We start from the raw sequence: 72,089 nt of genomic DNA, 5'->3' as shown, positions 1-72,089 counted from the left end.
TAGGTAGTTTGGGCAGCTTCGTCTCCAATGCCCCTTCTCTTGGAAATAAAAGCAAATGGACTCCTTTGGCACCGCACATGGGACAATCTCATACTTAGTCCTTTCTGGACTTCCAATGTTGCCAGTGTCCATTGAAGTTTGGGAGTTTGATTCACCATACAAATTTGCTTGACCAGCATGCCAAATCATTGCTGATTCAGCAGCTATAAGCAAATAGGTGAGATCAATGAGGGTCATGTCGTTTTTCATCATATAGTACTCTCTTACGAACTCACTATATTATTCAGGAAGCAACTGAAGAACCCAGTCAACAGCCAACTCACCGGAAATCTTGTGTGACAACCGTCAAATTTCGGTCAAGTCAAAGTCAAACAAAGTCAACAAGTCAAACCGGTCAACTCCAATAACCCTTGTATGTTAGGGTTTACGTTATGTAATCACTATACAATTCGCTATTTTAATGAGAAATCATCATTTGGAAAGTTCATGTGTTTGATTTTCCTTAGCCTTAACAGTGCTAAACAACGAACCAAAGCGATAAAACACTATTGCACAATCATCGGGATTGTGTACGACACTAAAACACGGTTTAACGGGGTTTACGAACCTTGCGTTGTGAAGTCGGACACTCAAATTAATCACAAATGAAACCTCTCTAAATCGTTTTCACTCTATCTCTTTCTATTTGAAATCTCTCCCAAATCTCTCCCAAAGACGGCCCCTTTTTACCGGTTTTTCGACTACGACTTCGTTTTAACTCCGTTTTTCATTATTTTAACGTGGGATTTTCACCCAAAACTTTATTTTATAAACCAAGGCCCCAAAATATATAAATCTCCAGGGTTTTTATAAAAATGTATTAAAAGAATTGGTGGTTGGACTAATTATTGAGGGAATATTTGCTTTTCCTTATTTTATGACAAAAGCAAGCCACCACCACCTCACTCTATGATCATCCACTCTTTCCCACTACTCCTTGTCACCTTAGTGGACCTTTACACCCAATCTCCAGCTCTTCCCACGTTCTAAGAGCTGGAGGATTGATCCTCTCTCCTCATTCTCCATAAAGTTCTTTCATTCTACACTTAGCAACCAAAGGACACTCTCCAAAATTCTCTCATCTTTTCTCTCAACTTCAAGAACTTCAAGGCTTTCTCCAGGGATTTCTTCCTTCAATTAGTAAGTATCTTCATCATTCACATAATTATTAAACTCCATTCTACTCAAATCATTGATATCTTACACAAATTCCATCTTATTCGGTGTTAGATTCTCGAATCATCAAGACATCTTCTTAGTGTTCTTGGGTTGAACACTTCCTCTATCTCACTTTCATCTACTGAAATCACATAAGGTGAGTTCATACCCCTACATTTACTTGTTTTCTTAAGTTTTAAGGGGGGAATACAAGTAAAATCATCAAGAACACAATTAAACGTTTTCTAACAGATTACATCAGAAAAGATGGACTTTAATCACGGACTGTTTTGGTCAACTTAAATATTTTAGTTTTCAAAACTATTCCAGGTGCAAGTAGTTCAAACTCTTAGCTTTAAAATGGCTACTTGCACATCTCCATATGATGTTTCTACAATTTATGGTGATTTTTACAAAACTGCCTATCATTTCAGAGGCAAACCTGGACCAGCCTGTGATTATGGACATTTTGACCTCTGTTAGAGATCACTAAAAATCATGATAAAATTTATGAACAAACTAGACTCATATTCCAAACTCTCATAATTTGTGGATTTGGATTTGGAGCTTTGATGATTTTTCTATAAATTTTCTAAGAACAGTAACAGAAACAGTATTCAACGAAAAGTTGCTGTCAATTTCATTTCACCTTGTAACATGTTGAGCAAGGTGTATATCTTTATGTGATTATATGTTATTGCAATATATGACATTTTATCTTAATATTTTGACACACATCAGTTTACAAATGGATTTGGACATATAAAATATAAAGAATAACAAGTGATTATAATCAAAGTACAACCGATACATTCAAACATTTAATAAACTATTTTGAATATAGTTTGCATACATTACTACGTACTACCCTTGGTTGATAAACTATAATAGGTATAGTTTATGATACATTACATAACACATACATTTAAAAAGGGTACATTTATACAAAGGATATTTTCATTAAGCAAGGTACGGCCATATGGTACCAAGTTTTCATAACACGTAATTCCGTTAATGACTTTGTGAGACATTTACTTCAAATTACCATTAAGTCATGTATTGTAACCAGAGTCTCCTTGAGGGAGAGCGTGATAGTTGTGTATAGATCTATATTGGGTTTGACAAACCCACACCTAAACTGCATGCAACAGTTAGACCGATAGGTCTGGGGTGACAAATGTCATAACATTTCCGACGCCTGAAGAACGTCGTTTTAGGCAACCTTGGTCATAGTATGGTTATAATAAACTCACATAAAGTATTAATAAACATTGGAATTTACGGGAACTTCATTAAAATTTAACGAGTTTATGTCGATTTAAACTTGTATTGTTTTACTATAAATATGACAAATTACTTGTACATTTCGGTCTTTGGGTTTTAAGACTACATTTACACATTAAGGAAAATATTGGATTTTCTAACACAAATACTACTTTTACAAACGAAAGGCTTTTAATAATACCAAACAAAAACTTATGAACTCACCAACCTTTGTGTTGACACTTTTTCAAACAACTTGTATTCTCAGGAAATCATTAAACAGGTAACCAAGTGCTTTTGAGGATGGGGCGCTAAGGCGTCTACTATTTCATATTTTGTCAACATATTGTAATTGTATCGTAAACATACCGGAAAACAACGTAATAATATACTTTATGTATAAAAGATTTCTCTTCCTATAAATATACTTTTACTAAAAGTACATTGGTTTACGACTTATGACAGAACCATGCCGCCAAGGAGAAGACCAAGTCCTTCCAGCAACACAGCAACACCTCCTCCGCCGCTGCCTCCACAGTTTGATCCTGCGATGTTCCAGGCTGCAGTAACAGCAGCCGTAGCGGCCGCAATATCGCAGATAGGGACAAACAGAGCTGGTGGTTCTGGATCGGGTGCTACAAACTCTAACCACGGAGACAGTACGTGGCGTACAAGAGAGTGTTCCTACAAAGACTTCACCTATGGCAAACCCGACAACTTCAATGGGAGCGGGGGAGTCATCACTTTAATGCAATGGTTTGAAAAGACTGAAGTAGTCTTTCAAGTGTGCTCTTGCCCCGAAGCGAGCAAAGTTAAGTTCGCAGCCTTCACTTTCACCGGCCGGGCCCTTACTTGGTGGAACTGTCGGATTAATTCACTTACTCTCGAAGTGGCTAGCTCCATATCCTGGGCAGAACTAAAAACCTTGATGATGAAGGAGTACTGCCCGAGAGGTGAAATTCAAAAGCTGGAACAAGAACTTTGGAACCTCAGGATGACGGGCTCCGACCTTGAAACCTACACCACCCGATTCAATGAATTGGCTCTCCTCTGCCCAACAATGGTTACTCCGGAGGAGAAAAAGGTGGAGCGATACCTTTGGGGACTGTCTCCCCAAGTGCAAAGTAGTGTCCTGGCTTCAAGGCCAACTACTTTTGACAGTGCCAGGGAGCTGGCACAACAACTTGTTGACCACCGAGCCGGTCATAATACTACAACCACCACCACTGATCACTCAAAAGGGGGAAACAACAAAAGGAAGTTCTGGAACCAAAAGAAGAGCCAACCAGCACAGGACCCCGCTAAGAAGCAACAAACTGTTGCTGTCCATGCTGCCACTACTTCTACCACTCCAGCACCACCGAAGCCATATGCTGGAACCCTACCTAAGTGCAACAAGTGCAACTTTCACCACAATGGTGCTTGTAGGGAGATGCACTGTAACAACTGCGACAGGAAGGGGCACACTGCTCGTTTCTGTAAAGCGCCGGCTCGACCAATCAACCAAGTCGCCAGTACGGGGGCAACCCGAACCTGCTACAATTGTGGAGACGCCGGTCACTTCAAAAGAAACTGCCCCAAAGCACAAGCCCCTAATGCTGGTGGAGTAGGAAGAATTATGGCAATAGGACATGGGGAAGCAGTTGAGGATCCCGCGGTGGTTACCGGTACGTTTCTCCTCAATAACTCTTATGCATGCGTACTATTCGATAGTGGAGCGGAGAGGAGTTTCGTGAGCCACCAATATAAACAATTACTTGAACAAAATCCCCAAACACTAAAGGATACTTATGTAGTAGAAATGGCAAATGGGAAAGTAGAACGCACTAGCGATATATACTCAGAGTGTACTCTCACTCTAGACAACCATACATTTAAAATTGACCTGATGCCGGTCACCATAAAAAGCTTCGACGTAATCATCAGGATGGATAGGTTAGTTCCTCACCGTGCCGACATTCTATGTTACGAAAGGGCCGTTCACCTCAATCTACCAAATGACGAAACCCTTCTCATATATGGTGACAAACCTAGTGCGAATTTACAAATCATCTCATGCATCAAAGCCCAAAAGTATCTCCGGAAGGAGTACCACGTCTTCTTGGCCCACGTAGTAGACAAGAAACAAGACGTGAAAGACATCAAAGACATCCCCGAAGTGTGTAACTTCCCGGATGTGTTCCCAGAAGATCTTCCTGGTGTACCACTCGCACGACAAGTCGATTTCAGAATTGACTTAATACCCGGAGCTACCCCCGTAGCCAGAGCTCCATACCGCCTCGCACCAACAGAAATGCAAGAGTTGTCCAGTCAGTTGAACGAGCTTTTGAGCAAAGGGTTCATCAGACCAAGCTTCTCACCTTGGGGAGCACCAGTCCTTTTTGTAAAGAAGAAGGACGGATCCTTTCGCATGTGCATCGACTATCGGGAACTAAACAAACTCACCATCAAGAACCGATATCCTCTACCCCGAATCGACGACCTTTTCGACCAACTCCAAGGAGCAAATTTCTTCTCAAAGATCGACCTAAGGTCAGGTTACCATCAGCTACGAGTTCAAGAAGAAGATATTCCCAAAACTGCATTCAGAACTCGCTATGGGCACTACGAGTTTGTGGTGATGTCCTTCGGTTTAACAAACGCACCTGCAGTATTCATGGACCTAATGAATAGAGTGTGTCGACCCTACCTAGACAAGTTTGTAATCGTATTCATCGACGATATCTTGATCTACTCGCGAAGCGAAGAAGAGCATCGCCTACATCTACGCCAAGTGCTAGAGACACTAAGAGCGGAGAAGCTTTATGCTAAGTTCTCTAAGTGTGAATTCTGGATTAGAGAAGTGGATTTCCTTGGCCATGTGGTAAGTGAGAAAGGCATACATGTGGATCCCTCCAAGATCAAGGCAATCGAGAATTGGTCAGCACCCAAGACGCCAACCGAAATTCGACAATTCCTTGGGCTTGCTGGCTACTTCCGAAGATTTATACAAAACTTCTCCAAGATTGCGAAACCACTCACCACCTTGACGCAGAAAGGTGTGATATTCAAGTGGGAAAATAAACAAGAAACTGCTTTCCAAACGTTAAAACAAGCCCTATGCAACGCACCGATCTTGTCTCTCCCAGAGGGAACCGAAGACTTCGTAGTGTACTGTGATGCTTCAAATCAAGGCCTCGGATGTGTGCTCATGCAGAGAGGGAAGGTTATCGTGTATGCATCAAGACAGCTTAAGACGCACGAGGTTAATTATACTACCCACGACCTGGAATTAGGAGCAGTAGTATTCGCTTTGAAGATCTGGAGACACTACCTCTACGGCACGAAATGCACTATCTTCACTGATCACAAAAGTCTTCAGCATATCCTCAATCAGAAAGAGCTCAACATGCGACAGAGGAGATGGGTAGAGTTGCTGAATGACTACGAGTGCGAAATTCGTTATCATCCGGGCAAGGCCAATGTAGTGGCCAATGCTCTAAGCAGGAAGGAGTACTCGGGCCGCCGAGTAAAATCCTTAACAATGACAATCCATTCCCACCTGACCATACAAATCAAGGAAGCTCAACTGGAAGCTTTGAAACCAGAAAAGGTGGCAGGAGAGACATTAAGGGGAATGGATAAAAACTTAGAAGTCAAGGATGATGGAGCACGTTATAACATGAACCGGATTTGGACACCGAAGTTCGGTGGACTCCGAGACGTCGTCATGAATGAAGCACACAAGACTCGATACTCCATCCATCCCGGGTCATATAAGATGTATCTGGACCTCAAGAAATTATACTGGTGGCCGAACATGAAAGCTGAGATTGCTACCTATGTGAGCAAGTGTCTGACTTGCGCCAAGGTCAAAATCGAATACCAGAAACCATCCGGGCTATTACAACAGCCGGATATACCTCAGTGGAAGTGGGAACGAATAATCATGGACTTCATAACCAAGCTTCCTAAGACATCGGGCGGGCTTGACACCATATGGGTAATCGTAGACAGATTAACCAAATCAGCACACTTCCTACCGATAAAAGAAACTGACAAGATGGAGAAGCTGACTAGAACGTACATCAAAGAGATTGTACGACTCCATGGTGTGCCGATATCCATTATCTCCGATAGAGATAGTAGATTTACCTCACGGTTTTGGCAGTCTCTACAAAAATCATTGGGAACTAGGCTTGACATGAGTACGGCCTACCACCCACAAACCGACGGACAGAGCGAACGAACCATTCAAACGTTGGAAGACATGTTAAGAGCTTGTGTGATAGACTTCGGTAAAGCATGGGATACCCATCTACCACTTATCGAATTCTCCTACAATAACAGCTATCATACTAGCATCAAAGTGGCTCCATTCGAAGCTCTTTACGGTCGCAAATGCAGATCACCCATGTGTTGGGCTGAGGTGGGGGATACACAGCTAGCTAGAGGGCAAGTCTCTAATAGCACCCTCACTGGCCCTGAAATCATAAGGGAAACCACAGAAAAGATCGTTCAAATTCGAGAAAGACTGAAAGCGTCTCGCGATCGGCAAAAGAGTTACGCAGACAAACGACGCAAACCCTTGGAATTCCAGGTGGGTGATCGTGTACTACTAAAAGTTTCCCCTTGGAAAGGAATGATACGATTCGGCAAACGCGGGAAACTAAATCCAAGGTACATCGGGCCATTCGAAATCCTTGCTAGGATTGGGCCAGTAGCATACAAACTTCGATTACCTCAGGAACTCGACAAAGTACATCCCACATTTCACGTGTCGAACCTAAAGAACTGTTTGTCTGATGAGACACTCGTAATACCACCCGACGAAATCGAAGTTAATGAAAATCTCCACTTCGTGGAGGAACCAGTCGAAATCATGGATCGGGAAATCAAACGAACGAAACAAAGTCGTATTCCCATCGTGAAGGTCCGTTGGAACGCTAAACGAGGACCCGAATTCACCTGGGAACGCGAGGATCAGATAAAACAAAAGTATCCACATCTCTTCCCAAACTCTTGAAATCCCAGTCAAAATGAAAATTTCGGGACGAAATTCCTTCTAACGGGGGGATGATGTGACAACCGTCAAATTTCGGTCAAGTCAAAGTCAAACAAAGTCAACAAGTCAAACCGGTCAACTCCAATAACCCTTGTATGTTAGGGTTTACGTTATGTAATCACTATACAATTCGCTATTTTAATGAGAAATCATCATTTGGAAAGTGCATGTGTTTGATTTTCCTTAGCCTTAACAGTGCTAAACAACGAACCAAAGCGATAAAACACTATTGCACAATCATCGGGATTGTGTACGACACTAAAACACGGTTTAACGGGGTTTACGAACCTTGCGTTGTGAAGCCGGACACTCAAATTAATCACAAACGAAACCTCTCTAAATCGTTTTCACTCTATCTCTTTCTATTTGAAATCTCTCCCAAAGACGGCCCCTTTTTACCGGTTTTTCGACTACGACTTCGTTTTAACTCCGTTCTTCATTATTTTAACGTGGGATTTTCACCCAAAACTTTATTTTATAAACTAAGGCCCCAAAATATATAAATCTCCAGAGTTTTTATAAAAATGTATTAAAAGAATTGGTGGTTGGACTAATTATTGAGGGAATATTTGCTTTTCCTTATTTTATGACAAAAGCAAGCCACCACCACCTCACTCTATGATCATCCACTCTTTCCTACTACTCCTTGTCACCTTAGTGGACCTTTACACCCAATCTCCAGCTCTTCCCACGTTCTAAGAGCTGGTGGATTGATCCTCTCTCCTCATTCTCCATAAAGTTCTTTCATTCTACACTTAGCAACCAAAGGACACTCTCCAAAATTCTCTCATCTTTTCTCTCAACTTCAAGAACTTCAAGGCTTTCTCCAGGGATTTCTTCCTTCAATTAGTAAGTATCTTCATCATTCACATAATTATTAAACTCCATTATACTCAAATCATTGATATCTTACACAAATTCCATCTTATTCGGTGTTAGATTCTCGAATCATCAAGACATCTTCTTAGTGTTCTTGGGTTGAACACTTCCTCTATCTCACTTTCATCTACTGAAATCACATAAGGTGAGTTCATACCCCTACATTTACATGTTTTCTTAAGTTTTAAGGGGGGAATACAAGTAAAATCATCAAGAACACAATTAAACGTTTTCTAACAGATTACATCAGAAAAGATGGACTTTAATCACGGACTGTTTTGGTCAACTTAAATATTCTAGTTTTCAAAACTATTCCAGGTGCAAGTAGGTCAAACTCTTAGCTTTAAAATGGCTACTTGCACATCTCCATATGATGTTTCTACAATTTATGGTGATTTTTACAAAACTGCCTATCATTTCAGAGGCAAACCTGGACCAGCCTGTGATTATGGACATTTTGACCTCTGTTAGAGATCACTAAAAATCATGATAAAATTTATGAACAAACTAGACTCATATTCCAAACTCTCATAATTTGTGGATTTGGATTTGGAGCTTTGATGATTTTTCTATAAATTTTCTAAGAACAGTAACAGAAACAGTATTCAACGAAAAGTTGCTGTCAATTTCATTTCACCTTGTAACATGTTGAGCAAGGTGTATATCTTTATGTGATTATATGTTATTGCAATATATGACATTTTATCTTAATATTTTGACACACATCAGTTTACAAATGGATTTGGACATATAAAATATAAAGAATAACAAGTGATTATAATCAAAGTACAACCGATACATTCAAACATTTAATAAACTATTTTGAATATAGTTTGCATACATTACTACGTACTACCCTTGGTTGATAAACTATAATAGGTATAGTTTATGATACATTACATAACACATACATTTAAAAAGGGTACATTTATACAAAGGATATTTTCATTAAGCAAGGTACGGCCATACGGTACCAAGTTTTCATAACACGTAATTCCGTTAATGACTTTGTGAGACATTTACTTCAAATTACCATTAAGTCCTGTATTGTAACCAGAGTCTCCTTGAGGGAGAGCGTGATAGTTGTGTATAGATCTATATTGGGTTTAACAAACCCACACCTAAACTGCATGCAACAGTAAGACCGATAGGTCTGGGGTGACAAATGTCATAACATTTCCGACGCCTGAAGAACGTCGTTTTAGGCAACCTTGGTCATAGTATGGTTATAATAAACTCACATAAAGTATTAATAAACATTGGAATTTACGGGAACTTCATTAAAATTTAACGAGTTTATGTCGATTTAAACTTGTATTGTTTTACTATAAATATGACAAATTACTTGTACATTTCGGTCTTTGGGTTTTAAGACTACATTTACACATTAAGGAAAATATTGGATTTTCTAACACAAATACTACTTTTACAAACGAAAGGCTTTTAATAATACCAAACAAAAACTTATGAACTCACCAACCTTTGTGTTGACACTTTTTCAAACAACTTGTATTCTCAGGAAATCATTAAACAGGTAACCAAGTGCTTTTGAGGATGGGGCGCTAAGGCGTCTACTATTTCATATTTTGTCAACATATTGTAATTGATTCGTAAACATGCAATTCATACAATCATGTCACTTTTTCAATTATATATATGTTGGTTGTGTTTGCTTCAATTACTATTACAATTGTTGTTATGATACTATACATGAAGTCCTCCACCCCCGGACGTTTCCGCCATCCTTGGTTTGGGGGTGTGACATCTTGACACCCAACATCCTTAACCTGTCAATGTGTGACTTCATCTCTAAGACGTGTGCACACACAGGTTTCCCATCTTCGTGTTTACTTGCCAAAAGGGCTTGAGTTAGCTTGCACTTTTCAAGCCTTCGAACTTGTGGGTCGGGAGAATAATTGGAGGAGGCGGAGGAAGTGAAGCATGATCTCTGGTTCCTCGATCATATCGTGGAATATCATCTTCATTTGGAAAACTTGTTCCATGGGATTTAGGAAGACCATTGTTAGATTCAGACATCTACAAAACGGGAGAAATTCAAGTTAGTTGATAAGAATCCTTGATGTAACACCCCAAATGAAACATCAAGGCTAGGATCCAACACAATACTCTACAATCTAGAAGAGGGATACCGCAATCTAGTTGCAGAATATTTGAAGGTAGGTAAATGACGATTTACCAATTTCCACCATGAAAAACGAAAAAAAAAATTAAGTTTTAAATGAATTGAAACTCCTAGATCTTTTGAGATTCATTGAACTTTTCAATGGCATGTTTAATCTCGATTATGCCCTTCAAGTTTGCGACTGGGATGCTAAGGATCACAAACAAGGTGTGAATAACCATGCGAATCAACATGGTGCACTCAATGCTACTATCACCTAATCAATGTGCCGGTTAGCCACACACGCTCCATTGATCTATGATAAACATCGAGGCACCCTTCACTACCAATGTCAACCCCAAATTAGTGTGCCGGTTAACAACACACGCTCCACTAACGTTTGACAAGGGTACGAAGTGTAATTCCATGGATTATCCTACAATTTCACATTTTGCCTAAAGTAACTATGATTTGGGAATTTGTAAGAGGCGTTTAGTTACTTTGTACTTCATTATACTTGTAATGGAAGGTTTCGTCCTATCCTACCCGTTCGGCTAACGACCCTCCACTAGTCAAGAGTGCGGTGGGTAAGAGTGGATACCCATTCAATCGCCATTTTATAGGCAATTTCCTTAAACACCCCTTATAGACCAGTTTCGTGAATGAGGCCTACTAACGGTAAGACTGACTCTTTACTCATATATATATATATATATATATATATATATATATATATATATATATATATATATATATATATATATATATATAATATTACACTGTTAATGTTACATATATATAGTATAGGGTGTATTTTACACTTTTAAAATACTAGGTGGTTTTATTAACTTTCTCTTTTAATTAAACTTTTAATTAACTTAACAAAACCATGAGGGTGTAATTTGAACTTTTCAAAATACTAGAGTTTTAGAATTTAAATATTACATAATTAAACTATTAATCAAAATTTTAAATTCCAAAACTTGAGGGTAAGTTTTGAAACATTTCAAAACATTAGGGTTTAACTATTTAAATTTCAAAAACAAAACTTTTAAGTTCAAATTTAAACTATAAAACTTAAAGGGAGTAATTTGAAACTATTCAAACTTTGTCAAGAACATTCTAGATCAACAATTCAAATAAGGCAATTATCTAATTTTAACCTAGTCCAATTTCTTGCAAGATAATACACCAAATAATTCAAATAATTAAATTTAATCATATAAGGAAGTAATTATTCAATTAATATGAAATCATCTTTTATTTTGGCAAAGATAATCACCCAATATCATAAAAATCCGATTTCTATCAATAAAAAACGTTTTGGTAATTATCCCACAGCAAAAATAGGCAAGAAACCTGAAAAATCCTCCATCTGACCCTCTGACTCGTCGAGTCAGGCTTGGACTCGTCGAGTTCACTATGGACTCGGCGAGTCGCCCAGTTGACTCGGCAAGTCAAGTCGAAAAACCTAAAAAAATTCGATTTTCAGCCAAAATTCGATCAAATAAGCATCAAAATCACTAACAAACAGCCCTAGGCTCTGATAATACTGATGGGTTTCGAGCAATACATCAATCCTATGGTGTACATGCAAACCCTAATAGCTTTGGATCTAGTTTGTCTAATGAACATGCAATTGATTATCCAAAGCCATAAACCCTAGATCTAATAAACTATAACTGAAGTTAGGGTTTAGATCTTACCTTTGATTGTTATATAGCAATAACAATCAATCCTTGGCTTCAGAAAGCTTAGTGCCTCAAGTGTTCACCTCTAATGGAGTCACAAACACCACTAAGCAACTTGGATGAAGAGGGAGGAGAGAGGAAGCACCAAAAACGGCTGGAAACCCTTAAGGCACACTTAGCCACGTTTTTGGGGCATAGGGGTTCTTTATATACATGTAGGCTATTAGGGTTTGCAACTAGGAAACCCTAATCTGACTGCTTAGGCCCTAAGCAGCCCATGGACTCCTTTAAGATATCCCTTGGACGAATTCCTTATGGGCTTCCCATAGAATTCGTCCAACCTATATATTATTAGGTGATCCATAGCCCAATTGTAATTATCTTATAATTACAACTCCAGTCCCTTATGTTTAATTAATCTCTTTTAGCCACAAAATTAATTCTTAATTAATTCTTGACTGATATTAATTAAACAATATGATTTCTCCTTTAATATATTATTCTTATAATATATTAATAAATCATAATTAAACCTTTCTCTCCTTAATTCATCCTACATATTGCTATGGCGAAGGCAACCCAAAAGGACCATGCTCATAATCGGGTCAAGTACATACCAAATTAGTTATGGACTTAGACTCTAATCCAACAGAACTTCCATTCAACGATTCATTCAAATACTTCTCATACTCCTCCTTAATCATTTCTTGAGAAAATTTCAAGGATTGAAATTTCTTTCCTTTACCTTCCAACCATGATTGATGTTCTTCACATTTGTTTTCCCTTTAACAAATGAAGATTTGACAGGTTGTTTCGAGGTTGGATTTGGAAAAGGTGTTGGATCACGTTTGTAAGGTTCAAAATTCCGATCATTAACTTGTAGCTTCTCAAAACGGCGTGTTGGTTTTCTTGTTGGACTATTAGGAGTATAGCGATTCTGAAATTGTTTTTGATAACCAACATCGTTTCTTTGAAAAACCTTTTGAGATTTCGAAAAATGATTTTGACTTGGAACCCTATGATAATCCTTTTGTTCAAATGATTTAAAATCACCTTTTGAAAAATTATTTCGTGAAACACTTTGATTTTGTGACTTCAAACCAAAACCTTTTGAACGTTGAGTTTGCACATAATTGTCATGAAAATTTGTTTGAACATGGGATTTTTGCATTGGTTTTGAAACTTTTTCCTTGTTTTTGGAAAAAGCATTTTGAGATTTTTGTGGAGACAAAGTTCTTTTGAGTTTGAGTATATTTTTGCTTGATTATTTCTTTCTTTTCAAAAGATGTTTGAACATGTTGAGTCTTTTTATGTTCAGAAGAACTATTAAGTAAAACATTTTGTTTCTTTCGAGACTCAATATTCTGCCAAAAAAATTTCTTTTTTGCTTGTCTTTTTGAAATCTTGTTCTCTTTCTAAATTTTGTCAACTTGATCCTTAAAAGCTTGAGAAATAATTTTGACAGGTTGATCGACAGTTTCATCTTTCTTTGAAACAACTTTTGATTTTTCAGATTTTTCAACCCAAACTTGTTTCAATTTTTCAGTTACTTGGACACTTGTTCGTTTTTCAACCTTAGACACTTCAGTTTTATCAATCTAGGTTCGGCTTGGCTTTTGACGTTGAAAAGTGTACGAGTTTTTGGTAAGGTTGTTTGTGACAACCCGAAATTTCTATTTGCTCAAACCCTTCAGTCAAGCACTACAAATAATAGTCAAATTCATCTCTATTAATTTTAGCCGGTTTAAAGTCCGTTTGGGTGTTTTTATTATAAATTCGTCAAACGAACAAATAAAAGGAAGTACCTTCTAGGAGTGATGGTAACAAATAAACATTTCACACCATAACAAGGTGTTTATGGCCAAACTTAGGGAGTTTGGGCCGTAAACTCCTCTTGGCCGTGAACTCATGCTTAAGGCATGAGTTTACTCCTCATTTCCTCGCTTCTCACTTCCAAGCTCAAGAACACCCCCATTTCTCTCTCAAGTATCATAACATATTTCTTCCAATCTTCCAAAAATGTAAGTGTTTCTTCTCTTGATTTGTTGTTATAACACTTCATCTAGTAGTTATGCATGATTTCATCCATGAAATCTTGTCTTTTTCATAGATCTTCAAGTGTTCTTCAAAACACCAAGAACACACACTAGTGTTTTTGGACCTTAAACACTCTTACAAGCTTCCTATAAGTAAGTACACTCCTCCTAACTATTTATTTACTTAGAATACTTGTTAAACCATTGAAAAACATCAAGAATACCCAAGAACACATGGGTTTACGGCCAAGGCAATCTCCTTGGACCGTAAACATCATAAGGTGGTGCATATGTGCCACCATTACCTTCTAGGGCTTGGATATTGGACTAGAACCTTGCATGCATGAGCTAAGGACCTTAAACCACGAAATGGTAGGAGTTACCATGGGTTTACGGCCGTAAACCCACTTGGACCGTAAACCCTAGACCGTAAACTCCATGGGAGTTGGTCCATGAACCGTAAACCCTAATAAGGGGGCCATTGTGAGCCCTAGTCCCTTCCTTAGCCTTGGATACTAGTCTAGATCACTTCCTTGAAGTGTTTAGGACCTTAAACATCAAAAAGATCAAGAACACATAGAGTTTACGGCTGTAAACTGATGAGGAATGGTCCATGGGCCGTAAACTCTATAGAGTGGTGCCATTGTGCCACCATGACTTCCTAAGGCTTGGACTTGACTATAAAATGCTAAATCATGACTTGTAAGACCTTTTAGCACACAATGGTATTAATTGCCATGAGTTTACGGCCGTAAATTCATGGGGAAAATAACCATAAACCGTAAACTCATGTGGTGTTACCATATGGGAAGTAAACTCCAATGTGAGGCCATACTCTCTTTAAATACAACCCCTTGATACTCCTAGCACTTGAATCAAAGTGTTATCCATGTTTTAGGGTATCCTTACTTGATTAATTAGTTGTTAAAAGACTAATTAGATACATATATGTGTCATTACATGTTAAATAGGATCAGTGTGTGTGTTCAAGTCTTCACTTGACACTTAGCATCCTATCCGACACTTCCATCCAAACCACTCACTGCAGGTGAGTTCATACCCCTTAATCAACCTTTGAAATGACTTTTAAATGCTTTTATGGGGGGAATACAAGTTGAAACATTCTAGTTATTGCTTTAATCACATGTGATTAATGACTAGAATCAACAGTAAGATTTACTACTACTTTCAAGTTACTATCAAACTTATGGTTTCAAGCGTTCCAAAAGCTCTTATTAAACTTTTAGATACTAAAACTGTTTCCAAACTCTTTTAAACTCACATTGTTTTCAAACTCATATCTACACTAATATATTTATATAAGTAAGACTTGAAGGACTTAGGACTGATAGCTCACCTTATTTCTTGTTCCTTGTTTGGTTGTGGACTTAGGGTATCCTGTTATTTGTCCGAATGTCGTTGAATTCTTAGTTATATATCATATATATATATATATATATATATATATATATATATATATATATGTGTGTGTGTGTGTGTGTGTTGGATATAAAATCTTTCACTTCAGTTCAATGCCTTTGTGTAACCAAGGCATAGAAACAATATTACTATTTAACTATAATAGGTATAGTTAAGGGATTACTACTTACTACTACTATACAAGAAAACATACTACACACTATACAAGAGAATATACTATACACTATACAAGAGAACATACTATACACTATACAGGAACATACTATATACTAGTAAAGAGAAAACATCACTACACTATGACATACTATACAACCTTTTGAATACTATAAACCGAATGTGACATACTATTTCTCGATACGACACTTCCTCGTGGTATCACTTTGTAACCAGAGTCTCCTGGAGGGAGAGCGGGCATTGTGTGTATAGATCTATACGGGACAGACACTCCCACATCCCGACTGCTAGCTACAGTCCCAGCCGATAAGGCCAAGGGGTGACAGAATGTTACCTGACTACATATGACTCAGAGGGTCATCAGTTATTCAGCCGTCGATCAGCATGGTTACATACGAGTTCACATTCAAACCTTTAATTAACCAATTAATAATTAAAGGCAAAACGGACTCCCCGAGGTGTATTGTACATTTAATACTACATGGAGTCTGCATTTTCATTACTATCAGTCAGCAGTGATACTGCCGGGGTATAACATTAATTTCCCCTAGTACATTTATTTTGTAATCACCTTACATGAGTGAAGTCTAAAACTATATTTTCATACTGATAGTTCCACTGAGGAAAAATCTTAATGTTACGAAAGAACAAACATACAAACAATTGGGTCTTGGTAGAAGACTACATTTTACTGGAAAATATAGGATTTTCTAGGGAGTATACTATTTACAAACATTTGAAATCAGTTACTACACTAAGTTGTTACAAACATTTTCATACAAGCAATGACACTAAATACTTATGAACTCACCAGCTTTATGCTGATAAACTCTTTCAAAATAACTTGTATTCTCAGGTCATCAGTAGACAGGTACCGATGAAGCTTTTGAGAAGATGGAGCACATACAAGACTCATCTTTTATTTTGATTATACTTTTGGGTGTCTTACAAACTACACAGAACACGATTGTATTACAATTATTATATTAATGCAATGGATGTTGTTGCTTGTCTTTACTATTATGCATTGTTATGATACTGTACATGACGTCCTCCACCCCAGAACGTTTCCGCCGTTCCGGTTTTGGGGTGTGACATTGTTTTCCACTGTACTTTGGTTTGAAAAGAAAGCTTCCTTTAAAGCTTTCTTATTATCCTCTTCAACCAATTTCGTTATTTTAGGTTTCACAGTTTCTCCATTACCCTTGGTAATAAAAACTTGATTTGGGAAAACAACATCATATGTGCATTTGAAGTTTAGATAAACCACAGAGTTAGGTTCAAGATAGTGAGAACCATTTTCTTTCAGGATTTTGTCGAATTTTGTGGTTTCTTCATACACTTAATCTTCCACAATGTGATGTATGTTAGATTCTTTCGAAACTTTTCGAACTGTCTTATGTTTTGCCACTTCGTCATCATCGTCACTGTCGGTCTGACTATCTTTGACCGTCACATGATCTGGATTGAAAACTTGCAAAGTTGAAGGTTTGTCATTGTTAATTTTAACCTCAGAATCATTACATTTTTCTTTGCCTTTAGCGATTGAGGTGACATTAATGATAGACAACTGAGAACAATCAGTAACTTCCTCCTCTTCAATTTCACTAATATTGTTAGAATCATCTTCAATATCAACGTAATTGTTTTGGAGATCAGTTTTTGAAGTCTCGCTTCTTTTCAAAATCTTGATTTGTTCATCTTTGATCAAAGTTTCGTTAACTATATCAACTAACTCATTTGCATCCAAACATTCATCTATTTTAACTATTCCATATGCATATCTATTGTCTAGGAGTTTATCAAAAGCTATTGTTTGTTCACAATTATAGGAAATTGAGTCTATTTTCTCCCTTTCATAAGCTAAGAAAGGAAAAAGTTTCCTATGTTGTTCCTTGCTTATGTCCGAAGAATGATGCAAAGCTGTTAGTTTTCCATACAATCTTTTAGCAGAATTACAATATATATTTCTTTGTTTTAACATGAGTTTAACACATACATTGAGACTGTCTCTATCACACATTAAGTTCGTTATTTTCATTTCTAAATATTCTACTTTCATTTTCTTTGTGTCCAAAACCTTCTGAGTTTCTAAAAGTTGGGTACTCGACTTCTTAGCCTCATTACTAGCAGAGATAAGTAAATCATTTACGTAAGTAACTGCTGCATCAAACTCAAATAAAATCGAATCATATGCATTTGAGGGAATATTAAAAGATTGAAAAATAGAACGTACCTGAGAATTCATGGGAGATTCGTGTGAAGACGTGGTCACAAAGCACTTTCTAGTAATCTTTTCATCCTCAGCATCCTCATGCACTGCGAACATCTCCCCGTGTGTGGGGTTTCGCATCTCTTCATCGTCCGACCCGACGACCATATCTCATACGTACCATCCTCTTCATCAACTCCCTTTGCCACCAAATACATTCCCTTAGCTTTCGAATGAACTTCTTCAAGCTTTTCCACATAGTAAGCTTCATTTTTCACCTTGTTCTTCTTCTCATCCTTCTTACGAAGCATACAGTCAATAGCCATATGATTCGCCCCATTGCAGTAATGGCAGTCGAATCCTGCATCTCCTTTCAACTTCTTCTCTCTTTTCTCTTCCTCAACATGAACAACTTTCTTTTCCTCCTTCTTCTTCTCTTCAACACCAGTTTTCCTAACATAGCTTCCTCTCACCTCAACATTTTTAGACCTTGCATTGAATGGTTTCTTGAAGAATTTATTAACATGGTTATTGGAGTAAAATGCAATAGTCTCATCATACGAATTTACTATCAAACCTTCATTATCTGAATCTTCCTTCTCTCCAGCTTCTCTCTCAGCTACCCTTCCTGTAACTTTCAAAACTAAAGCAAGCGGACCACCCAAATTGATCTTCGCTTCTTCAGCTATCTCATAAACTTCGGATTCATGAGTTTTCAACAGATTATACAGATCGTTCAATGAAAAGTTATCAAAACTTTGTTGAGTTTTCATCATTAAGCTTATATTCCTCCATTCTTTACGAAGCCCCATAACAAATGTGAGGTTGAACTCCATTGTTGATCTGTTGATGTCATATCAATTGCACTTGTATATCAGCGCATTCAGACGATCGTAGTACAACTTGATAGATTCACCTTCTTGTTGTTTAAATTCTTTTAACTCAACCAGACATTTCTTCACTGAATTGATCTTCGTCTTTTCATTCCCTTGAAACTTTTCTGTAAGAGTATACCAGATCTCTTTAGCAGTTTTACAACTACGAATGTAATTGTAAACAACTGGAGGTAGAGCTCCTCTGAGTTCTCTCATGCATTTCTTCTCGTTTTTCAACAATTTTTCAGCAATCTCATTGACATTTTGATTATTTGAAGAAGTTCCAATGTTTTGAACACCAGCAGGGGACGAACATCACCAGTAATGCATTTCCACAAATCTTCATCGATCCCGTTGATGTAATCTTCCATCCGATCATCCAACTGATCATAAAATTCAGGATTCAACATTGGAATTTTAGTGGATGAACCCAAGAGATGAGAATAAGACATCATTGTGTTCATGTTATTTGCCATTAACGTACGGAAAAAATTTGTGAAAAGCTTGAATTTGAACAAGATGAAATAGAAAAAATGCTTTGATAATCACCAATCGATCCCTCAATTTAGCAACTAGGACACAGAATAAACTCACAACAGAAGATCTGAGCTGATTTTCTGATGCAAAAGAGCGGAAAATTGAAATCTAGAACACAAACTAAAACTAGACTCAAACTTTTGTAAAAATTCAGAAAACAGATCAAAATCTTTATGAATCCTGCTCTGATACCAAATGAAGTTGCAAAGAAAACGAGATTGAACAATATGATCACAGTAATTGAATGATTGATGAACACAGAGAGTAAATATAATCTGTTTGGCTCAATTAAGCTTTCAATGAGTACAAAGAGTATGAACTGGATTACAAGAATATGCGAAGCAAAAAGTTACGTTCTACTCTAGTACACTTTCCTATTTATAGGAAAGATAAAAGCAACAAAAAATACAAGGGGCTGGGAACACTACGCTTCGTAACATAAGTGCTCTTGTAATAAACATACAAACTAACGAAGCTATCTAAAAGATTCAACACCTCACAACAAAATAGACCTCTACACAATCATAGTAAATGAGTATAAAAAAGGAACTAGTCTAGAACTTCATAAATATCTCACTCACTAGTCATTATGAACTACATCTCTCAAGACACCTCTATAAGTGGTATGCAACCCAATATATATATATATATATATATATATATATATATATATATATATATATATATATATATATAGGTGCTTACATGTATCTTTCTCTCTCTATCTCTCATGTCATAAGGCTACACTACCATTGCAAGTGGGTCTACAAGAGTCAAACCATTATAAAGTCATACATGCATAACTTTGCACCCCAACATTCTCCCCCTCAAAGTTAGGAATGGATGACTCGCTTCAATCTTCCAAAATCATGCAACTTCACGAACCAAGCCTCGAGACACATATAGAGATGAACTTCAAATCTGTAATTCTTCAATGACCTTCCAATCCAGGTTCTAAATTGTGAGACCTTCCAAATCGAGCATCAAACGACAATTAGGAGTATCTAAACCTCCATAAAATTACCCAATTTTGAGCATAAAAGCAAACCTAAAAAATCTTCAATAAGTCCAAAACCATCATGAACAAATCACTTCCGAATCTCCAATAGAATCACTTCATAAAATTCTTTGGTCAAGGTCACTTCAGTCTTCAATTCCGCATAATATGAAAAATTCAACTTTTGAATTCTTATATTTAATTCTCTCCTCCTTTTTATAATCGAAAAATGATTATAAAACCAACAAGGAATGAGAAAGCGCTCAATTCAGAATTTTTCTATCCAAAACTCCCCCATAACACATGGCATAAATGTTTTGCGAAAATCTGGAAAATCCAAAAATACTTCAATTTTTTAATATGATTTATTTACGGACTGCCTTTGACGAATTTTCAAAAATTTGGGTAGAACCTGTCAATTTTGAAATTCTAAAGTGACCTGGTGCGACCAAAACAACCTAAGATACGAAACTTTACCCTAATTGCGAAACTGGGCAAAAAGTGTTAATTCGCATTGACTGCATGGCCTGTTTCGAAAATATTCCCATTTTTCAGACTTTTCAGCCCAATGTCAAAACTGGGTAAACTCAACCATTTCGCATAAACTATAGGGAATCAAAATTAAAATTGAGCATTTAACTCCATTTTTGTTCCCATATCGAAGGTGGGTGAAAAATGTCAATTCACTGAAATTTGAGGGATTCGGATCGACACTATTTGTTTCTTCTCCACTGCACTTCGAAGGTTTCATATGTGAAGGTATGTTTGATGCGACCAGTACAATAGCAAAGGTACCATCTCACCTCTAATTCAATTTACCTATTTCGAAGGTTGTTTGACCGTCAACCCAACCTTCGTTGTCAAGTCATAACCTGATCGGTTTTGAGCATAGCAAACAATCCCTATGTGTGCATGCAACCCTAATATGTTGGATCTATGTTTTCACTATTAGATATACAAGCATTGAACACAAAACAAGAAACCTGTGACAACCGGAACCTTTTGTCGTTACCGTTAGCTGATTTCTGTAAATAAAATTTGAATTTTGTTGGGTTTCCGTCAAATTCCTTTGGTTTGGAAAATCATTTAGTTATATATCTAATTGAATTTTATATACGAGACAGAACCAAAATCGCGCGAGAAACCCGAATTTTCTTTGAAAAATCAAAAGTTTTCGGCTTGAGTGATGTTCACGGCCGTAAACCTGTTTACGGTCGTACACTCGTTTACGACCAGTGACAGGTGGCCCCCACCACTGACCATGGAACCCCCCCTATAAATATGAGCATCTACCCCTCATTTACACTTTTATGGTCGAAAACTCCCTCATTCTCTCTCTAACCTCTCAACCGTAAACACCAAAAACACCCTCTTTTCTTCCGAAAATCATCAAAAATCACCTTTGGACGTTGTTTTGGAACATCTAAAACGCGATTTTCATCGAATCCAACATCATTGTTCTTGAGTTTATGGCCGTACACCCTTCAAATATTCAAATCTTCAAAGACCGCAAACAGTTCACGACTGTAAACCCTTCAAGAGGCTGTTCACGACCGTAAACCCCCTTCACGGCCGCAAACTCCTTCACACCGTGAATCTCGGCAGCAAACCCACTTTTCCACCTCGATTGAGTCTCGATAACATTCCTAAACCAATAATAAGTGTTTTCCAACACTATAATAAATGGTTTCGCTAATAAAATAGAATTATGTATTTAATTGTTGATTAGGATCCCGTTGAGTGTCGCGTACATCAACCCGAGGGTCTTCATTTCCAGTTTCATTGTTCGACATTCCACGCAACCAACGGTGAGTTCATACCCCTACGCTTTTATGGTTTTTAAACGTTTTCAGGGGGATACAAGCCAAACACAAATGATTTTGTGAACTAAAACAAAAGAAGTTCAACAAGTTTAAAACTTATGCAATTGATACAATCAAACGATTTTCACACTTTATAAGATATTTAGATACTTTATCCCTTTTGTAATATGTTGAGCATAAGGGACACTTTCAACTTGAAATCATAATTGCATAGTTTTCAGAACGATTCACGAGCCAAGTACATAACATTTCAGGCAAGCTATAATGGGTAGAGTTTGGAGAATTCATTACACAGTTTTTTTTACCAATTCAAACTAGATACATGAACAAACGTATAAACTATGACAGTTTTAGTCTATGATATTCATTATTTCGTTCGGATAGCAAGGGTATAATACCAAATAATTATTAAGTATAATTATTAAATACTCTACCAAGTTTACAAACGGTTTCAACACGAGAAAACAATACAAAACTACGCGTAAACTAGTTAATACAGGATTGTGAGACAACTCTTCAACTGTATCCTTCGGAGTACTGGTAAAATTCCTCAACATTTAGTGTAACCAGAGTCTCCTGAAGGGAGAGCATGAGATTTGTGAATAGATCTATTCGGGACTGACAATCCCACACCTAAACTGCTAGCTACAGTTAGGCAGGCATGCCTAGGGTGACAAATATCATACCGTACGACGCCTGAAAAATGTCGTTGAGGTCATCAGTCATATCAAGCATGGTTATACGAACTCACAATAGTATAAACTAACCTTTTTTTATGGGATTTCATTCTTCATTAGTTTTATTTTAACTAATAGAACTATCATACATTACACTGGAGGATTCCAGGGATACAATACTCGGTTTTATTTTAAATAATAAAACTACAATATATATTGGGGGTAACCAGGGTTTTCAAACAGAACATACTATACATACTGGGGGTAACCAGGGTTTTCAAACAGAACATACTATACTTACTGGTGGTAGCCAAGGTTTTCAGACAAGAACATACTATACATACTGGGGGTAACCAGGGTTTTCAAACAGAACATACTATACTTACTGGTGGTAGCCAAGGTTTTCAGACAAGAACATACTATACATACTGGGGGTAACCAGGGTTTTCAAACAGAACATACTATACATACTGGTGGTAACCAGGGTTTTTCAAACAGAACACAGTAACAAACATATATGTTAGAAAATATTGGATTTTCTTGGGAAACATACATACATTTTTACAGATTCATTGACAGGTTTTCATTACCAAAAACATTTATGAACTCACCAGCTTTATGCTGATACTCTTTCAAATCACTTGTATTCTCAGGAAATCAGTTGACAGGTACTCCCGCATCATTTTGTGAAGACGGAGCGTATAAAGACATGTCTTTTATATTTTGTTATACTTTTGATGTATACAAATTATGTATCAAACAGATGTTAATATTCATATCTTAATGTAATGGTTGTGTTTACTTCGATTACTATGATGCAATTGTTGTGATATTGCATATGAAGTCATCCACCCCCAGAACGTTTCCTCCGTTCCGGTTTTGAGGTGTGACAGATTGGCATCAGATCTATTGTTTATAGTGAACTAAGTATACCAAACCTTACATGGTATACAACTATAAACGCTAAGGGGCTGAAGTGCTCTAAACTAAAAGTATACTTTTAAAATATAAGTATTTTATAAGAAGTATACAAGTATACATACATACCAAAAACAGTATCATAAGTAGAACAAAACAAAAGTATTCGGATGTTGGACACTACGGTTAAACCTGGATAGTTATGTAATCATGTCTGGGGTCAATATAGCCGGATCAACTATATTTATTTGAGACATGACCAACATGTGTTTGGGAGTGACTGTGGTGTTGCAGCAAGCCTAAAACTTACCAAGCTATATACAACAAGATATCGATAGAACAGAGCATACAACTTAAAATACTGTAGGAGTATTTTAGCTAGAGCTGAATATAGTGTAGAGATTCATTCCAAGTGTTGCTACTTATTTCTTCCTAGCGATAGTTTACTTGCACTGGTAGCTTTTCTTTGTTTATCGCTTAGTAGAACACTTTATCTTTCAGGCTGAGATATATCTTGTTTCATATCTCTTGAGTCAAAAATCTAGGGGACTTACCATCCTCTTCTTCCTGATTATTTTTAGAACAAGATGCCTTTGAAAAAAAAAGACCCAGCAGAAAGAACAACAATCCCCCGACGGATCCAACACCACCATCTCCTCAGTTCGATCATGCCATGTTCCAGGCAGCAGTTATAGTCGATGTGGCTGCCGCGATGTCGCAGATTAATTCTGGCAGCTCTAGCAGGTCGGGAAGTGGTACCCATCCCCTTAATCTTGATGGCAGTCAGGGACACCAGAAGGAGTGTTCCTATAAAGATTTCATGAATGCGAAGCCCAAATCCTTTGACGGCAACGGAGGAGTCATTGCCTTAACCGGTGGTTCGAGAAGATCGAATCAATTTTCGAGATTTGTGCTTGTTCTAAGTCCAGCAAGGTGAAGTTTGCCGCCTGCACCTTCACCGATAGAGCATTGACTTGGTGGAATAGCCGGGTCAAATCCCTAACTCTTCCAGTAGCAAACGCCATGGGTTGGGAGAGTTTAAAGGAACTCATGCTTGCTGAGTACTGCCCAAGGGGCGAGATGCAAAAGTTGGAACACGAGCTTTGGAATCTGAAGATGAAGGGTTCCTACATTGCCGCCTATACAGCTAGATTCTGCGATCTGGCTCTTCTCTGTCCGGGAATGGTCACCCCGGAAAGCAAGAAGATAGAGAGGTACATTTGGGGATTGACGCCCCCAACTCAAGGAAATGTTTTGGCTGCTAAACCGCTCACATTCGACAGCGCCAAGTGTTTAGCGCAAACTCTCATAGATCACGGGGTTGATCTTGATGCAGCGGCAACTGTTCCTGAACCACAAAAGGCGAGTGGTGGGAAGAAAAAGTTTTGGAATAAGCGTAAGGGCCAGTCTTCGCAGGAGCCCTCCAAGAAACAGCAAGTAGTGGCAATTCATGCTGCTACAACTCCCACCACCATCCCTGCACCTCAAGCACCTACCAATAGATATGCTGGTACCCTTCCTCAGTGCGACAAGTGCAACTATCATCATCACGGGCCATGCCATGAAATGTTGTGCAACAGTTGTGGCAAGAAGTGGCACACAACTCAAGTTTGCAAGACACCAGCCCATCCAACCAATCAGGCTCCTGGAGCAGGCGTTAGTCAAGCCTGTTATGGCTGTGGGGAGGTCGGGCACTTCAAGAGGAATTTTCTTAAGGCAACAACAGCTGGCAGCATAGGGAGAGTGCTAGCTATGGACCAGGAGGAAGCAGTTGCTGATCCCACCGTTGTTACGGGTACGTTCCTCCTTGACAACTCTTATGCATGCATTCTTTTCGATTCTGGTGTGGAGAGAAGTTTTGTTAGTCATGCATTCAAGCACATTCTCAAGCATAAACCCCAGCCCTTAACTGAAACATTCACCGTTGAGATGGCGAACGGAAAGAAAGAGAGCACTAACGACATATTCATAGGTTGTACCCTTACCCTAAACGACCATTCCTTTCCAATCGACCTTATGCCGGTTTCCATAAAAAGCTTCGACGTCATCATTGGCATGGATTGGTTGAGCCCCAATCGTGTTGATATCCTTTGTTATGATAAAGCCATTCGCCTCAATCTTCCCTCTGGCGAAGCCCTCATTATTTACGGCGATAAACTCAGCTCAAACCTCCGTATCATTTCATGCATCAAAGCCCAGAAATATTTGCAAAAGGAGTGCCATGCATTCCTAGCACATGTTGTTAATGAGAAGCACGAAGCTAAAGACCTCGAGAGTATCCCCGAAGTCTGCAACTTTCCTGATGTCTTTCCCGAAAAGCTTCCCGGAATCCCTCCCGAGCGCCAAGTCGAGTTCCGAATCGACCTAATCCCCGGAGCTACCCCCATAGCTAAATCCCCATACCGTCTAGCGTCGATAGAAATGCAAGAGTTATCCAGCCAAATCAATGAGCTACTCAACAAGGGATTCATCAGACCGAGTTCCCCACCCTGGGGAGCCCCGGTCTTATTTGTGAAAAATAACGATAGATCTTTTTGGATGTGTATTGATTATCGCGAATTGAACAAGCTTACTATCAAAAATCGCTATCCTCTTCCCCGAATCGACGATCTCTTCGATCAACTTCAGGGAGCCAGCTACTTCTCGAAAATAGACCTAAGATCAGGGTACCATCAGCTACGAGTCCATTAGGGTGATGTTCCTAAGACAGCATTTCGGACTCGATATGATTACTATGAGTTTGTAGTGATGCCCTTTGGTCTAACCAACGCACCGGCGGTGTTCATGGATCTGATGAATCGGGTGTGCCGCCCTTTCCTAGACAAGTTCGTGATAGTGTTCATTGATGATATACTTGTCTATTCCCGAAGCGAGGAAGATCATAGACAACACTTGAGGCTAGTGCTAGAAACACTAAGGGCGGAGAAACTATATGCAAAATTCTCTAAGTGCGAATTCTGGATTAGAAGAGTAACTTTTCTCGGACACGTGGTTAGCGAGGAAGGCATACACGTGGACCCTTCCAACATCAAAGTGATAGAGAATTGGTCAGCACCAAAGATGCCCACAGAAATCCGTCAATTTTTGGGCCTAGCTGGCTATTATCGCAGGTTTATCCAGAATTTCTCCAGAATTGCTAAGCCTCTGACCACCCTGACTCAGAAAGGTGTACCCTTTAGTTGGGGAGAAAAGAAAGACGCTGCGTTCCAAACATTGAAGCAGGCCTTGTGCACCACACCTATCTTGTCTCTGCCCGAAAGGACGGAGGACTTCATTGTCTATTACGATGCATCCAATCAGGGCCTAGGTTGTGTGCTCATGCAGCGAGGAAAGGTCATTGCTTATGCCTCAAGGCAGCTGAAAGCACACAAAGTCAATTATACAACTCACGACCTGGAGTTGGGAGCAGTGGTCTTCGCATTAAAAATATGGAGACATTATCTCTACGGAACCAAGTACACTGTCTTCACTGACCATAAGAGCCTGCATCATATTTTTGATCTGAAAGAGTTGAACATGAGACAACGGAGAAGGGTGGAGCTACTCAATGATTATGAGTGTGAGATACGCTATCATCCAGACAAGGCCAATGTGGTGGCCGACGCCCTCAACCGGAAAGAGTATTCAGGTCATAGAGTGAAGGCACTTACAATGACCATCCAGTCCCATTTATTAGCTCAAATCAGAGAGGTTCAGCTGGAAGCCTTGAAACCAGAGAACATGTCGGATGAAGCCTTGGGGGGAATGGAAAAAAACTTAGAGATCAAGGGAGACGGAGACTATTATTTCATGAACCGGATATGGACCCCAAATTTCAGTGGTTACATAGAGGTTGTCATGAGCGAAGCTCATAAGACTCGGTACTCCGTTCACCCAGGTTCAGATAAGATGTATCTGGATCTCAAAAAGCTCTATTGGTGGCCAAACATGAAAGCAGGGATCGCTACTTTCGTAGGCAAGTGCTTGACTTGCGCCAAGGTGAAAGTGGAATATCAAAAGCCCTCAGGTGTACTTCAGCAGCCAGAAATACCTGAGTGGAAGTGGGAAAGGATTACGATGCATTTTATCACTAAAATACCCAAATCTCCGAGTGGGTATGATACCATATGGGTAATTATCGACCAATTGACCAAATCCACCCACTTCCCGCCAATCAAAGAAACCTTCAAGATGGAGAGACTGTCTCGGATATACATTCAAGAGATAGTCCGTCTGCATGGTGTGTATGTGTCCATTATCTCCGATCGGGATAGCAGGTTCACCTCGAGATTTTGGCAGTCACTGCAGAAAGCTCTTGGAACTAAGCTGGATATGAGCACCTCTTACCATCCGCAAACCGATGGGCAGAGTGAGAGAACCCTTCAGACCTTGGAAGACATGTTGAGGGCATGCGTTATAGATTTTGGTAAGTCGTGGGAACCCATTTGTCCTTGGTCGAATTCTCCTACAACAACAGTTATCATACCAGTATCAAGGTTGCGTCGTTCGAAACCCTTTCTGGTCGTAAGTGTAGATCCGCTCTGTGTTGGGCTGAGGTGGGTGACACACAGCTAGCCAAGGGGCAAGTCCCCGACAACACTCTCACAGGCCTAGAAATCATCCGTGAAACCACAGAAAAGATCATACAAATCAAAGAACGACTAAAGGCTTCGAGAGATAGACAAAAGAGCTACGCCGATAAGAGACGAAAACCCTTGGAACTCCAGGTTGGCGACCGTGTTCTATTGAAAGTCTCACCCTGGAAAGGCATGATATGATTTGGAAAATGTGGAAAGCTGAATCCGAGATACTTAGGACCATTCGAGATCCTTGCTAGGATCGGTCCCATAGCATACAAACTTCGTTTACACCAAGAGCTTAACAATATTCATCCCGTCTTCCACGTCTCGAACCTTAAAAAGTGTTTATCTGACGAAACCCTTGTGATCCCTCTTGATGAGATCAAGATCAACGAGAACCTTAACTTCGTGGAAGAACCAGTCGAAATCATGGATCGGGAAATCAAATGAACAAAACAAAGTCGCATACCGGTAGTGAAGGTCCGCTGGAATGCCAAGCGGGGACCTGAATTCACTTGCGAGCGCGAAGATCAAATGAAACAGAAACATCCTCATCTTTTTCTGAGTCCATGATTTGTATTCTATGTTTAAATTTCGGGATGAAATTCCCTCTATCGGGGGGATGATGTGACAACCCGGACCTTTTTCCGTTATCGTTAGCCGATTTCCGTTAATAAAATTTGAATTTTATTGGCTTTCCGTCAAATTCCTTTGGTTTGGAAAATCATTTAGTTATATATATATATATATAATTGAATTTTATATGCGAGTCGGAACCAAAATCGCGCGAAAAACCCGAATTTTCTTTGAAAAATCAAAAGTTTTCGGCCTGAGTGACGTTCACAGCCAGTGACAGGTGGCCCCCACCACCGACCATGGAACCCCCCTATAAATATGAGCATCTACCCCTCATTTACACTTTTCTGGCCGAAAACTCCCTCATTCTCTCTCTAACCTCTCAACCGTAAACACCAAAAAAACACCACTTTTCTTCCGAAAATCATCAAGAATCACCTTTGGAGGTTGTTTTGGAACATCTAAAACGCAATTTTCATCGAATCCAACATCATTGTTCTTGAGTTTACGGCCGTACACCCTTCAAATATTCAAATCTTCAAAGACCGCAAACAGTTCACGACCGTAAACCCTTCAAGAGGCTGTTCACGGCCATAAATAGTTAACGGTCGCAAACTCCGTCACACCGTGAATCTTGGCCATAAACCCACTTTTTCACCTCGATCGAGTCTCGGTAACATTCCTAAATCAATAACAAGTGTTTTCCAACACTATAATAAATGGTTTCGCTAATAAAATACAATTATGTATTTAATTGTTGATTAGGATCCCATTGAGTGCCGCGTACATCAACCCGAGGGTCTTCATTTCCAGTTTCATTGTTCGACATTCCACGCAACCAACGGTGAGTTCATACCCCTACGATTTTATGGTTTTTAAACGTTTTCAGGGGGATACAAGCCAAACACAAATGATTTTGTGAACTAAAACAAAAGAAGTTCAACAAGTTTAAAACTTATGCAATTGATACAGTCAAACGACTTCCACACTTTATAAGATATTTAGATACTTTATGCCTTTTGTAATATGTTGAGCATAAGGCACACTTTCAACTTGAAATAATAATTACATAGTTTTCAGAACGATTCACGAGCTAAGTACATAACATTTCAGGCAAACTATAATGGGTAGAGTTTGGGGAATTCATTACACAGTTTTTTTTACCAATTCAAACTAGATACATGAACAAACGTATAAACTATGACAGTTTTAGTCTATGATATTCATTATTTCGTTCGGATAGCAAGGGTATAATACCAAATAATTATTAAGTATAATTATTAAATACTCTACCAAGTTTACAAACGGTTTCAACACGAGAAAACAATACAAAACTACGCGTAAACTAGTTAATACAGGATTGTGAGACAACTCTTCAATTGTATCCTTCGGAGTACTGGTAAAATTCCTCAACATTTAGTGTAACTAGAGTCTCCCTGAGATTTGTGAATCGATCTATTCGAGACTGACAATCCCACACCTAAACTGCTAGCTACAGTTAGGCATGCATGCCTGGGGTGACAAATATCATACCGTACGACGCCTGAAGAACGTCGTTGAGGTCATCAGTCATATCAAGCATGGTTATACGAACTCACAATAGTATAAACTAACCTTTGTTTACGGGATTTCATTCTTCATTAGTTTTATTTTAACTAATAGAACTACCATACATTACACTGGAGGATTCCAGGGATACAATACTCGGTTTTATTTTAAATAATAAAACTACTATACATACTGGGGTAACCAGGGTTTTCAAACATAACATACTATACATACTGGGGGTAACCAGGGTTTTCAAACAGAACATACTATACATACTGGTGGTAGCCAGGGTTTTCAGACAAGAACATATTATACATACTGGGGGTAACCAGGGTTTTCAAACAGAACATACTATATATACTGGTGATAACCAAGGTTTTTCAAACAGAACACAGTAACAAACATATATGTTAGAAAATATTGGATTTTCTTGGGAAACATACATACATTTTACAGATTCATTGACAAGTTTTCATTACCAAAAACATTTATGAACTCACCAGCTTTATGTTGATACTCTTTCAAATCGCTTGTATTCTCAGGAAATCAGTACACAGGTACTCCTGCAACATTTTGAAAAGACGGAGCGTATAAAGACACGTCTTTTATATTTTGTTATACTTTTGATGTATACAAACTATGTATCAAACATATGTAAATATTTATATCTTAATGCAATGGTTGTGTTTACTTCGATTACTACGATGCAATTGTTGTGATACTACATATGAAGTCATCCACCCCCGAACGTTTCCGCCATTCCAGTTTGGGGTGTGACAAAACCCTAGGAGATAACTACACTTTTCAAAATTTATAAACCAATGGTTAGAACAAGTGCTACAAGTATAACACCTCTAATGGCTCACAAACACACCAAGCAAGAGGATGAGATGAGAGAGGACAGAGATTTTGAATTTTGGCTCTTCTATGGATTAGAAATGATGGTCGAAATCTTGAGGGATTAGAGCTCCTTATATAGTTGAGGTAGCTTAGAGCCAAATCTATGGTTTTAAGGAGGAAACCCTAATTCCTTAGCTTAAGGCCTAAGCAGCCCATGAACTCCTATCATTTAGGCCTTTGACGAAATTCTAGGGCCTCCCTAGAAATTTACGTCCAACCCTTCTAGGGTGGTCTAGGAGCCTAAATCCTAACTATCAATAAATTGTAAAACAACCCCTGCACGTTTAATTAATTCATTTAATCCCAAAATTAATTTTTGATTAACTATTAATTAAATAATATGATTTCTAATTAATATATTATTTCCATAGTATATTAATAAATCATTTATCATAATTTATTAATCAAATAATAAATTCAATCTCTCACTCTCCAAAAGTGATCATGTCTAGTTGATGTATGAATGCAACCCAAAAGGACTATGCAACCATTAATTCAAGTACATGCTAATTATAGTTATGGGCTTAGACACCTAATCCAACTATCTCCTACTTGGATAAGTCTAATAAATGTAATTGCAAGTATAACTTCAAAGTTGACTAGTAAATTGTAGCTCTCAAAGCCGCTGTAGAAGATTGGCCTAGTCATTTACGTGTCCTAAGATAAGGGATCATATAATCCTATGTTCTACAAGATATCACATGGAAAAATGACATGAAACAAAGTCATTCTCACAGTCCAACATTTTGTTTCCCGATTTCCAATTTGTAATGACAAATAACTACAATCAAACACATCAATTAAGCCCTGACTGAGCCTGACACATAAGTCAACACCAAATCATTGAGGGGCCCAAGATATCGCTTTTCCCCTTAGGGAAAAAGGACCAGATAAACTTTGACTTATATGCTTGCACTATTTACTCATCAATTCATACACAACAATATGTTTTATAACATTAAGTTATTGATGCGTTTACGCATTATCAATGCACAACCAACTCATAAACAACAACTCATATATCTCCGTTTAATGATTATACAATATTATCGTCTCAGAATTACTTGTGATAAATTCCATGAAGTATTTCACTGAGCATGGGTTTAATCCAATTCTTGAATCCCCATTTCAAAAGTGCTCATAAATGTTGCAGCTAACCATTGTTATGTTAAAACCCTTTGACAATCTACAGTCCAATTCATGACAATCTTTATTCACTACTTACTTCCAAAGTATGATCGACTGTGGATATTTGAACAGTCTAATTATTCGGGAAGTAAAACATGCAAAAGAAACACTATGATAAACAATTGACAAAAAATAGTAAACGATACCCATAAAGAAATCTTTATTATTTAATCATCAAATGTCAATTACATTTATTTGTTACAAGTTTCGAAATATCTATCTAATCACTAAAACTAATATCATCCTTCAAACCAATGCTCCTTGCATGCTAAACATTTTTAATCCTACTCAGACCCTTTATGAGGGGATTGGCAGTTTAGATGATACCCTCTTTACGACGAGGTGCCTTTTTTCTACTCGATGTCTGATAAAATGGTATTTTTTGTCGATATGTCTAGACCTGCCATGATCTCTTGGTTCCTTTGTTAAGACAACCACTCCTTCATTATCGCAGAAAATTTCCATAGGCTCCTTAATGGCTGGCACAACTCCAAGCTCTCCAATGAAGTTATTAAACCATATAGCCTCCTTCGATGCTTTGCTTGGAACTATATATTCTGATTCACAAGTAAAATTAGCCACCATCTCCTGATTGGAACTTTTCCATTTTACCACTCCTCCATTAAGGGTAAACACCCAGCCAGACTGTGAATGGAAGTTGTCTCTGTTTGTCTGGAAGCTGGCGACACTAAACCAAGTAACTCTTAAGTCATCACTACCTCCGAGCACAAGGACCCAGTCCTTAGTTCTACGTAGATACTTAAGAATGTTCTTGACCGCTATCCAATGAGCTTTACCCGGATTCCGATGATATCGACTAACCATGCTTAAAGCAAAGGCCATGTCAGGGCGAGTACATGTCATACCATACATGATCGATCCAACGGCGGAAGCATATGGAACTCGACTCATTTCTGCTATCTTGGCATCAGTAATCAGACTCTGAGTCTTACTCAGTTTGGTATTGCTTTGATAGGCAACAATACTCGACTCATTTCTGCTATCCAAACATGTACTTTGACTAAGTCCAATTTGTCTTCTACTCCTATTTCTCAAAATCCTTATTCCCAGAATATAAGTAGCCTCTCTCAGATCCTTCATAGCGAAACACTTTCCAAGACAAGACTTAACCTCTTGCAAAGTTGGAATATCGTTTCCTATGAGTAATATGTCATCAATATACAATACTAGGAAGGTGGCTATACTCCCACTAGCTTTGACATATACACAAGACTCATATTCACTTCTGTAGAAACCAACCTCTTTGACTTTCTCATCAAACGAAAGATTCCATCTATGAGAATCTTCTTTCAATCCATAAATTGATTTCTCAAGCTTACACACTCTATTGGGGTGCTTAGCATCCACAAAACCTACTGACTGACTCATGTAAACATCCTCATCCAACTTTCATTTAAGGAAAGCGGTTTTGACATCCATATATGTAACAAACGTAAAATATGGTCCCAAAAATTTTGTTTTTAAATTATTAAATAAGCAACGTTTGTCAAAACATCCAATCATGTTCCCAAATCAAGTATTCATAACAAAACATCAAAGTAAACATCCCAGGTAAAATCATCATAGTGTGTGCAATGCATTCATGCCGAGCTCTTCCCTTTGCAACCGGAAGTACTTGAAACCAAAACTGGAAACCGTAAGCACAATGCTTAGTGAATTTCCCCCAAACTGCCACATACCACACATATCATGCAAATAGGAGATACGGGCCCCACCCACACTCAAGGAAATACGGGCCCCGCCCACACTCGGATAACAGGCCCTGCCATATGAGATACATGCCCCACCCACACTCTCCGCCCACACTCTGTGAGATACGGGCCCCACCCACACTCAACTAAATATGAGATACGGGCCCCGCCCACACTCACATTCCTAATAAACACATACAAGTATCGCACAGACAAGTATAACAATCTAACAATCCGACCGATATCTATACTCAGCTAATGATAAGATATGGGTCATACCCACACTCTGCGTTCCTAAACAAGAACATACAATCTACAAGGGCCGGCATTGGTGCCTTCGACCCGTTCAATCCAGGAGGGAAACTCACCTCAAGTGTCGGGTGAATAGCTGAAATATCCCTGCTCCGTGACCGACTCTACTCAAATCCCTAAACAGAACAACCCCTTAGATACCATTCCATACTCAATACCCCCTTTACGAGTCAACCTTGGTCAAAGTCAAATTCAAAGGCAACGCTCCGAGTTGACTCAACTCGTTGAGTTATCCTTCAACTCGGCGAGTTTCCATAAATAACAGAATCGCGATATCTCAAATAAACTCGTCGATTTTTCCCCCAACTCGTCGATTTATTCCTTTTCAACAGAATCGGGACACTTCAAGTCAATTCGTCGAGGTCCTTCATGAACTCGTCGAGTTCTTCAGTCTGTTAACCCCTTCTTAATGCATTAAACCATTATTCTTCATATCTAAACCCTATATTCTAGATCTAGACTGGAAATGCCTCTATAAGGGTAAAGTTTCCAACATTACCCATTAATACCCCTCCTAAAGAGATTAAGCTCAACCCTAACCCCAAAAGGCTTAAATCTAAATCCAAAAAGCCATCAAAACTTCAAGATAGGGCATACGAACACAGATATGGACCTTAGGGACTAGATGATCACGTAAAGTTTCCAGCTTTCTCTACATGTATGGCCATTACAAGCTCAAAAGGCCAAAATGATGGCTTAGAGATTGCATGGGACTTCCATGGCCATAAAGTTGTCACCTTTATGCCATAAAAGCCCCTAAAGACCCTATATCTAAAGGGTTATCCACTTGGGACGTCCAACTCCCAAGGACCATTATATTTGGACAAAAACCAAGCAAAAGTGATAAGAAGGAGATCTAATCAACTATTAGGCAAGTTTGAGACTTGCTTACCAGAAAGTGACGATATCCAATAAGGTTCGATTACACCTCTCAGCCACACCATTAAGTTGTGGTGTCCTAGGAGGTTTCAATTGTGAAACAATTCCACATTCCTTCAGATAGTCATGGAGCTCGATACTAAGATACTCACCACCTCTATCAGATCTGAGCATCTTGATCTTCCTGCCCAATTGATTCTCGACTTCATGTTGGAACTCTTTGAACTTTTCAAAGGTTTCTGACTTATGCTTGATTAAGTAGATATATCCATATCTGCTATAATCATCAGTGAAAGTCACATAGAATTGATTTGCATCCATTGTGGTAGATCTGAAGGGCCCCACACATCTGTGTGTATGAGATCCAACAATCCTTCACCTCTTTCAGAAGAACCAGTGAAATGTGATTTAGTCATCGCTCCAAGCAAACAAGACTCGCATGTATCATCTGACCTTAAGTCAAATGATTCCAACACTCCATCCTTTTGGAGTTGGGCAATGCATTTCTTGTTGACATGTCCAAGATGACAATGCCACAAGCATGCTTTGTCTAAACCACTAGACGAATCAATTTGCAAAACACTATTACCTAAATTGTCTACAACCATCACAGTTTCATACACGACATCACAAGGTAATGCTACAAAATAAAATACACCATTTTTATAAGCATAAATAGAACCATTCTCATTATCAAAAGTATATCTAAAACCTTGTCTGTATAAACCATGAAACAAAATAATATTTCTTGTCATTTTTTACGAATAGCAACAATTGTTCAAATCTAAACATAACTCACTACGAAGCACTAAAGAATTAACACCAATCTTGGTAACAGCTGACGATCTATTATTGCCTATAATCAGGTTCAACTTCCCATGCTCCACATCCTCACTTCTTTTTAGTCCCTGCAAGTCAGAAAAAAATGTGAAAACCACACCCTGTATCAAGGACCCAAGAATTTGAATGTGATGAGTTTTTAGATAGGATAGTGTAAATATCTGCCGAGGTTGGCTTAACCTTGCCATCCTTTATGTCTTGCAAGTACTTGGGGCAGCTTCGTTTCCAATGCCCCTTGTCATGGGAGTAAAAGAAAGTAGCCTCTTTAGGATCAGAGGCAGGAGGAGCATCAGAACTGGTTTTTCCTTTTGGTACATTGCTTGAGGATCCTGCTTGGGACATTTCCTTCCAGTTTTGTTTTGGAGGAGCTTTCCTCTTCTTCCCTTTCCCTTGCCCAATGGCCAAGACGGGAGCAATAGCAGTAGGAGTGGAAGCAACACTTTTTCCCTTTATTCCACTTTCAGCAGTTCTAAGGAAGCTTTGAAGTGAACTCAATGCAGTTTCCTCTTTAAACTCTAAAATGACTTTTGGAAATCTCAATGTGGTTTCCTCAGTTCGCTGCAGGGACAGAACCGACAAAAAATACAAAACATAAGGAATTTTATGTCAGAAGGCCAAACTAAAAAGATTATGAAACAAATTTTATTTACGTTGACTAAAATTGCAAAAAAAAAAAAAAGAACAAAAATGTGATGCGAAGAAAGTGAGGGGAAGGAAAATTGGGGAAAGGATTTCAGAGTCATATTTTCCTTTCAAATTGGGCGGATTTGGGAAGAAAGTGAGGGAAGGAAAATTTTAAGTTTTATTTTCTTTTTCCTTCTAACTCGGGAACACAAAAACTTAAAATTTTATTTTCATTTCCTTCGAAATCGGGAACACGAAATAATGAATATTTTCCTTTGCTTATCTTTCTTTTTGTCAAAATTTTCCTTCATTTTACTTTATTGAATTTCCAAAAATACAAAAAAAAAAAAAAAAAAAAAAAAAAAAAAAAAAAAAAAAAAAAAAAACTAAACTCGGCAACAAGGCGTTATGTCAAAACGCCAAATTAAAAAGATTAGAAAACAAGACGCCCGTGGCGAGAATAGACTAAACTTAAACATTTTGAACGAAGCCCAATTAAACTAAATAGTATATACCATATAAACCCTTCCTTGCCGTAGACGTAGACCCTAGTTTTATCTTCAACTCTACCTGTACGATCTTCCTCGGCTATCTGCATGGTAATACTAACCCTAATCCACTCACTATTGTTTTTATTTTCAATCATTCTCTCGTCGTTTTTCACTCTCCAAAGCATATCGTTCGTTTTTCTCATATAATTCCTTGATCCCTCCTTGTTTGTCCCCCACAAGCTAGCGTCAAGCTTCGACCCACATCATATAACTCAATTATTTAACCAAGTAGCGTCAGTTTTGTATTTTTACCAGAAGTTAGAATGCTTCTTGATTTTGCATAGGATGTTGGATTAATGACAAGTTTTTGAGCTTGATGAAAGTTTTGGGACTGGTTTTTAAAGTATTAACTAGTGTTTATTTTTTTCTTCAAGCCCTGATTTGAGGTCTAAGCTTGGTTTATGGGTCTGAATTCGGATTCATTGTTCTGTAGAAAAATAAAGAAAGAATAATTGATACGGATGATGTTGTTGGTGAGAAGTTTAAGTTGGGAAGGAAGATTGGGAGGGGAGCTTTCGGTGAAGTTTATGCAGGTGTTAATCTTCAAAGTGGGGAAGAAGTAGCTATTAAGCTGGTAATGATTTGAAGCACTATTTGTATGATTATATGATTGTTGCAGTTGATCTTCACACAAGAATTTGTGAGCCCAAACTTATTTGTTTATTTGTACACTCTCTAGGAACCTGTTACAACGGAGCATCCTCAACTTTATCATGAATCAGAAATATATAAACGTCTCCAAGGAGGAGGTTTGTCTCTCTCTTTATGTATTATATATATATTTGGATAGTTTGTGTTGATTCTTTTACATATTATCTGATATTGTGTTTGTTTAAGTTTAATGCAGTAGGAATACCAAGCCTCAAGTGGTTTGGAGTTGAAAGGGGGCACAATATAATGGTTATTGAGCTTCTTGGGCCAAACCTCCAAGAAATTTTGGACAGATGTGGTGGAAAGTTCAGCTTGAAGACAGTTTTAATGCTTGCAAATCAACTAGTAAGTTGTGAAAGTTAAGCATGGCATGGCATGAAAGAATTGGTTGTATTGTGTTTCGGTCTCTTCTTGTGGAAATAGACATAAATGCCCTTCTCATCTCCACTATTGAAAATAGCCCTAGAAATTTTGTTAAGTCCTGTGTAACAAATGCAGCATCATTTGAATTCTGAATCATATTTATGCCAACTTTTGCAGATAGAAGCAATGGAGTGTATGCATGATAAGGGTGTTATTCACCGTGATATAAAGCCTGAAAATTTGTTAATGGGTTTGGGGAGCAATGTTTGTCAGGTAGCTGTTCAATTATGTAAATATCTTATCATTGTTTCCTTTAGCATGTGGGTTTGTTTTTTTGATGAAAAAAAAGCATATAAGCCATTGTTGCAAAAATTGCTGGTAGTTCATATAGCCTCATGTTTTAGCTTGTATTAGAATGCTTGATTTCAGAGTAATTGGTGCATGATATATTGTGTTAGATGAAATTATAAATTGAATTTAATGTATGGTCGCAAGAATATCTATATTGGAGTGATATTACGATAAATTAACGGTTCATATGGCAGGTGTACATTACAGATTTTGGCCTTGCAAAACTTTATATAGATCCTGAGACAGATGAACACATATCATATAGGTATTTCGTAAGTCCTATTTATTCTTGATTAAAAGATTGGGTTAAATGCAAGAAATAGCAATTTGATTTGCTTATTATAACATCTTTCTGACATATCTTCTTGTGCTTTGAAAATTCTAATTACAAAAATGCCTTGGAATACAAGGCTTTTTACATTGCTTTAATAGAGTAAAAATTTCAAACTTTAGTACTCTATCAAAAAAAAAATGTAAGTAGAATGCTATAAATAGGCGTATAATACCTTAATAAGACAAAAAAAATGGAAGTAGAGTGTTGTGATGGAAAGAAATGAAAGTTGGATGGAGAAAGTAAGATGTTATTTCTTGCATATATAAGTTTTTAACCATGGGTCAAACAGTTTAAAACTTTAAAACTTGACCAAAATGTATTCAAGTGTTTTGAAATCGCTTTCTATTTATTGCTTTTGTAGGCAAGTTTGTACACATTTTCAATTGTAGCCATTTTAATTTTTTGCAGGGAACATAAAAGTTTCGTAGGCGCTCATCGCTATGCGAGTCTGTATACACACTGTGGTGTCGGTGAGCTGTTCATCTTATTAGTTTTTAATATTTATTTTTTATAAGAAGTTTTTAATGAGATCGAATTTGATGCTTTTTATATGACCTTGCAGAACAAAGTAGACGTGTTGATGTAGAGTCTCTTGGTTATGTTCTTGTGTATTTCCTAAAAGGAAGGTTAGAGCAGATAAAGTCTGTTGGTGGTTTTGTTTATTGTAATTTTGGTTGTGTGGTCTAATTGTGTGCATGGCTTAAGCCTTCCATGGCAGGGAATAAGTGCAGGAAGCAACGAAGAGGAGTTAAATCATAAACTAATGATTAAGAAGTTTAACACTAAACCTGAGGTAATGTTGGCTCTTCTGTTTCAACAACATAAACGAAATAAAGAAGTATGATATTGAATTTTTAATCAGGAAAGAAAGCTGCAAGACAAGTTTTTTAAAGTTTTATTGATAAATAACAAAAGGGCACAAGTCCGTTTATTTTTGTAACAGACTAGAGATTTAGAATGGAATTAGACACATGTAATTGAATGAATGAATGATCTAAAGGTTCAAAGTTATGGAAATTTAAAGATTCTAAGTTATGGAAATATCAAATGGCTTTTTTAGAAAGAGGAACAAACTATAGCATTTCCCCATAAATAATTATAAAGGATCTCCTAATAGTAATTGGTCGGTTTATTTCTTAGTTATTTGAAAATCAGAATTTGGCTACTTGTGTACAGTATAACTAATAATCTAGCATTTAATTAAATTCTATTTGTGACTGAATTTTGTTAAACAGGAGCTATGTGAATCATGTCCATCGGAGTTTGCAGCATGGGTCAAGTGTATGCGACTTACACTCTTCAGTGAAATGCCCTCCTATATTTATTTGAAGGCTATTACCCAGCGACTCTTTAAGTCTAAAGGTCAAACCTCATAATCCAATTTTATAAACTTTAATCCATAAATGCCTTTCGGTTTCATATAATAATATTTATAATTGCAGGCTATAAGTTCGATTATGTATATGATTGGACCATATCTCCAAAGGACAAGTTAGTACAAAACCACTTGTTTTTATTTTTATTTTTATTGTTTTATGATCAATATCACAAGCAAATTTTTTGCTTTGTTTTTGCAGCATCAAGTTGGGAGCATCAGCTCAAAAGCCAATAAGAATTTTGGGTATCGCTTATAAATGATCTACAAATGCTCTATGAAAATGGGTCAATTTAGAGCAAATGTTTGAAAAGCACAACCTATTAGTATTACCAAAAAAAACATTATAATAATTTTGACCCTCATTACAAAAACCCCAAAATTAAACACAAAGATTTTTGACTTTGTAAAGCCTCCTCTCAATATTGGAAAAGCCCGTCTTAAATGCCTCTTGTAATGACAACCTATTATATATAGGCATCTTATTCAAAAAAACCCAGAAGGAGAAAGGCAATTAGATGCTTTCAAATATATATATATATATATATATATATATATATATATATATATAGAAAAATTCAATAGAGAATTATAATTATTGGTTCTCCAAAGAAACAATTTTTTTTCCAAGTTTTAGAGCTTCTTGTTTATCGAAAAAAAAAACTAAAAATTTCTAAAAAAATAATTTCACATTGTGAATGCTAAAAAATAAATTATATATTTTATGAGTTCACCGCGTTAATTCAAATTCACATTGTGAATCTGCACACAGATTCATACTGTGAGTTTGACGATTATTTATTTATTTATTTTTATTGAATTTGATATCATTGGAAAAAGGCCGGATAAAAAGTTATGAATTTCTATATTTTTAGTGTTTTTTATAAAAAAAAGAAGCTCTAAATGTTGAGAAAAAAGATTGATTTATTGGTTAATTATGGTTCTCTATTGAACATCATCTTATATATATATATATATATATATATATATATATATATATATATATATATATATGTTTAAATAGGCATGAAAAAAACCCCAACCTATTATTATAGGCATCGCATGTTATTGTGGTTTTTTCGGTAATTGTCGTATGTTTTATTAATAATGGGTCAACACGTAGTAATATCTTTTTTCGTGCAGCTGCTCAAGATATCCATGATACAGTAGATGCGTTTTCCAGAACCAGGATTTTCGATGATGTACGTTCATCAAAAGATGTGGTAAGTTTCTCTTTTAAACACTCTAGAAACAGAATTTGTTACGAATATAGCATTGACCTGATGAATTCTTTATCCACAGCAACCCGATCCTGAAAATGACAATCCCTGGCAGATAGCTGGTGGAAGGCGAAGGCGAAGGCAAAGGCAAAGGCACCATGTGTCGAGCAATGGTGGATATGGAGTTTCTATGTTCGGGAAGTCAAAGAATCATAATCTTATTTAAGGAAGTTATTATTTTGTAGAATTTTCCATGTTCTTCATGTTGCATATCTTGTAACAATGGTGATATATAAGAAACTAGGTGTGAGACTTATGTATTAAATGAATTTATTTAAAGAAAAATTAAATATTTGAAAAGTTTGAATTTATATGAAATTGAAAAAATATATTAAATTATTATAATTAAAGTGTCTTTTCTTCTTTTAAATATAAACATATAATTTAGACAAATAAACCAAAGAAACTAATGAAGCTTTAATTTTGTAATTTTGAAATTAGAAGGAAAGTCCATTATTAAAATTGATATGCATTTGTAATTATTTATTACATTTAAATACTATGTGGAATTTAATAAAATGGAAAAACCATAAAATGAAATATGGAAAAAAAAATAAAATAAAAATAATAAGAAAAAAACCATTTTTTATCTATTAGAGAGGATTGATAATGACCGTGGCTTTTGATCTGTTTAAGGTTTATAAACATTTTATGTGTGTAGTTTGCATAACATAGCCTAAGTGGAATTTCAGGAAAATAAAAAGCATCACCAAAAACAATTTTATTATTAAGTAGCTGAAGATAACTTTCACACAAAAATCATCCAGTAGACTCCTCTATTTTATTAACCTGTACACATAGTCTTGATTCCAATCATCTTTTCTTCTGCTAAGGCATCGAATCTGCCATTGGAAACTCCAAATATTATTTCTTTTAATTTTGATCCCCATTAAAATAGTTAGGATTTTTAACCGGAATGTTCCAGTTACTGCAAACTTCCATATTCCTACCCAAATATCCTAATTAGAGACCAAACAACTTCAATCTAATATCTTTTGAACCACTTTAATCACGGAGTTGGATTCATTCCCAAAAAGCCTCTTATTTCTCTCACGCTAAATTTGATACACAGTCGCAGCCAAAGCAAGCAATTTTTTTGAAAAAATAATAAATATTCTTCACTTTGAACATGTTTTGGAGTTCTTCAATAATCTCATAACCAATTCCCTTGGTTATGACTAATATTCACTTTCTGTTTCACCAAATTCCAAACTTCATTTTGGAACTTACATTCAAAAAATAGATGGCAATGAGAGTCCACCTGGTCTTTACTTTATAGTAAGAACATTTTATATCATTAGAAGCCTTCAATTTTTTTCATGGGAAATTTTGTGAAATGACAAAAAAGGGGGTGTTTGAAAAAAATGACGAAGAAAATGGAACTTTCAGAAAATGTCCACAATTTCCACAAAGAGGGTCTCTGCGGAACTTGTTAGCCTCTGAGGAAGAGGAAAATCTCGGAGGAAATGACGTGGTAGGGGTAAATTTGTAAAAACACAAAAAAAAGATAAACAAATTGATAGTGTATGTCGATTCCAAGAGGGAGGTCTGCAGACGAAACGAGGGTCGTTGTGGAACAAGGGAAACGAAGGAAGAAACGAGGCGGAAATTGACCGGAATTAATCGGAACGAAAGCTGGAAATCGATCAACATGGTGAGGCGAGCGCGGAAGAGCAGTAACTAAACATAGACGTGTTATCAGGTGGCTATGGAACTCATCTAAGTTCATCATCTTCCTTTGAAATGCTATGAAACCCTAGCTTATAAATTATCTTAGAAACGTAGTTTTATAGTTTAAATTGTTATATTGACTCAATGATATGCGCGAAATGTTGATACCTCGTTAAATTAAGAATAAAACAGTTACGGAAGAACAATTCCTCAGAGCCATATGTTTGAAGAACAGATCCGCAGAGGGCTCTGTGGATCCTCTTAGCCCTCGGCGGAAACGGTGATTTTTTTAAAAAATGCAGTTGAGGCGTGGAAATTTAGATTTTTTTAAAAAAAATGTAGATAAAAATGCTTTAATTTTTACATATGCTCTAGGAACCTGTCGCCACAAATGGATGTGTTTGTCACCGGAAATCAACGTGTGTCGCCGGAAAAGGATGAACTAATCTAACGAGTTGGTGGTGGAGGCAAATTGGAGGAGTTTGCATGTGGAAAACACTCCTTTAAGTCGGAGATACGGTGTTGCCATCGGACATTTGGAGAGAGAAAAAAATGGTTGCTCTTGGTAGCTGATCGGGGACGAAGCTGGACAAAAAGGGGACTAACCTTTAGCGGCGACAACAGAGTAGTAGCAGAGAGCAGCAGCAACAACTTGTTGGAAGGAAACAGACACGACATTTTTATCATATTTTTGGCCATCGGATCAAGTCGATATCGTAGGGCCAAGATCGCTTGTCACGTGGGTCACACGGATCTAAAGCATTAGCGTTGACGCCGTCGTCGCAAAAGGTTTCATCGCTAACTTCCCCGAGAGTCAATCCTATCCGTTGGGTCATGTTGCAAATGTAGGGTCAAGATTGATATTAGTGTGTGTATGCCAGATCGCCGATAAATATTTTTAGCGACGACACCAAGCACGTCCAAGCATGTGTTGTCTGATGTCGTCACTAAAGGTCTTGTCATCTCTAAAAGTGTAGTCCCTAATGCTCTTTTTTCTTGTAGTGAAACCATAAGTATAAGCATAAACGAAAGAGGCCAACACTTATTTTATGATTTGTATTTTTTATGTTTAATTATTGTTTAATAACATGTACTTTTTAAAATATGTTTCTTTGATGACTGAGATGATAAATAGAAATGAAAGAAACGATGATAATCAATTATAATTCATAATGTTATATTTGTTTGTTGTAGTTGTAGTTCTACAATATGAAATATAAGCCGCTATTACATCTTTTTGTCCATGGCATGAAAATCGCTCGGACCTGCTAGATAACTAGTACATTTACATACATGGTAAACAAGCGCTACAATAAAAATAAATCCTACACAGCAAATCCTAAATTGTACCAAAAAACCAAAGCTTTTATGAAACACCAAAATAAACATAAAAATTAAAACGATTACGAAGCGAAATTTCTTAGACTAAAACCGCAGGAACAAGCAAAAAAAGAACAAAAATATGATTCGAATATCTGGAAATTAGTTTTTTAATTGGGCTGTGCAAGATATGATGCGATGAGGATAGACTAAACTTAAACATTTTCAACGAAGCCCAATTAAACTAAGTACTCCCTACGTCCCAAAATTATAGTCCATCTTTCCTTTTTGGTTTGTCCCAAATTAATAGTCCACTTCTAAAAATAAATAACATTTTTACCAAAATACCCCATCATTATTACTTAACCAACTAATCATTTAATTAAACATTAAATGCAAAGTAAGGACAAAACTGTCATTTTATTATATAAAGTTAGTGGTAATTAATGATTTTCTTAATCTGTGTGTTTTTTGTCTGTGGACAATAATACTTAGACGGAAGGAGCAGTATTTAGGAAGTGTTTGGCAAAAAAAAAACTTATTGCTTATTAGATTATTAATTTTTTAACTTATGGAACCTAATAAATTATTTTAAAAAGCTTAGTCAAACACCTCCTTAGCATATAAACCTTTCCTTTGTCGTAGACGTAGACCCTAGTTTTATCTTGAACTCTACCTTTACGATCTTCCTCGGCTATCTGCATGGTAATATTAACCCTAATCCACTCCATATTGTTTTATTTTCAATCATTCTCTCATCGTTTTTCACTCTCTAAAGCATATCTAACCCTAACCCTACAAGCTAGCGTCAAGCTTCGACCCACAATCCCACATCATATAACTCAATTATTTAACTAAGTAGCGTCAGTTTCGTATTTTTTACCATAAGTTCGAAAGCTTCTTGATTTTGCGTAGGATGTTGAATTAATTGTTGAGCTTGATGAAAGTTTTGGGGCTGGTTTTTAAAGTATTAACCAGTGTTTAGTTTTTTCTTCATGCCCTGATTTGAGGTTTAAGATTGGTTTATGTGGGTCTGAATTCGGATTCATTGTTCTGTAGAAAAATAAAGAAAGAATAATTGATACGGATGATGTTGTTGGTGAGAAGTTTAAGTTGGGAAGGAAGATTGGGAGGGGAGCTTTCTGTGAAGTTTATGCAGGTGTTAATCTTCAAAGTGGGGAAGAAGTAGCTATTAAGCTGGTAATGATTTCAAGCTCTATTTGTGTGATTAATTGATTGTTACAGTTGATCTTCAAACAAGATTTTGTGAGCCCAAACTAATTTCTTTATTTGTACTCTCTAGGAACCTGTCACAACGGAGCATCCTCAACTGTATCATGAATCAGAAATATATAAACGTCTCCAAGGAGGAGGTTTGTCTCTCTCTTTATGTATTATATATTTGGATAGTTTGTGTTGATTCTTTTACATATTATCTGATATTGTGTTTGTTTAAGTTTAATGCAGTGGGAATACCGAGCCTGAAGTGGTTTGGAGTTGAGAGGGGGTACAATATAATGGTTATTGAGCTTCTTGGACCAAACCTCCAAGAACTTCTGGACAGATGTGGTGGAAAGTTCAGCTTGAAGACAGTTTTAATGCTTGCAGATCAACTAGTAAGTTGTGAAAGTTAAGCATGGCATGGCATGAAAGAATTGGTTATATTGTGTTTCGGTCTCTTCTTGTGGAAATAGACATAAACACCCTCCTCATCTCCATTATTGAATATATAGCCCTAGGAATTTTGTTCAGTCCTGTGTAACAAATGCAGCATCATTTGAATTCTGAATCATATTTATGCCAACTTTTGCAGATAGAAGCAGTGGAGTGTATGCATGATAAGGGTGTTATTCACCGTGATATAAAGCCTGAAAATTTGTTAATGGGTTTGGGGAGCAATGTTTGTCAGGTAGCTGTTCAATTATGTAAATATCTTATCATTGTTCCCTTTAGCATGTGGGTTTGTTTTTTTGATGAAAAAAAGCATATAAGCCATTGTTGCACGACCAATTTCATACCACAATTTGTGCAAAAATTGCTGGTAGTTCATATAGCCTCATGTTTTAGCTTGTATTAGAATGCTTGATTTCAGAGTAATTGGTGCATGATATATTGTGTTAGATGAAATTATAAATTGAATTTAATGTATGGTCGCAAGAATATCTATATTGGAGTGATATTACGATAAATTAACGGTTCATATGGCAGGTGTACATTACAGATTTTGGCCTTGCAAAACTTTATATAGATCCTGAGACAGATGAACACATATCATATAGGTATTTTGTAAGTCCTATTTATTCTTGATTAAAAGATTGGGTTAAATGCAAGAAATAGCAATTTGATTTGCTTATTATAACATCTTTCTGACATTTCTTCTTGTGCTTTGAAAATTCTAATTACAAAAATGCCTTGGAATACAAGGCTTTTTACATTGCTTTAATAGAGTAAAATTTTCAAAGTTTAATACTCTATCAAGAAAAAAAAAATGTAAGTAGAATGCTATAAATAGGCGTATAATACCGTAGTAAGACAAAAAAAATGGAAGTAGAGTGTTGTGATGGAAAGAAATGAAAGTAGGATGGAGAAAGTAAGATGCTATTTCTTGCATATATAAGTTTTTAATCATGGGTCAAACAGTTTAAAACTTTAAAACTTGACCAAAATGTATTCAACTGTTTTGAAATCGCTTTCTATTTATAGTTTTTGTAGGCAAGTTTGTACACAGTTTCAATTGTAGGCATTTTAATTTTTTGCAGGGAACATAAAAGTTTCGTAGGCACTCATCGCTATGCGAGTCTGTATACACACTGTGGTGTCGGTGAGCTGTTCATCTTATTAGTTTTTAATATTTATTTTTTATAAGAAGTTTTTAATGAGATCGAATTTGATGCTTTTTATATGACCTTGCAGAACAAAGTAGACGTGTTGATGTAGAGTCTCTTGGTTATGTTCTTGTGTATTTCCTAAAAGGAAGGTTAGAGCAAGAAAGGTATAACAATTAAAACTATTACTAATATTATCTAATTTAAACAAAAAGCAAGAAAGGGTTTTTCTCTAGTTTTGCAAGACTTGAAACTTAGACAATTACTCAAACACTTAGCAAGAAACAATTAAATACTAAATAAACAACAAAAGACAACTAGATTCAAGAATATTAAAAAGACTTCTGGTTATATTCGATTCACTTATTCCTGTGGTTGATTTCGTGGCAAGTGCAATGAATTAACTTATCATCAATTAACGATTTCTAATGTGATTAGGTTCATGTTCATTATTACTAATCCTTTAGCAAACAAATTAATTCATGCAGTGATCAAGTGATTAAACTAAATAGTTTACTAGTGTTAAGTTCGAATTATGCAAGATTTGTAATAGTAGTTAATTAAATTGGTTAGTTCAATTAACTTATATATGGTTAGTCATCATATATAGTTCACACATTAATTTACTTATTTTCTAGTTAACCCTAAGTTATGTTCACAACACTAGGCTTATAATCTTGTTTTCACAAAATCATAAGAGGCAAGCAATCAAGAAGATGTTCATGCAATCTCAATTTACTTAGTAATCAATAGAAAATAATTATCATTAACACATAAGGTTCTTTTAACAACATGCATATACAAATTTCATATAACACTTTCAATTCATATACAAATTTCATATAACAAGTTCATATGTAAATTTCATATACAATTCATAAAAAGATTTTCATTTAAAATAAAAATTCATATACAATTCATATAACACTTTCAATTCATATACAACTTTCACATAAAGCTGATGGAAAGTAACAAAATACACATCATACATGCATAACAGAAAAATTATGCCAAAAAAACGCACATGTGGCCGGAAAAATCAACCTGTGGAGTTATAGTGGTGTTGGTCGCCATAGCAAAACTTTGATGTGGCGATGGTGGCTGTTGTGTGCTTAATCAGGTGAAATTAGACAAATAATTAAAGGAATCGAGATCAAAATAGAAAGTGAAAGAGAAAGGAGGACATACCGTTGCCAGATTCACCTGAATCGATGCGCATGTCGCCCGAAATCAACGCATGTCACTGGAAATGGAGGCATGTCGCCAGAAATGGATGAACTAATCCAACGAGTTAGTGGTGGAGGCAATTCGAAGGAGTTCGCAAGTGAAAAACGCTCCTTTACGTCGGAGATACAGTGTCAACGTTGGACAATTCGAGAGAGAAAAATGGTTGTGCTTGGTAGCTGATTGAGGACGAAGCTGGACAAAAAGGGGACTAACCTTTAGCAGCGACACCAGAGCAGCAGAGAGCAGCAACGGCGACTTGTTGGAACGAAACAGACACTGACATTTTCTCTTCATTTTTGTCTATCAGATAAAGTCAATATCGTTGGGCCAAGATCGCTTGTCACATGGGTCACGCGGATCGAAAGCATTAGCGTTGACGCCGTCTTCGCAAAAGGTTTCATCGTTATTACTTTCTCGAGAGTGAACCTTATCCGTTGGATCATGTTGCAAATGTAGGGTAAAGACTGATACTAGTGTTTATTTGTCGGATCGTCGATGGATATCTTTAGCGACGACATGAGCCTTTAGTGGCGACACCAAGCATGTCTCGTCTGATGTTGTCACTTAAGGTCTTGTCGTCACTAAAAGTGTAGTCCTTAATACTTTCTTTTCTTGTAGTGAAACCATAAGTATAAGCATAAACGAAAGAGGCCGACACTTATTTTAGAGAAATTAAATATCCCCCTACTTTTTGTTCCTAGTAATCCTCCTACCCAATTAAATAGTGACATGTGTAACATTTAATGATGTTTTAATATAATAATATGACATATATCATCATTTAATTGGGTATGAGGATTTATAGGAACAAAAGTAGGAGGATATTTAATTTCTCCTTATTTTATGATTTGTATTTTTTATGTTTAATTATTGTTTAATAACATGCACTTTCTAAAATATGTTTCTTTGATAACCAATACCGAATGATAAATAGAAATGAAAGAATCGATGATAATTAATTATAAATAATAATGTTATATTTGTTTGTTGTACTCGTAGTTCGACAATATGAAAAATAAGGCGCTATTACATCTTTTTGTCAATGGCATGAAAATCGTTCGAACCGGGTGGATAACTAGTACATTTACATACACAGGGCCCGCTCTAACCTTTGCAAAACTAAGCAAGGTTTAGGGCCCCAATTGTAAAGGGCCCCAAATTTTAAAACTTATTATGGTAATTATATATGTATATATACCTATTTATTGGGTTCTAAAGACAAATCAGAGCTTGGCCTGGTGGTAAAAGTGTTGATTTATAAAACTAATGGTATGAAGTTCGAAATTTTCCTTACTTAAAATGTTTCCTTACTTAAAGAGTCCCAATTTTCTTGTTTGTACATACATGGTTGACAAGTGCTACAATAAAAATAAATCCTACACAGCATATCCTAAATTGTACCTAAAAACCAAAGTTTTTATAAAATACCAAAATAAACATAAAAGTTAAAAAAAGATTACGAAAACAAAATTTCTGTAGACTTTACCGCAAAAAAAGAACAAAAATGTGATTCGAATATCTGGAAATTAGTTTTTTAATTGGGATGTGCCAGATAAGATGCGGCGAGGATAGACTAAACTTAAACATTTTCAACGAAGCCCAATAGTATTTACCATATAAAGCCTTCCTTGTCGTGGACGTAGACCCTAGCTTTATCTTCACTCTACCTTCACGATCTTCCTCGGCGATCTGCATGGTAATATCTAACCCTAATCCACTCCTATTGTTTTATTTTCAGTCATTCTCTCATCGTTTTTCACTCTCCAAAGCATATATCGTTCGTTTTCCTCATATAATTCCTTGATCCCTCCTTGTTTTTCCCCTACAAGCTAGCGTCAAGCTTCGACCCACAATCCCACATCATATAACTCAATTATTTAACCAAATAGCGTCAGTTTTGTATTTTTACCATAAGTTAGAAAGCTTCTTGATTTTGCATAGGATGTTGGATTAATTGTTGAGCTTGATGAAAGTTTTGGGGCTGGTTTTTAAAGTATTAACCAGTGTTTAGTTTTTTCTTCATGCCCTGATTTGAGGTTTAAGCTTGGTTTATGTGGGTCTGAATTCGGATTCATTGTTCTGTAGAAAAATAAAGAAAGAATAATTGATACGGATGATGTTGTTGGTGAGAAGTTTAAGTTGGGAAGGAAGATTGGGAGGGGAGCTTTCAGTGAAGTTTATGCAGGTGTTAATCTTCAAAGTGGGGAAGAAGTAGCTATTAAGCTGGTAATGATTTCAAGCTCTATTTGTGTGATTAATTGATTGTTTCAGTTGATCTTCAAACAAAATTTTGTGAGCCCAAACTTATTTGTTTATTTGTACACTCTCTAGGAACCTGTTACAACGGAGCATCCTCAACTGTATCATGAATCAGAAATATATAAACGTCTCCAAGGAGGAGGTTTGTCTCTCTCTTTATGTATTATATATATATTTGGATAGTTTGTGTTGATTCTTTTACATATTATCTGATATTGTGTTTGTTTAAGTTTAATGCAGTAGGAATACCAAGCCTCAAGTGGTTTGGAGTTGAAAGGGGGCACAATATAATGGTTATTGAGCTTCTTGGGCCAAACCTCCAAGAAATTTTGGACAGATGTGGTGGAAAGTTCAGCTTGAAGACAGTTTTAATGCTTGCAAATCAACTAGTAAGTTGTGAAAGTTAAGCATGGCATGGCATGAAAGAATTGGTTGTATTGTGTTTCGGTCTCTTCTTGTGGAAATAGACATAAATGCCCTCCTCATCTCCACTATTGAAAATAGCCCTAGAAATTTTGTTAAGTCCTGTGTAACAAATGCAGCATCATTTGAATTCTGAATCATATTTATGCCAACTTTTGCAGATAGAAGCAGTGGAGTGTATGCATGATAAGGGTGTTATTCACCGTGATATAAAGCCTGAAAATTTGTTAATGGGTTTGGGGAGCAATGTTTGTCAGGTAGCTGTTCAATTATGTAAATATCTTATCATTGTTCCCTTTAGCATGTGGGTTTGTTTTTTTGATGAAAAAAAAGCATATAAGCCATTGTTGCACGACCAATTTCATACCACAATTTGTGCAAAAATTGCTGGTAGTTCATATAGCCTCATGTTTTAGCTTGTATTAGAATGCTTGATTTCAGAGTAATTGGTGCATGATATATTGTGTTAGATGAAATTATAAATTGAATTTAATGTATGGTCGCAAGAATATCTATATTGGAGTGATATTACGATAAATTAACGGTTCATATGGCAGGTGTACATTACAGATTTTGGCCTTGCAAAACTTTATATAGATCCTGAGACAGATGAACACATATCATATAGGTATTTTGTAAGTCCTATTTATTCTTGATTAAAAGATTGGGTTAAATGAAAGAAATAGCAATTTGATTTTCTTATTATAACATCTTTATGACATATCTTCTTGTGCTTTGAAAATTCTAATTACAAAAATGCCTTGGAATACAAGGCTTTTTACATTGCTTTAATAGAGTAAAAATTTCAAAGTTTAGTACTCTATCAAGAAAAAAATGTAAGGCGAATGCTATAAATAGGCGTATAATACCTTAATAAGACAAAAAAATGGAAGTAGAGTGTTGTGATGGAAAGAAATGAAAGTAGGATGGAGAAAGTAAGCTGCTATTTCTTGCATATATAAGTTTTTAACCATGGGTCAAACAGTTTAAAACTGTAAAACTTGACCAAAATGTATTCAAGTGTTTTGAAGTCGCTTTCTATTTATAGTTTTTGTAGGCAAGTTTGTACACATTTTCAATTGTAGCCATTTTAATTTTTTGCAGGGAACATAAAAGTTTCGTAGGCACTCATCGCTATGCGAGTCTGTATACACACTGTGGTGTCGGTGAGCTGTTCATCTTATTAGTTTTTAATTTTTATTTTTTATAAAAAGTTTTTAATGAGAATTTGATGCTTTTTATATATGACCTTGCAGAACAAAGTAGACGCGTTGATATGGAGTCTCTTGGTTATGTTCTTGTGTATTTTCTAAAAGGAAGGTTAGAGCAGATAAAGTCTTTTGATGGTTTTGTTTATTGTAATTTTGGTTGTGTGGTCTAATTGTGTCCATGGCTTAAGCCTTCCATGGCAGGGAATAAGTGCAGGAAGCAACGAAGAGGAGTTAAATCATAAACTAATGATTAAGAAGTTTAACACTAAACCTGAGGTAATGATGGCTCTTCTGTTTCAACAACATAAACAAAATAAAGAAGTATGATATTGAATTTTTAATCAGGAAAGAAAGCTGCAAGACAAGTTTTTTAAAGATTTATTGATAAATAACAAAAGGGCACAAGTCCTTTTATTTTTGTAACAGACTAGAGTTTAGAATGGAATTAGGACACATGTAATTGAATGAATGAATGAATGAATGATCTAAAGATTCAAAGTTATGGAAATTTAAAGATTCTAAGTTATGGAAATATCAAATGGCTTTTTTAGAAAGAGGAACAAACTATAGCATTTCCCCATAAATAATATATAAAAGATATTGTTATAATTGGTAGAAGTATGCAAGGATCTCCTAATAGTAATTGGTCGGTTTATTTCTTAGTTATTTGAAAATCAGAATTTGGCTACTTGTGTACAGTATAACTAATAATCTAGCATTTAACTAAATTCTATTTGTGACTGAATTTTGTTAAACAGGAGCTATGTGAATCATGTCCATCGGAGTTTGCAGCATGGGTCAAGTGTATGCGACTTACACTCTTCAGTGAAATGCCCTCCTATATTTATTTAAAGGCTATTACCCAGCGACTCTTTAAGTCTAAAGGTTAAACCTCATAATCCAATTTTATAAACTTTAATCCATAAATGCCTTTCAGTTCTTATTCTCATATAATAATATTTATAATTGCAGGCTATAAGTTCGATTATGTATATGATTGGACTATATCTCCAAAGGACAAGTTAGTAAAAAACCGTTTGTTTTTATTTTTATTTTTATTTTTTATTATCAATATCACAAGCAAATTTTTTGCTTTGTTTTTGCAGCATCAAGTTGGGAGCATCAGCTCAAAAGCCAATAAGAATTTTGGGTATCCTTTATAAATGATCTACAAATGCTCTAAGAAAATATTTCAATTTAGAGCAAATGTTGAAAAGCACAACCTATTAGTATTACCAAAAAAAACCATTATAGTAATTTTGACCCTCTCATAACAAAAACCCCAAAATTAAACACAAAACTTTGTAAAGCCTCCTCCCAATATTGGAAAAAATCCCTCTTAAAGGCCTCTTATAATGACAACCTATTATAGGGCTAACGAGTAATAATATCTTTTTTCGTGCAGCTACTCAAGATATCCATGATACACTAGAAGCGTTTTCCAGAACCAGGATTTCCGATGATGTACCTTCATCAAAAGATGTGGTAAATTTATCTCTTTTCAACACTCTAGAAACAGAATCTTTTACGAATATAGCATTGACCTGATGAATTTTTTATCCACAGCAACCCGATCCTGAAAATGAAAATCCTTGGCAGAATGCTAGCGGACGGCGAAGGCAAAGGCAAAGGTAAAGGCACCACGAGTCGAGCGGTGGTGGACATGGAGTTGCTATGTTTGGGAAGTCAAAGAATCATAATTTTATTTAAGGAAATTATTATTTTGTAGAATTTTCCATGTTTTTGATGTTGCGTATCTTGTAACAATGGTGATATATAAGAAACTAGGTGTGAGACCTATGTATTAAATGAGTTTATTTAAAAGAAAAATTAAATATGAAATTCTAAACATTTGAAAAGTTTGAATTTATAAGAAATTAAAAAAAAAGTATATTGAATTATTAAAATTGAAGTGTTTTTTCTCTTTTAAATATAAACAAATAATTTAAACAAATAAACAAAAGATACTAATGAAACTTTAATTTGTAATTTTGAAATTAGAAGGAAAGTCCATTAATAAAGTTGATATGCATTTATCATTATTTATTACATATAAATACTATGTGGAATTTAATAAAATGGAAAAACCATAAAATGACATGGAAAAAAATGAAAATAATAAGAAAAAAAACATGTGTCATAATGCATTAGAAGATGACAAATGAAAAAATCATTTTTATTTATTAGGGAGGATTGATAATGACTGTTGGCTTTTTGATATGTTTAAGGTTTATAAACATTTTATGTGTGTAGTTTGCATAACATAGCGTAAGTGGAATTTCAGGAAAAAAAAAGCATAACCAAAAACAACATTATTATTAAGTAGCTGTAACCTTCACACAAAAATCATCCAGTAGACTCCTCTATTTTATTAACCTATACACATAATCTTGATTCCAATCATCTTTTCTTCTGCTAAGGCATCGAATCTGCCATTGGAAACTCCAAATTTGATTTCTTTTAATTTTGATCCCCATTATAACAGTTAGGATTTTTAACGGGAATGTTTAGTTACTGCAAACTTCCATATTCATACCGAAATAACCTAATTAGAGACCAAACAACTTCAATCTAATATCTTTTGAACCACTTTACTCAGAGTTCTTCAATAATCTCATAACCAAATCCCTTGGTTATGACTAATATTCACCAAATTCCAAACTTCAATTTGGAACTTACATTCAAAAAATAGATGGCAATGAGAGTCCACCTGGTCTTTACTTTACAGTAAGCACATTTTATATCATTAGAAGCCTTCCATTTTTTTTCATGGGAAAATTTGTGAAATGACCAAAAAAAGGTAGTGTTTGAAAAAAAAATGACCAAGAAAATAGAACATTCATAAAATGTCCACGATTTCTATAGAGAGGGTCTCTGTGGAACTTGTTAACCTCTGAGTAAGAGGAAAATCTTTGAGTAGATGACATGGTAGGGATAAAGTTGTAAAAACACAAAAAAAATAATTAAGCAAATTGATAGTGTATGCGGATTTGAAGAGGGAGGGCTGCGGATGAAACTGTTGGATTAGGTGTCTAAGCCCATAACTATAATTGGTATGTACTTGAATTGATAGCAGCACAGTCCTTTTGGGTTGCCTTCAACCTAGCAACTGGACAAGGAAATTATGAAAGGAGAGATATTAATTTATAAGATTAATGAATTAATATAATTGATTTATTAATATGTTAAAAGATTAATATATTAATTAGAAATCATTATGTTTAATTAATAGTTAGCCAGAAATTAATCAGAATTAATTTTGGGGTTAAAAGAATTAATTATAAAGTGCAGGGACTAGTTTGCAATTAACTAATAGTTGAGTGGAAGGTTCCAGAACCCCCTTGGAAGGAGGTGGACGAAATTCTTAGGGGAAACCCTAGAGATTTCGTCCAAGGGGTCCAAATAAGGCCTTTGGATCTTGCTTAGGCCCTAAGCAAAGGATAACTAGGGTTTTCCCTAAACCCTAGATCCCTCAGCTATTTAAGGAGCCTCCTGGCTCACATTTGAGGTCACTGATTTCTTTGGAAGAAACCCTAAGGCCGAAATTGCATACTCTCTCCATCCTCTCTCCTCCAAGTTTCCTTCTTGCTAGTTCTTGGGTGTGATTCCATTAGAGGCATTACATTTGTGGTGCTAAGCTTCCAAGAAGATCAAGATCAAGATCAAGAGGATTATCAATTGTTTGCTATAACAATTGAAAGGTATGTAACTCCTAAACCCTAGTTTGTTAATTTCGAAATTAGCCTCTCTCCTCTAGGGTTCTTGTTTTGCAATTCAAAGTTATATGTTCAATAGTTAAAACATAGATCCAAAGTAGGTTGCATGTGAACTTAGGAATTGTTTTCTAGTTTATTTGTTTTACCTAAAACCCTCAGTGGTATCAGAGCCATTGTTTGTTTTAAATTGAATTGCTATAATTGTTGAATTGCAAATTAGGGTTTATAGCTATTAAACCCTAAAGGCCAAATTTTCGATTTCTAGGGTTTTGGATAAAAGGGTTTTTTTGAAAACCCTAGCCTCCAAAGAACCCTAATCGAAATTAGGGTTAGGGTTTTGAAAACCCTAGCCTCCTCCCTTGTAAATTTCGAAATTGCTAGAAGTTTTAGGGTTTCTTGTTTTGGATAATTGTTACTTAATTAGATTAATTGGATAATTATCCTTACCCTATTTTTCGAAATTTAGAGGGATAAGGATTAGGATTAAATTAATTGATTAATTTAATTAGATAATCCTTACAAGATTTAATAATTTGATTAATAGTTAATTAAAAGATAAATATTAAATCTAGTTAATTGGTTTATTTAAATTTAAATTTAATAGTTTGAATTTCGAAATTTATATAAACCCTTGAAGTTTTAAAATGTTTTAAAACACACCCTATATATATGTATTATGATTAAAAGTTTAATATTATATATGTATAAGAATATGGTCAGTCAAATCGCTAGTATGCCTCATTCACGAAGCTAATCTATAAGGGGGTATAAGGAAACTGCCTATAAAATGGTAGTTGAATGGGTGTCCACTCTCACCCACCGCTTCCTTGATTAGTGGAGGGTCGTTAGCAGAACGGATTTGATAGGACAACTACTTCTCATTAAAAGTATAATGACATTAAAGAAAGTACTAGAACATTATTTTTAAAATCTCAACTCTAGTTACTTTAGGAAAAATGTGAAAAGTATGCTAATCCATGAAATTGCACATTATGCTTTATTGGTCGTTAGTGGAGCGTGTGTGGTTAACCAGCACACTAAAGGGCACTAATAAAGAGTAGTAATGGGTATCTCATAATTGTCATTTGGATGGAGCGTGTGTGGTTTACCAGCACATCAATAGTTAATGATAAAGACAATGAGGTTACCAAGCACATTTGCATGGTTATTCACATCTTGTTTGTGATCCTCGGCATCCCAGTCACAAATAGAAGAGCATAATCTGAGATTAAAACATGTCATTGAATAGTTTCAATGTATCTCAAAAGAATTAGGAATTTCACTTCGTTTGTTTCGTCTAATGGTGGAATTGGTGAATCGTCATTCACCTACCTTTATGAAATTTACACTTGGATCTCGGCATCCCATTTCTAAGTTGTGAATCTTCATAGTTGGATCCTAACCTTGATATTTTATCTTTGGGTTATTATATTGAGGTATCTTGAAATCTAACTAAAACTTTCTTTCTTTTCAGATGTCTACTCCTGGAAACACTTCTGCTTCATCCTCCTCCAACCAGAACTTCTCTTTGCTCAATATCTGCTCCAAAGTCGTTATGGATGGCTCAAACTATAACGATTGGATGCGCAACATCAAGATGGCTCTTCGTTTTGAGAACAAAGAATATGTTCTTGAAAAGGAGCTCAAAGAGCTTGATGAGTCTGAAGCTACTCCTGAAGATCTTGCTGCCTACAAGAAACATTACGATGATGCTACCAAAGTGGCGTGCATCATGGTGGCAACCATGTCCCCAGAACTGCAGAGGTACTATGAGGACTACTGGCCTTTTGAGATGAACAAGGACCTTATGGAAAAGAACCATAAGCGAGCTCGTCAAGAAAAGTTTGAAGTAGTCAAGTCACTCATGGCTTGCAAGATGAAAGAAGGGGAATCGGTTGTGTCACATGTGCAAAGAATGCAACGCTACATAGAGCGTTTGGTCAAGCTCAACATTCACTTTGATGAGGAATTGGCCATTGACATGGTCTTGAACTCACTACCTGATTGTTATGGTCAGTTTATTCTAACTTACCATTTGAACAATACTGAGCAGACCTTGGCCCAATTGCACAACTTGTTGCAGACAGCCGAGGCAGGAATGAAGGGTAAAAGTATACCCTCCACGCCTACAAGTGCCCCTGTGTTGGCTATTGGACAGGGAAAGGGGAAAAAGAGGAAAGGTCCTCCCAAGCAAAACTGGAAGAGCAAGGCTCAAGCTGGGTCGTCTAGTAATGGCCCAAAGGCTAAGCCCAATGGTTCCACTCCCCATGTTTCTGATCCAAAAGAGGTCGTTTGCTTTTACTGCAATCAAAAGGGGCATTGGAAGAGATCTTGCCCACAATATCTGCAAGATATCAAGGATGGCAAAGTGAAGCCATCTTCGGCAGGTATTTACACTATTTCTGCTAATAACTCATTATCTTCTCGTTCATGGGTCCTTGATACAGGATGTGGTTTTCATATCTGTTCTGATTTGCAGGGACTAAAGGAAAGTGAGGAAATAGAGCGAGGAAGGATAAACTTGATCATGGGAAACAGAAAGTCTTCACTAGTGACCAAGATCGGAGTTTATCAGCTTCTGCTTAGCAATGATGTTAGATTAGATTTAATAAATTGTTGCTATTCGTCTGAGATGACGAGAAACATTATTTCATTTCATGCATTGTTCAGACAAGGTTTCAAATATTCTTTTAATGATTTGAATGGTTCAATTTCTGTTTATAAGAATGGTGTTTTTATGTTTGAAGCTTTACCTTGTGATGGTGTGTATGAAACAGTGACTTGTGTTGATAGCTTAGGAAATAGTGTACTTAATATTGACTTGTCTAATAGTGTAGACAAGGCATGCTTGTGGCATTGTCGTCTTGGACACATTAACAAGAAACGCATAGCCCAACTCCAAAAGGATGGAGTGTTGGATTCATTTGACCTAAAATCAGATGATATGTGTGAATCTTGTCTTTTGGGAAAGATGACAAAATCACCATTCACAGGGTCTTGTGAAAGAGGTGAAGGTCTGTTGGATCTCATACACACAAATGTGTGTGGGCCCTTCAGATCAACTACAAGAGATGCTAATCGATTCTATGTGACTTTCACTGACGATTATAGCAGATATGGATATATCTACTTGATCAAGCATAAGTCAGAAACTTTTGAAAAGTTCAAAGAGTTTAAGCATGAAGTCGAAAATCAATTGGGCAGAAAGATAAAGATACTTAGATCCGATAGAGGCGGGGAGTATCTTAGTATCGATTTTAATGACTATCTGAAAGAATGTGGGATAGTCTCACAATTGACTCCTCCTAGGACACCACAGTTAAATGGTGTAGCTGAGAGGCGTAATCGAACCTTGTTAGACATGGTTCGTTCTATGATGAGTCGGGCTTCGCTTCCCATTCACTTCTGGGGGTATGCCTTAGAGACAGCCGCCCACATCCTCAATCTTGTCCCTACAAAGAAGGTTGCCAAAACACCTCACGAAATGTGGACAGGGAAAGTTCCCTCGTTAGCACATATTAAAGTCTGGGGTTGTGAAGCTTTCGTAAGACGAGAGACTCACGACAAGCTAGCAGCTAGAAGTGAGAAATGTGTTTTCATTGGTTACCCAAAGCAGTCTTTTGGATATTTGTTCTACAGGCCTAGTGAGAATGTGGTCTTTGTAGCACGAAGAGGAGTCTTTCTTGAAAGAGAGCTCATATTCAAAGAGGACAGTGGGAGCACTATTGACCTTGAAGAAATTCAAAAGTCAGCCAATGAAGGAACCTTAGATGACACTAGCACTCAACCAGAGGAAACAGTTCCTGTTGAACCAATCGATAACTCATTACCTCTTAGAAGATCCACTAGGGTGAGTGCGCCACCTGAGTTGTATGGTTTTCATATTACTTCAGATGGTGACACATTCATAAGTGACAGAACACTGGTAAACTTAGATGAACCAGTCACTTATAAGGAAGCAATGGCAGGCCCAGAGGCTTCCAAGTGGAAAGAGGCAATGGACAGCGAGATTAAGTCCATGTATGACAACCAAGTTTGGAATTTGGTTGATAGTGCACCAGGTCGTAAGACAGTTGGGTGCAAATGGATCTTCAAGAAGAAGACAGACATGGATGGAAATGTGCACATATTCAAGGCTCGACTGGTTGCAAAAGGTTTCACTCAAACCCCAGGGGTTGACTATGATGAGACCTTCTCGCCAGTGGCTAAGATTAAATCTATTAGGATATTGCTCGCCATAGCTGCCTTTCATGATTATGAAATCTGGCAGATGGATGTCAAAACTGCTTTCCTTAATGGGAAGTTGGCTGAAGATGTTTACATGAGTCAGCCAGAGGGTTTTGTTGGTGCAAAGTTCCCCAATAGAGTGTGCAAGCTTGAGAAATCCATTTATGGATTGAAACAAGCATCTCGCAGTTGGAATCTTTGCTTCCATGAGAAAGTCAAAGAGTTTGGTTTATCTAGAAGTGAAGATGAGTTCTGTGTGTATATCAAGGCTAGTGGGAGTATAGTAACTTTTCTGGTGTTGTATGTCGATGACATATTACTCATTGGTAACGACGTTCCAACCTTGAAAGAAGTTAAGTCTTGGCTTGGAAAGTGTTTTGCCATGAAAGACCTTGGAGAAGCTGCCTATATTCTTGGGATTAGAATATTGAGAGATAGAAAGAAGAGACTAATTGGACTTAGTCAGAGCACATACTTGGATAAGGTACTAAAGAGGTTTAGTATGGAAAATTCCAAGAAGGGAGAGCTACCTATCCAGAGCAATACCAAATTGAGTAAGACTCAATGCCCGAGTACAAATGTTGAAATAGATGACATGAGTCGTGTACCTTATGCTTCCGCTGTCAGATCGATCATGTACGCTATGACATGTACTCGCCCTGATGTGGCATTTGCTTTGAGCATGGTCAGTCGCTATCAGGGAAACCCAGGTAGAGCTCATTGGATAGCAGTTAAGAATATACTCAAGTATTTGCGAAGGACAAAGGACTGGGTCCTTGTACTTGGTGGCAATGATACTTTGAGAGTAGATGGTTACAGTGATGCCAGCTCCATTTGTTCCAGTTCGTCTTCCCCAGACTCCATTTGCTCCCGTTTCTTTCATACACAGCTCCTAGGCGATCTGCAATTTCTTCGGCGACTCCCACTGCTCTCCACCGCTGATTGGGCTCCAAACTCTTCTCCCACCGCCGATTGGCTTCCAAAACCGAGTCCCACCAGCAGTATAACCTCCACAGCGACTGCCGCCTCCAATTGCCGACGGGACCTTCGATTTCGTGCTCATATCTCCGGCGAGGTTAGTTTTCAGGACCCAATTCTGTTTGCATTCTTCTGTTAACACACATTAACACCACCGATTCCTATTTGAAGTGATTTGTTTTTTTTTTCGTTCCAGCACCTTCACCACGACTGCATCTTCACCACCGTCTAGCTTTCTTTTGTCCGGGCAAAAACAGGTTAGTTTGATCTATTTCACTTGATGGAAACTGTGAAATTGTTTATTTTTTTTTTTAGTGTGAACTGTGAAATTGTGATATGTAATTATTTTGAAGCTGTGAAATTGTTTATGAAGCCGTGAAATTGATTATTTTGAAGCTGTGAAATTGTTTATGAAGCTGTGAAATTGATTTTGAGTGTGAAATTGATTTTGAGTGTGAACTGTGAAATTGTGAAATTGATTATTTTGATTTCTTTCAATTGATGGAAGCTGTGAAATTTTTTATTTTTTTTTATTTCTTTCAATTGTTTGAATGTATGTTTCACTTGATTTTGACAGTGAAATTCATGAAACTGTGAAATTGATGGAAACTGTGAAATTGATTATTTTGATTTGTTTCACTTGTTTGAATGTATGTTTCACTTGTTTGTAACTGTTAACTTTGTGTGAATGTATATGAAACTGTGAAATTGAATGTATATGTAAAATTGATTGAAACTATTAACTGTGAAATTATTTCTTTCAATTGTTTGAATGTATGTTTCCCCGTTTTGGGACTGCTTTTTGAATACCTTATCTCATTTGATTGAGATACTTTCCTGTTGCCTGGTTTTCTATTCCATCTGATTGAGCGGTTACTCTATCCTTATAAATATTCAATCCAAATTCTACTTCTTGTAGAGTAAACACTAAAACCTAACTTATGTTTCAGTTGCAACATGTCTATTGATAAAACGTGGACTACTATTGAAAACCGTAACTCTACCTTGTTCCAACAAGGACTTGAATCTTTTCTCGAGAGGTCCAAACCACATGTCGATAACAAAGGTCAAATTAGATGCACGTGTAACAAATGTAATGTCAATAAATTTATACTACTAGTCATAATGAAATTCCATATACTTCAACATGGTTTTAGTCCACATTATATTATATGGAAGTATCACGGCGAAAATACAACTCACCCGGTTGTCGAAGACATACTGCAACGAAGGGAACCCAGATACAGACGGTAGCGGTGTTGATGATGGATTTCAAAAGCTGTTAGAGGAAGTCCAATTCAAATTATATCCTGGATGTTCGTTTTCGTCCCTTGACTTTTTAGCAAAGTTGATGCATATCAAGGTGATCAACAAATGGACTGATAGTTCATTCGATCAGCTTCTTGAGTTGTTGCAAACTGCATTTCCTGAAGGAAACAGGGTCCCCCCGTCACATTACGAAGTAAAAAAGACACTTAAAAAGATCGGCTTAGGTTATGAGTCAATACACGTATGTAAAAATGACTGCTTTCTTTTCTGGAAAGAACACGAGTAGTTGCAAAAATGTCCAGTTTGTAATGAGAGTCGGTGGGTTGATGAAAATACAAAGGGTAAGAAGGTGGCTCATAAGGTTTTACGATACTTTCCCGTGACCCCCAGACTACAACGTTTGTACTGTTCAAGACACACAGCTAAAGATATGATTTGGCATAGTACCGGACAATCCAAAGATGGTACGATGATTCATCCCGTTGATGGTACTTCATGGAAAAAATTTGATATGAAGTATCCTGACTTCTCGAGGGAACCCCGAAACGTACGCTTAGGGCTTGCTGCTGATGGTTTTAATCCGTTTGGTAACATGTGTAATCCTCAGAGCACGTGGCCTGTCATACTCACCACTTACAATCTTCCACCATGGCTATGCATGAAAGAGTCATCTTTCATGTTGACCTTGTTGATTCCTGGCCCCAAAGCACCCGGGAAGGACTTGGATGTGTTCCTTAGGCCGTTGGTGGATGATTTGAAGCAGTTTTGGAGTTTTGGAGTACGTACTAAAGATGCAGCGACATATACATTCTTCAATATGAAAGCGATGTTGTTATGGACAATAAACGACTTTCCCGCTCGTAGTAGTTTATCCGGTTGGAGCGGACAAGGGTACAAAGCTTGTCCTACTTGCAACGAAGACACACCGTCATACCGAGTATCAAATAAAGTCGTATATGTTGGTCATCGCCGGTTCTTAGATGCTGACCATCCATGGAGAAAAAGTTTGGACTATAATGGTGAACATGAGACAAGAGGTCCTCCAAGACAGTTTAGTGAGGAAGAAATACAAGCGCAACACGCTCGTCTATTGTTTCGTCCACCGGGTAAAGTAGCTGCTCAACGAGCTGGTATTAAGAGAGATCGCAAGGATTTCGAGTTGAATTGGTCTAAAAAGAGCATATTCTTTGAACTTGAGTATTGGTCTTCTCTGGAGCTGAAGCACAACTTCGATCTTATGCATGTTGAGAAAAATGTGGGTGAGAGTCTTGTGGGTACTTCTCTGATGAATGATAAGTCTAAAGACACATCAAATGCTCGGGCGGACTTGACAAAACTGAACATTCGGAAAAATCTATGGTTGAAAAAGAGTGGCAACAAGTTCCATAAACCCCATCCACCTTACTCGTTCACGAAACCTGACCGCATTCGTTTTTGTAAGTTTATAAGAAATGTGAAACTGCCAGATGGGTTTGGATCTAACATCGGTAAGAAAGTGAATAAAACCAATACTAACATTATTGGGTTGAAATCTCATGATTATCACATTCTTATACAACGTTTGTTACCCATTGGAGTTAAAGGTCTTTTGGGGAAAGGTGTTTATACACCAATAATAGAGCTTTGTATGTTTTTTAAGCAACTTTGCTCAAGAACATTGTCGGTGAAGGATATGAAAGAAGCGAAACCAGCCATTATTAAAATATTGTGCAAATTAGAAGTGATCTATCCTCCTGCGTTTTTTGACATTATGGTTCATTTAGTTTTGCATTTACCTGATGAAGCTATTTCTGGAGGCCCAGTATGTATGAGATGGATGTATCCCTTTGAGAGGTATATGAAAAAACTAAAAAACTATGTTAGAAACAAGGCGAGGTCGGAAGGTTCTATAGCTGAGGGTTATGTCGCTGAAGAGGCATTATCATTTTGTTCGATGTACCTTGAAGATGTTGAGACTCGATTCAATCGCCTCGAAAGAAACGAGGATGTTGTCATAGAAGAAACAAAGTTATGGGTGTTTCAGTCTAAGTGTCGATCGACTAGCGCAAAGAAAATGAAAAATCTCAGTCTAGAGGAGAGAAAACGTCTACATTGGTTTGTGCTTGATAATTGTGAGGAAGTCAGAAAGTATATTGCGTAAGTGTTCTTATCTTTTAATTCATTGTCTTTTTTTAATTTCTCATTTTTACTAAATATATATATTTTTTTTCATCAATGTAGTGAATTCAAATCATTACATCCTGAAAGTGATGAAAAACCGAATTCCCTAAATGGTTCCTTCATAAGGCCTATGATATGCAAAAACAAAAATCTCCAGAGTTTAATAAGGAGTTATCGGCTCTTTCAACCGGTGCGCATGCGAATGCCTTTACTTACACCGCTTGCATAGTGAATGGTGTTAGGTTTATGGTACGTATGCATGACGCCCAACGATCAACACAAAACTCGGGGGTTCTAACTGAGGGAGAGAATAAGCAGAAATATTATGGTCAGCTAGAAGAGATTATCGAGTTGCATTATCCTCATAAATATTCCATCGTACTTTTTCGTTGCAAGTGGTTCGATACTGCAGGAGTTAAATCTAATAATAATTTCACCAGTATCGACCTACAACGCGAATTGAGCAGCGAAGATCAAATCATATTTGCTACGCAGGCCAAACAAATATTTTATATCCAAGAACCTTCTCCAAGTGACGAAAATGACACCCAACGGTGGGTTGTTGAAAATGTTAATCATAGAAGAATTTGGGATCTACCGATGAATGATGTTGATCATGATCTCATTGAAAATGTCGAGAATGATTCAACCGATGTCGTTCTTAGTAATGCTTCTTCTAATTTCACTCTCTCAATTGACTTTAGCCAGTCCTTTCAAAATTCTCAATCGGTTGAAGATGATATTGAAGTTGACCCACCGACGAGTATCATCAATAATGTGTCTGATTGCGAGACTGATTATGATGAGGAAGATTCTGATTATGATAGTAATGTATCGGCAGACACAAGTGTATAGGGGCGAGAATGATTAAAAAAATCTTTTTGCATTTAATTAGTAAAATAAGGTTTGTATTTGTTGTAATCATATTATATATATATATATATATATATATATATATATATATATATATATATATATATATATATATATAATTCATATTGTGTTATAATTTTTCAGGATGTCATTTTTTTGGATTGCATTGCTCCATCTCATGGCTGCTGTGATGGGTCATGGAGGCGACGGTGGTGACGAGCCACCACATCCGTTCGGTGGAGGTTTTGGTGATCACCAAAACGATGGTAATTAAGATTTATTCTAATTCATTGTATTTCATATTGTATGTATATAAAAAATTATTCTGACTAATATTTTTTTATGCAGTGGTGCCTCCGAAACGAAGAGGCATGGCGGTAAATAAAAAAATGTACAAACTCTTTAAAGCTAACGGTGAACGGCCTCTTAAGATAGTATTCGACATAAATACTAACATGCCGATTGGGGAGGTGTACGAATGTTTCATTCGGGAGGTTGGGAGCTATATGTGGCGGGACATCGGTTTTGATAAAGACACATGGACAGAGGTTTCTGAAGCCGAAAGGGTTGGAATGTTGCAGTATCTTTCGGTAAATTATTTATAAAGTTATATATTTAATATTTTTTAATTTTGATTTATTTTTAATTTCTCTATTTTTTGTAGAGATGGTTTGATTTTGACGCGATTACAAATCATCCCATGGCTTCAACTTATTGGGCGTCACTGAACAATCGGATATGTGCGCGGTATAGAGGCGGCAAAAATATTGCAAAAAACCGTTTTTCTGATTTTGCAGCGAATGTGGAGGCAGCAAGGGCTCAAGCCCCTACGGGTATGAATCGGCAGCGTTGGAATGCTGCTATTGACCATTTCTTAACAGAAAAACATAAAAAACGATCCGCTGGAAATAAAGAATGCCGGAAAAAGCAAGTAGTGAAGAATCGTGGAGGGACGTGCAGCTACGGTAGTGCTTGTTTCAAGAAAGTAAGTTACAATAATGTTTATTCAGTTATAACATATTTTTTAATGTTTATTCAAATATAACATATTTTGTAATGTTAAACAGAATTTGAATAGACTTGAAGTATTTCATCATGCACATGTAAATAAAAGAGGGGAATTTGTTGATCCTTTGGTTGAAGAGCAATATGTAAGCTATTATTACTTAAAAATGAAGTAGATTGTTGATTTTTTTTTTGTTAGTTTTAACGTATATTAACAATCTTTGTGAAATACAGAATGCCTTAGTTGCTGAGGTTGCTCTACAGACTCATCACATAGCCGACTCTGGTGGTGATCCAGACACCATTGATTGGATCGCAATATTTGAGAAGGTGTTGGGTACTCGAAGGGGGCATGTGAGAGGCATTGGGCCTAAAGCTTCTTCAGCTGCGGGTACAAGTGCTCCATCCCAATGGCAGTCACAGTCACAAGCATCGCAACCAATACAGGTACTTGTTAAATTCTTAAAGACTTAATTGATTTAGCCGTTTAATAGTTTGGTAAATTGTTAACGACTTAATTCATTTGGTGCTTTGATGGTTTGATAGTTTGTTGAATTGTTCATGACTTAATGTGTTTGTGACTTAATTGTAGGATGTTGATGTGAATGCTTTTCTTCAAAACCCGGCATTTGTGACGGCCATTGGAGACATTATTCGCTCGTTTAAAAACCAAGTCAACGAGGAAAACAACGATGGGGAGGACGATGGGGAAGACGAAGACAACTAGTATTTCTTGTTTTATGATATGGAGGATGTTATTTTGGATTTGGAAAATAGTTTATGTATGATATATATTAGATGTTTTTTTGAGATTTATTAGATATTTTATGGAATATGGTATGTTTGATGTTTTTATATAATGTGGTATGTATTTATTTATGTATTTTTATCAAAACTGCATTTTGTAATATATATAAATTAATATTATAAAAAATATGTTTTTTTTCAAAAAAAAATTAAAAAAAAAAAAAACATTAGCGGCGACGCCTTTAGGGACAACTACGATCAATTGCGACGACGCAGACCTCCGGGGAGATTCGCCAGAAATACTCCGGCCGGTAGCCGGAACATTAATAGAGACGTCGTTTTTTGCGACGACAGTGGTGTATTAGCGACGACATGTATTAGAGACGACAATATTAGAGACGACAGGGGGCCATTAGCTACGAGCCAATTGCGGCGATGCTTAAGCGACGACATGTCGTCGCTAATACCTTTAGCGACCACAGGCGTAATCAATTGCGACGATTTTTGTCGCCGCTAAAAGTTAGTTTTTTTGTAGTGATATATATATATATATATATATATATATATATATATATATATATATATATATATATATATATATATATATATATATATATATATAGGGTGAGGTTCAATAGAGAACCATAACTAACCACGGAACCAAGGAACCAATCTTTTTTTCAACTTTTAGAACTTATTTTTCATCAAAAAAAAAAAAAAACTAAAAATACAGAAATTCATAACTTTTTATCCTTTTTCCAATGATATCAAATTCGAATTTTTTTTTTACGTCAAATTCACAATGTGAATCTTTGAAAATTCACAATGTGAATCCGGATTCACACGGTGAATCCGAAAAATATTTTTCACATTCACAATGTTAATATATGAATTTAGATATTTTTAGATTTTTTTTCAATAAAGAATAAGCTTTAGAATTTGAAAAAAAGATTTGGTTCCTCGAAGAACCAATAATTATGGTTCTCTATTGAACTTCTATATATATATATAATGAATGGTTATATAATCCTTATATTTTGAGAAAAACACGAGCCAACATATCTTGCATTAAACTATATAATAATGTTTTGAAGCCGAAAAATATTTTATGTTACGTAACGATTTAATTACAAGCTTACAACAAAATTACATCAATATATAAATAAAATACAAACTATGGAAAACTCTGATGACAGTTAATGTGAAATTCTTGATAATTATAATAGACTCTTGATAAAAGTCATGATCTTTGTTAAAATATTAAATATATTTTTAAATTTTTGATAACAACGCATATTTATATTTATAAGAGAATTTTATTTATATAATATTTTTTGTAATTTTTTTTAACACAAAAACAATAAAAAGAGTTTTGTCATGATAAAAAGTCACCAGCTTTCTTTAAATGCTAAATATTTCATAGTTAATTTTAAACAGTATTATTATTTTTGATTTAGTTTTGTTATTTTCTCAATCCATTACATTTTCTATTTACCGTTAAAAAACATATTTCCAGTTAGACAACTTAAAAAATGAAACCCATTCCTTATGGGTATCGATCATCTCCGGAATTCATAAACTGATGGGAGAGTCTAACCGTTTGTGCGCTAAAAACCCTTGGAGTAGTGTATGGAATAATATAGTAAAAAGCAGGAAAAAGTTGGAGAAGATCAATATTTCTTTCGATGAAGTAATGCGTTATGAGGAGAACAATGGTACTTGGGTATCTTCCTTTGTTATTGATGGAGAGTTCTGCATAGCTGCCCTTCAGGATAGAATTGAAAGGGCTTCCTACCCAGTCTGTGACGGGAACTTCCCATGGCTTCGTTTGATCTAAAAAAAGTTCTGGGCTTTGTTTGGAGAGCGAAGCTAAATCGAATTCCTTCAGCGGTGGCACTCAAAAACAGAGGAATTGATTTAGCGTCAACGATTTGTGATGTATGTAAAGCATCGGATGAAACTGGTGATCATATCCTTGTTTCATGCACAATGGTGAGGTCAGTATTACAATCTATTCTTCATTGGTCTGGTCTCCCGGAGAATGAATTCCAGTCAGTATTGAACATCATCGATTATGCTTCCAATTGGGGTAACTGCCCCAAAAAGAAGGGCATTCTAACTGTGATATTATTCGGAGCCTTATGGTTCTTGTGGAAAGCTTGGAATGATCGAGTGTTTCAAAAAGTTGAAGTGAATTCGGAGAGGATAGTGGTCGCTACCAAGTCATTAACGTATGTTTGGGTGAAACATAGAGGAGATAGAGGTAGTATAGACTGGAATTCATGGGTCTTATCCCCTCTTTGTATTTGAATTACTGTATGCAAACATCTTATCTAGCTGCTTGCTAGTAGGAAAAATTTCTTTATTAATTAATAATATTTCCGGTTCAATAAAAAAAAATTAGACAACTTAAAATAAAGTATTTATGTCGTCTTGATCGTATAGACTTATTTAGTGAAAAGAAACTATTTAATATCAGGAATCTTCACAAGAAAAGTCTGAAATTTGTATATCGCCGCCGCATCGCACGGGTATCCTACTAGTATATATATATATATATATATATATATATATATATATATATATATATATATATATATATATATATATATATATATATATAGCCGTTTACACGTGCCAAGTGACGGGTGTGAATAAATTTTTTTTTTCAAAAATTAGTTCCTAGGGATGAATATTTCTTTTGCACAAATAGTTGTGTGTTTTATGTTGTTGATAGTGTCGAGATCTTCAAAACATGTAGGGTCACTAATATGTGATAAAAGTATGCGAATGTAGTGTCACTCTCCTTCAGTGACATTACAAGAAACCAAACAACCTTTAATAATAATAATAATAAACTAAATATACATTGCTAGAAATTGGAAAATTAATATCTTGTGTCCCAAAATTCTAGTATTCATTATTGTCGTTCGAAGCATGTTCATAAAAATTTTCAATGCTATAAATTATCAAAACTTTTTAATGCTATAAATTAGCTTTTTTATTTGTATATTTTATATAAACAATAAACTTATCAATATTTGACAATGTCTTACATAACTTCATCAATATTTACCGAGATGTACCATGTCTTACATAACTTCATCAATATTTACCGAGATGTACCATTTACATTAGCGCTTTTTAGTTCACACATTTACTTTGCTGCAAAAACAAAAAACCAATCAATTTGCATCCAAATTGAGAAAACCGGCCTTTTGACTTTATAAATCAAAATTCTCTTTCAAAAGGGACAACATATACAAGCAAACATATAAATGCAGGAACATTCAAGTACACATGAAGATTTCAAACTCACGGTTTATACAAATACATTAGCGAAGTTTTTTAGTTTAACAGTCGTTCAAAACAAATTAGAATCAATAACTCTAAGTTGTATTAGAGAAACTATCTATTTTATTTGAGAGATAAATATCCGGAAAAAAAAAGTAAAAAATAAAAAACAAATTTTTTTTGTAGAATTCCCACACAGCGTTTGTTCCAAGATTTGACCATTTTACCCTTGGGACTTCCGTTAGCTGCTATGAGTTTTAGATCTATATGTATATTGTTTTTTTTTTGGTGTTGGCTTCAAAGTTTTGCGTATTTTCCATGTACATCCCAACCGCCTTGCTTTCTTTTCAACTTATGACCTTTTTGCCCCTAGCTCTAATTGGAAGGTTATATGGGCCTTTTTATATTATTTTTCCTCACTAACACATGTTTTTATCCTACACAAATACAATATCGTTAAATGGAATATCATTTTAACAAAAAACAAAATAGATGAAGAACAACTAAGAAACTAAATGCACCTCCAGGAACCAAGAACCAATTTAGGAGCCTCATCCTACCTTTCAAGCTCCTTTTTATGCACCTTCAATTAAAAACACTAAAATCTACAATTGAAAGGATTAAGTGTTAAATAATTGAATATATCTAATGAATTGCAAAAATACATGTGTATTAGTATAATTTTGTCATTTATCCTTTAACAAATGACTTTCCAAATACCATCCTGAATGGAATTAAATCCAAATACCATCCTGAATGACTTTAACAAATGACTTTCCAAATACCATTCTTGGACATATTGCTGCTCCTAACCTTCAACAATTCCTTGACCTATACAAATATACTATTTCAAAAGTTACTTGACTGCTTCTATATCATCTTTCAAAGCCTAGGCCTACTAACTTCTTTTATGTAGCTGTCAATATACAAAGTTCCACAAAAATTACAAAGAAATC

At 36.3% G+C, this 72,089-nt stretch overlaps 2 protein-coding genes and 3 long non-coding RNA genes across 9 annotated transcripts in view; 4 read left to right on the top strand and 1 right to left on the bottom strand.

Moving 5' to 3' along the window:
- Window positions 1–37,983: 37,983 nt before the first annotated feature.
- Window positions 37,984–38,567, top strand: LOC145116944 (uncharacterized). Its single transcript, XR_013712399.1, has 3 exons — window positions 37,984–38,148; window positions 38,254–38,323; window positions 38,422–38,567. It is a non-coding gene; the product is annotated as an uncharacterized LOC145116944 (long non-coding RNA).
- A 211-nt stretch (window positions 38,568–38,778) lies between these two features.
- Window positions 38,779–39,743, top strand: LOC145116943 (uncharacterized). The gene is made up of 3 exons (XR_013712398.1): window positions 38,779–38,861; window positions 39,134–39,204; window positions 39,682–39,743. It is a non-coding gene; the product is annotated as an uncharacterized LOC145116943 (long non-coding RNA).
- A 3,549-nt stretch (window positions 39,744–43,292) lies between these two features.
- Window positions 43,293–48,002, top strand: LOC145112595 (casein kinase 1-like protein 10). The gene is made up of 10 exons (XM_079048740.1): window positions 43,293–43,359; window positions 43,452–43,582; window positions 45,979–46,119; window positions 46,223–46,292; window positions 46,387–46,542; window positions 46,740–46,828; window positions 47,128–47,198; window positions 47,679–47,740; window positions 47,833–47,911; window positions 47,960–48,002. The coding sequence occupies exons 1-10, from the start codon at window positions 43,293–43,295 to the stop codon at window positions 48,000–48,002; spliced, it is 909 nt and encodes a 302-aa protein (XP_078904866.1).
- A 1,011-nt stretch (window positions 48,003–49,013) lies between these two features.
- On the top strand, window positions 49,014–54,667 carry LOC145112594 (serine/threonine protein kinase HRR25-like). The gene is made up of 16 exons (XM_079048739.1): window positions 49,014–49,143; window positions 49,279–49,391; window positions 50,710–50,748; window positions 51,057–51,197; window positions 51,303–51,372; window positions 51,471–51,619; window positions 51,815–51,910; window positions 52,211–52,281; window positions 52,758–52,819; window positions 52,910–52,973; window positions 53,053–53,140; window positions 53,623–53,749; window positions 53,837–53,885; window positions 53,971–54,014; window positions 54,270–54,349; window positions 54,431–54,667. The coding sequence occupies exons 1-16, from the start codon at window positions 49,014–49,016 to the stop codon at window positions 54,497–54,499; spliced, it is 1,392 nt and encodes a 463-aa protein (XP_078904865.1). The 3' UTR covers window positions 54,500–54,667.
- Window positions 54,668–71,146: 16,479 nt separating this feature from the next.
- Window positions 71,147–72,089, bottom strand: part of LOC145117424 (uncharacterized) — a 2,463-nt gene continuing 1,520 nt past the window's right edge. For all 5 annotated transcript variants that reach the window (XR_013712655.1, XR_013712658.1, XR_013712659.1 and 2 more), the window contains 2 exons: window positions 71,655–71,738; window positions 71,147–71,570 (listed from right to left, as the gene is read on the bottom strand). This is a non-coding gene — a long non-coding RNA (uncharacterized LOC145117424). The remainder of the gene's footprint in view (window positions 71,571–71,654; window positions 71,739–72,089) is intronic.

Source organism: Lactuca virosa, chromosome 5 (genome assembly GCF_052849685.1).
Source record: "Lactuca virosa cultivar CGN04683 chromosome 5, Lactuca_virosa_CGN04683_v6, whole genome shotgun sequence".
Taxonomy (NCBI): Eukaryota; Viridiplantae; Streptophyta; class Magnoliopsida; order Asterales; family Asteraceae; genus Lactuca; species Lactuca virosa.
Note: the sequence above shows the minus strand (reverse complement) of the source record. Positions and strands in the feature narration are given on the sequence as shown.

What these genes read in the sequence shown, in the direction of transcription:
- LOC145112595 (XM_079048740.1), top strand. Translation starts at nt 43,293, where the DNA reads ATGACGAAGAAAATGGAACTTTCAGAAAATGTCCACAATTTCCACAAA. An exon ending in GCTGGAAATCGATCAACATG is followed by an intron (nt 43,583 to 45,978) that starts GTGAGGCGAGCG and finishes ATTGTTCTGTAG; the next exon opens with AAAAATAAAGAAAGAATAAT. An exon ending in TGGGGAGCAATGTTTGTCAG is followed by an intron (nt 46,829 to 47,127) that starts GTAGCTGTTCAA and finishes TTCATATGGCAG; the next exon opens with GTGTACATTACAGATTTTGG.
- LOC145112594 (XM_079048739.1), top strand. Translation starts at nt 49,014, where the DNA reads ATGGATGAACTAATCCAACGAGTTAGTGGTGGAGGCAATTCGAAGGAG. An exon ending in AAGAAGTAGCTATTAAGCTG is followed by an intron (nt 51,198 to 51,302) that starts GTAATGATTTCA and finishes TACACTCTCTAG; the next exon opens with GAACCTGTTACAACGGAGCA. An exon ending in AGTTTAACACTAAACCTGAG is followed by an intron (nt 53,141 to 53,622) that starts GTAATGATGGCT and finishes TTTGTTAAACAG; the next exon opens with GAGCTATGTGAATCATGTCC.